The following is a 70,666-nucleotide window of genomic DNA, read 5'->3' on the forward strand; positions in this document are numbered from 1 at the left end:
GGTGCAACTATATCAGACATACCCCTAGCTAACAAAAGTACCCTGTTCTGAACAATTGCAGTATTATCTATCACATCAGCTAAACTGTCTTGTGTGACTAGGTACATGCCCTTTCTTTTTGTCTCACAAATATTATGCTAATTTAACCCAAAGGGCTTTAAACTCATCTTGCCCTCTACTCCTGGCAGATATGACAAGCTCTAATGTTATGAGTGTTATAAAGAAAACATTGTGCTATAGGGGAGGGTAAAATACTGCCTGGAACAGGTGTTGGCTGCTTGGAATTTGCCACCAATTAAAGTGTAACTCATCCTCCCTCCATTTTTAAAGAAAGGCATAAAGCACTTTAGAAATAATGCTTACGGCAAATGCAAAACAAACACCTTCATAAGCAGAAAACGTAGAGACAGAAAAACACTGTCTCAAAGGGCATAGGATGACTTGACTTGTGCATTTACTTGTAGACTATCAGTAAAGCTAGCTAAAAGTGGTGCCAGGAACGCTGCCTAAAGGTTAAATAAATCATTCAACTTTCCTTTCACGAAGATTTTTGAACAACAGGCAAGCTGATAGACTTCACTGAAAAAAAGCATCCTTCTCAGGATAGTTATCACCGAGGCTGTACTGAAATCTTGGACTTCCCCAGAGATATTCCAAAAACCATAAAGCCCATCTGGATTTGAACTCTTTCAAGCCCTTTTAAGATTCAGAGAACTTCCTCCCATCTGCAAGATACATATATCTTCAATATCTATGTATTTAATGGAAAAAAAAGGTTAGGCCTGCATATCACCTCATTTATTAGTCACATATCAACAGATGTTTTCTTTGAGGAGTCAGCAGATCAAATATAGCTAAAATATTTGCCTTTCTGAAAACCTTGTACTACAGAAAATATCAGTTGACTCCTTAAGAGAAATTTAAGCCTTTCAACCAATTCATAGTAATCATCACAAAATAGCTTGAAAGTTTTAGACTGAAGTAGAAACAACACAACAGTTTTAGAAAAGCAAATACTTAAGCACCTTTAACCCATGTGAAAGATGTAGCATCAATTATAGGTCTGCAAATTACCTCCTTCAGCCATTTCTCAGCCTTTATAAGAAGCTGGTATTCACTTTTGATAAAAAAACAGATAATGAACGTGTATGAAATAAATTAATAACTCTGTGGCCTGGAGCATGCCCTAAACAGAAGCTCTCTATAGTAAGCAGCTCCCTTTACTTGCCTAAAGTCAGTTCAGAAGTGGAATATTTTCTGCTCCTGGAATAGATTTAAACTCTGTTTTAAGTGTTTCTCAACAATATCATATCTTTTCCAGATCTTGTAACATAACTATTTATTTCAAACAAAGAAAGAAAGTTTTTACACAACCTGACCTGATACCTGCAGCAAACTAGAGTTAACTGTCACAAGTGACGTGTTCACCTTAACATAACCTTAAGTAACTCCTGTCAGTTTTCTGAGCAGAAAAAAAATTTATTTCCCTTGACCAAACACATGCAAACAAAGAAGATGAAAGCAGGTGTGCTTGTAAACAGCAGCCTGAATCCCAAACAAAGCTTGCCAGTTCAGCTGTTTTAAGCAAGAAATTGACTGGGTCCTTCTGTTAGCCTTGACCTTCCATGAATATACAAAAATATTTCTGAGCAACTGGAAAGTGTTAAGAAAAAAAAATCCTGTTTTATACCTAAACGTTTCAGCCTTGTAGGATGCAGGAGCAATCACACAGCCAGCTCCCACCAGGAAAAGAGTTTCAACTCCCCTGACCTGAAAACCCAGCAAGAAGCTGTAAAAAGCATTTTAAAATCACTTGGACAGGGCCTTGGGGGCACGGCCAGCAAGCTCTCAGCTTTGTAACGAGCGGCCGCCTCAGGCAGGGAGGGGTGGCGGGGCCGGACCGGACCTTACCGCGGCCGTTACCACACGGGAATGGCACTGCAGCCCTCGCGCTCAGCGGAGAAAGCTGCAGGAGCGCGGGAACTCCGCGAGGACACGGTCCCTCGTGCTCTACAGCCCGCCTGGCGGCTTGGGAGCTAAAGAGCGACGCTCGCCCGCCTTCGCGAGTAGGCGGTGCCGGGACATGGCGGATGGTGCCGTGCACAAGCGGCCACCAGAGGCCGCCACCGCGCCGGCCCTGCCTATCAGCTAGCGACGGCGCTGCGCTCCGCCCCTCCCCGCCATCCACGCCCGGTGATTGGCCTGCCCAGAAGTCTATCGCCGCGTCAGCCCCGCCCCCGGGCTGGGCGGAGCGGAGCCCAGGGCGTTGTGGAACGGAACGGGACGGGACGGGTGGGCTGTCTACGGGGCGGTGGCTGCATGGCGTCTTGCCGGTGGTCGCTGGTGCCCGAGGAACAGGGCGGTGCTTTAGAGTGATCCCTCGGCACTGCGAGTCACACTGGCTTGGGGCCTTCCCCGCGAGAGAAGGGAACGGGACAACACAGACAAGGTAAGGGCGCGGGGTCGGGCCCCACCAGCGAGGGGTTTGGGCTCCTCCACGCCCTCTCGGGCCTGTCGGTGGGGCGGCCGTGGTCCCTCCGTCCCGCCGACGGAGCTGGCAGGCCGCTCGTCCGCCAGCGGAGCCCCTGAGGCGGCGAAGGGCAGGCCCGGGCATGTCCCGGGGAGGCGGCGCGTGCGCGGTGCGCGGCCCCGCTGGGCCCTGCCGCCCTCCCGCCCCCCGGCCCAGCTGCGGCGGCGGGGCCCTGCCGGGCGGGGGGAGCTCGCTGCGGGGTGTGGGGGGTGCGGGCACAGCTGCATGCCCCTGTACGTGGGGTTACCCGGGGCCTGAAACCCTCTGGCCTGGTGCTGGCTCAGCTGTGGTGTCGCCCGGTCCCTGAGGTGGGCGGGGTAACTCTGAAGTTTGAGTTGAAAAATATTATTATGGTGAGCAGAAGGGTGACTGCACCCACCCTATCTTCTACCTGACCCGCCTGGTCAGGCCCAGCTTGCTCTGTGCAGGGGGAGCTTCGCTGCCTGATGCCGCCGGTACGTGCCCGAGCTGGCGCATCTGTTCCGAGTGTTCCAGACGTGTTGCTTACTGGCAAAAGTACTTAGACTTACAAATGAGCAGTTCCCATATGTACAGAGGAGACAGTTTCTACCTTTGCTTTAGAGACAACTGTAACTTTGTAAGTTTTTCCCCTTTTAGCTGTTTGATACACTTACATTTGTTTCTCCTTACAGATGATTGAGACACTTGTAACTACTGAAGCTCAGGAACTGCTGTACCAGCTCACAGCCCTATTGGAGCAGGAGTTAAGATGCCAGCCAAAGGCTGCTGGCTTGAGACTAATTGAATCTGCTCACGATAATGGCCTCCGAATGACTGCAAGGCTGCGAGACTTTGAAGTGAAAGATCTTCTCAGCTTAACTCAGTTCTTTGGCTTCCATACAGAGACGTTTTCACTAGCTGTGAATTTCTTAGATAGATTCTTGTCAAAAATGAAGGTAAGGCTTTTTTAAAGTATAATCTCTCAGTCATTAGCTTCTGTTCATTGCAACCTTGTTCCTGTTATAAGTTAGAACATCTTGGGTTTAGATGGCTAAATGTTAAGCTCCTTCCAGAGATTCTGATGGTGCAAGAGCTAAAAAATGTCTTTCCCTGTTCAGATTTTAGTATTGTTAAGAAAGCTGTTTCCTCTGGAGAAGAAAGAGGGCATCAGTTTCAACCTGAGGATGCCTATAGGCTTGGAAATGCAGGCTATACTAATGGGTTAGATCAAGACAGATTGTCTTGCCTGTTGCACGTATACAAGAACACCTTAAATTGCTTCTTTTACTGCTGTTTCAAACTAGCCTCACGTATATCAAGAGGCTTGATGCTGTTCAGCACTCAGAATCTGGTAAAACGTTTAGCTAGCACTTCATTCTACCATGCATATGTGTCATGCTGACCTGGGTAGTTGTTAATCATCTAACAAGACAGGATTACCACTATACTATTTGGTCAAGAACAAAAGTTTGTTTTCCTTGTGCGTTAAAACAAAAATGAGAAAGCTAGATGGAGTGGGTAGGAAAATGATGGTTTGAAAGACTTCTGAATCCAAAATAAGCAGTAAAAATAGGGACTGTAATGCCTATGGAATAAAATATTTGGTTTATATATTTCTATATATGTATAGATATATATGTGTGTGTATACATAGAAAAAAGTAAAAACCCCAATTTTTTTTTTGCATAAACCAATACGTACAACTTTAAGTCCTAAAAGCTTCTGATTAGGCTATTGTAGAACCTCATTAAGAAATCAGTTACGCCTCAGTCAAAATATATTGTTCTGCAATCTTGCTTTTTAGATGAATGAGGCAGAACTTGTAGTGTGTAATGGTCTTTGCCTTTAGTTAAATAAAAATAAGAATGTAAGTGCATAAAAGACTGATTTCTCAATCTTCAAAAAAACAGAACACACATCCCGTACCCCCCCATAATTTTTTTCCTAAAATACACTGATGCCTATATAGTTGGGTACTTACGTGTTGAAATGACTGATCAAAGGCCTTCCTCTTTGAAAGTAACAACAATTTACTTTTCTTTAGGTACAGCCTAAACACTTGGGCTGTGTTGGACTCAGCTGCTTTTACTTGGCTGTGAAGGCATCAGAAGAAGAGAGAAACGTTCCCTTAGCCACTGACTTAATTCGAATAAGCCAGTACAGGTTCACTGTTTCTGATATGATGAGAATGGAGAAAATCGTATTAGAGAAGCTATGTTGGAAAGTCAAAGCTACAACAGCCTTCCAATTCCTACAACTGTATCATTCACTCATTCATGAGAATTTAAGCTGTGAAAGGTAAAATATCTAATACTTATTTTGCTATGAGTGCATATGATCAGGAAGCCTATGTAGAGAAGTAAGCAGGGAAATTACTCGAGTATTTGCCTTTCTATACTTAACCAACAAACTTCCCCTGTTATTGGTAAATATCATAAATGTGAATATCTGTGCTTTATTATTTTAATTTTAAATTTTGTTTGCATAAAGTTATCTAAAGAGTATTGCTCTCTGAGCCGAAAACCAAACTTGCTCAATAATGATGGTATAATAAATCTCTGCTTATGCTGCACTAAGTATTGCCTCATTGCAAAGGTTTCAAAATCTGGCTTAGAAAGAGACTCCTTTTGATAGTAAGTGTTAAAATTCCTAGTTGGTAAGCGTATTTGACAAAGCAACTCTCCCCAATGTAACACAAGATTTATTTTTGGCATTAGGGTGGCCAAAACTGAACACCTGTTGTAGCGTAACCCTAGAAGTTCTGGGACAAATGAGGCCTTTGTTTAGATAACGAACATTCTCGCTGCTTCTCTGAGTTCCCAGGGTGGTGCTGCCTTGATCAAGTTTGCGTTCTTCTACATTCACTCATCTGTTTTTATTATAGGAGAAAATACCTTAATTTTGAGAGACTTGAGACCCAGCTTAAGGCATGTCACTGCAGAATCATGTTTTCTAAAGCCAAGGTAAGCGTCTTGAAATCTCAAAGATGATGAGACCACTGAATGTTAACAAAGCAGCATTTAAAAATGTTTTCTCTCTCTCCAGCCTTCTGTCTTGGCACTGTCTATTATAGCACTAGAAATAGAAGAACAAAAACTAATGGAGTTGACAGAGGCATTGGAATTTCTGCAGTTGCATTCCAAGGTATGTATAGATAATGTTTAAGGGGAGGAGGGAAGAAAAATGCATTGAAGAGCCTACGCAGTGGGGAAGGGAGAAGTCCATTGGCATACTGGTTTCTTTTGGGACTTTGTTGTTTGGGGTTTTTTTTTTCCCATTTGGCTTGGGATCTTTGGCTCTCTACCTTATGTGAAGAAGCTGAAAGTACATGTATGAAATAAGGATTTAATAAGTTAGTTACTAATGTATGAGATTCTGTTTTCCTATTTAGATAAACAGCAGAGATTTGACCTTCTGGAAGGAACTGGTGTTAAAGTGCCTTACAGAATATTCCTCAAGCAAATGTTCCAAACCAAATGTCCAGAAATTAAAATGGATTGTGTCTGGACGTACAGCACGGCAGCTTAAACATAGCTACTACAGAATAACGCACCTTCCAACTATCCCAGAGACCAGCTCATAATAGGTAACTCCTCCTAAAATCAACTTCTGATAATGTAGAAGTAATTAGCTATTAACTACCTCAAAGTTTTTTATTCCGTATAGGTAACCTCTTGAAGATGTGTAACATAAACGTAGTAGGCCTGTCATAGAGGCTGGTTTATTCTCGTGTTCATGCTTGAGCCAGTGCTGTACCTAAAGAAGTAGCAACCTAATATATGAACGTTGGAGAAAGAACTGATCCTCTGGTGTGCTGTGGGAGCAGAAAAGTGTTCTACAGACATTGGGACTTCATTCAAACTAAAATGTGGAGTAAAACTGGTAAAAAGGCAGAGAAAAAACTTGGCTTGCTCCTATCCTCAAAAGAATCAGCTAAGAGGAAACAGTTGCCTGTTAGAATGAGTTCCTTGTAATTGTTCACTTAAACCACTTACAAGGCAGAAGTTATACTTGTATAACTGCCCATTTAGTAAAGTCTAAAAACTGTAATTCAGTTATTCATATTACTGGTTTTTTACTCTGTAGAAATTGTGAACTACTTCCTTATCTAGACTTTAATTCCAAAAGCTACATGTTTTCTATAACACCTGTCTTGCTATTGTCTTGCTATATTAAAATCTGATGCTTTGTTTGACTCTTGTAGAAAGCCCTTCAGTTGACTGGTATTTTTATTTTTTTACAGGAGTACAGTAAAACGAGGAGAGAACCATCCTATGACCTTATCAACAGACACATGAATAATATTTGAGAAACAAAGTCTGAAACATGATCTTACTAATGAAGAACTCAACTCGTGGAAAGAATATGTAACATTTCAGACTAAAGATCCTTCCAGCAAATAAGTTCTTCTCATGATGATTACAATATTCAGTATCAGTTTTCAGTCTTACTTGTTAGACTGTTTACTGTTCAGTGAAATACCACAGTATCAATACAAGGAATTTTATGTAGAGTGGGTTGTGCAGTCTCACCTTGGTTTCCTGTTAACTGCAGGTGCAGAATTATATATATTTAATTTTAAAAATCTGTTTCACTTTACAAAGATTACGTGACACTAGGAAAACCTCATGTGCAGTAGTAGCACAGTGTTGCAGTGTCTCAGTCAAACTAAAGACTAATCCCGCTCAATGTTGATGACAATAGCAAATGCCTGTCAGGCCACCTGACATGCTGTTTGGGCAGTGTCGTGTGTCTGCGTGTTCCTGCTGGGCAGGACACCGGCCTTCCACCATAGACACGCATTAAAAACTAGGCTATGTGATACCCACTGCACATGTCAGGTAGCTAGAGCAGGAGAAAAGAGAAACCTTATTTCATTGCCTTGTAAAAGCTGCTCACTAACACAGCATCAGTAACTTTAGTATTTTGTAAGAGGTGTATAGTTTACTAAGATTACGAATTATTTCATAGAATGTAAAAACTTCATGATACCTAATGAAGGCTGAGGGAAATTACTGGGTCACCTCCCCCAAATTGGACATCAGTTTTCCAAAGTTTCACTGTACGGGAGGTAAATGCTGATGCTGAACAGGTGCATTTTTACAGGCACGGTAGGAGCAGGGCTAATGCCCCATCTTGGCCTGTACATAGGAGCAATCTAGTTGAGAAAGACTGAAGATTGCTTCAGCTCTGATCTCTTTAATGGTAAGCTTTGTAAAATACAACTGTTTTTTCTGACGACCAGATCAGTACTTGAGGCATATTGTGCTTCTAGTGCTAACAAGGAAGTGAATAATAAGAATGTATTACTGTATGTAAGATGAAAAGAAGTGTTGGGGAAATGTTGCTAATGACCTCTTCTGCATTACTGTGGAGCAGAGGCTGTTAGTGATAGGCTGTTACTGATTGCCATATGAACTGACTTACTGGAGAAGGAGAGATAAGAATGTTCTGAATAGAGTGTGGGCTTAGATGTTAGCCAACCAACTCCTTCCCCTTTATAGTAATAGCTGAGGGGAAAACCATTCTTTACCTATCTCAAACTAGTTAAACTTTTCACAGAAGAATTCATACCAAAGCTCTGTACTGGACAAATCAAGCGTTCTCATGAACTCAAGGGAGCGATTGCATCTGCGTAACATGCAATTGGGTTTTGCATCTGCCAGTGCTATCTGCGTTGTGCTGGCCTCTGAAAAGCATACAAGTGATTCTCACAAAGGTGTGGTCAGCCTGCTGGGAGAGATGGAGAAGATGCAATGTGCAATTCTAATGGTATTGTCATGTCTCAATATTAAGATATGTACCTTTCAATTAAACATTGAAATGTGCTTAACTGAGTAACTTTTTTTCCTATTTGTTATAAAACATCTTAGTAGGAAGCCTATAAAGTGACTTATATCTGAATAGTACGTGGAAAACTAACAGGCAGGAGGTAAGAGATGATGGAGATTTTCCTCAAAATTTTTTTTAAGAGGTGAAAAAAAAGGAAAGGCTAGAGAACCAACAGGAAAAACTTAAGGTACTTGATTAAAATTATTTCAGTTTTGCCCACAATTACTCTAAATCCTTTGAAATGTGAAAATGTCAAGATTGAAAAGACTGACTTAAGTAGCTTAGACTGTTCAAGTTTGACTTCAACCCTCTTCCATTATTTATCTAATAGTATATATCATCTGTTTCTATACATTGCAGTAAATAAAAGGACAATGCTCGCTTAAAAGAATCTGGCACTCAGATTTCTAATCCCAAGATTGGAGTTTTTGCACTGATCTGAGCATCCCAGTTTGACTGGGGATAAGTTTACCTATACATTTCTGTGCCTAACTGACTCAAGGCAGCTGTGGCCCTTTTGATAAAGAGAGCAACCTCGTGGCATTACTCTGAGCTGATCTTGAACCAGATGCTTATGTATCTGTCAAATACCAGGTACTGTTTGTCAAAGAAGTGATGGATTGAGTCCAAGTGAGACTGTTGCGAGATGGAACATGAACCACCATTCGTTAAACTATAGCCTGAGAACTGAGTAGATAGTAATTAAGGAAAGTCATAGCATCAAGCTCTTTTTATTTTCATCTAGATTCTTCCAAAATTGGAGGTCTGTAACTTAGAGTAGACAACAGAAGTAGCGAACCAAGTAGTTCAAACTTTTCCTCTTAAAACAATTCAGAGCCTTGATGCCTGGATACATACTTCACAGTTGTCCTCTTTCCGCTACATCAGCATTGGACTTGGCTGTATGATGACTCTCATGCTACTTCATAAAGCAGAAAATATGGGAATAAAGTTTAGCTTTGAAAATGCATATAGTAAATGTAAATTCATGCACTGAATTGCCACATGCCATTCTAAACTGCTATAAGCAAAAGATTTACAATCCTGTACAAACCAACTGGTGTAACAAAAAAGTACTACTGCACGGGATAGTACTCTAGCATTTTGACGTAACATTAACCATTTTCCATCTTCCCTCTGTCTTTAGTTACTTCTGCAGCAGTCTCATTCATTTCTTAACTATACCATCCACCTTCTATACTAGGATCATGGTAAAGGTACAAAACTTCATAGCCACAAATTAGCATTTGATACCACACTATCCTTTGTATAGTAAGGCAGGTTCTGAAACCCAAGCACAGTGTATGGACTTACTTTACTTTCTGTAAAAATAACACGGGTAGAAAGAGCACAGGTGATTATCTGAGGAATATTAATGCTTGCTTGCTCGTACAACAAGAAAGCACTGGATGTAATTATAGCGAAAGTGTTCTTCCTCAACTATTGCTTTTTTTTTTGCCATATGCTAACTGAACTAATGATGCAATTTTAGAAATAAAGCTCAGCAGTATGATGGACAGCTGCTGGAAATTTATCTATCTCCAATGAGACTTCTGCTTAGGACTGTAGTATAGGCAGTAGTTTCAGAGTTCAGAAAACAATAGGATTTGGCAATCATGTTTTCTCCCTCTGTTGGTCTGTTTGACACAGCATTCATCCTGTCTAATGCTGCGGTTGAAGTGCTTTTCAGCTGCATCCTTAACAATGAGTAGAAAATTCCTGATAAATGATTGGCACATGCAAAATATATCATGCAAGCTAAGTTTAAAATGTGGCTATTAAATTTAAAACTATCTACAAAAATCTAGAGTTTCTCAGATACACTATCAACAACTTGTGCTATATGTTGGTAATGAATAGATGCAAGATACCATTTCCTGCTTAGGACTTCCCATTCCTTTCAAAAGTCATTACGTTCTCTTACTTCCAAAATCTTAAATATTTATACTGAAAGGCAATATTACGTTAACAGATAAAATTATTTATATCCACACTTTCACCTGACCTTTCAATTTTCTAGTAGTGCTTACCTGGTAGCATGTATTAATCATTAGTGCTATATTTGACAGCACAGTGGATTGTAAAACCTTATTTGAGGCAAGATATAGTAGTTTATTTAAATCTCTTTTTTGCAATGACATTTATCAGTTCTCAGAGGGGTGCTACAGAGGGAAAGTGTAACTGTAGCCACCCTAATATCCTTCCCGTTGCAAGTTGAGAGAAAATATTAAATATCTTGCTTATAACATCTGTTCTTCAGTGGTGAATAATATATTCTTGCATAAAGTGGTGTATTTATAACTGACTAGTTTACTATGGTGTTTCTAAAAAAGAAACCCAAAACAAGCATTCTGCTTAAAGATGTTACTTATTTGTGTACACCTTTCTCTATAGTTTGTCCCTCAGCTTACAAATCAGCTGGTTACACTTTGTCTTCATTCTACTGGAAGAGATCTTCTTTCTCTTCACTGAAATAATTACTTGACGACAATCCGTTGAAGAGATCACTGAAGTCTTCACCAGTTACATGATTCCAGTCCTGAAGGGTAATTTGTAATTCCTCTCAAGGAACACAGATAAAACCAGTTTACTTTTCAAGACTCGAAAAGTCTGGTCCTCCTTTGCTGTAATTTCCAGAAATTTCTGCCCCGCTGAAGTCAAATCCAGGGTTCTGATGGAGATAAAAGTTTAATAGATTATTCTTAATAAAAATGTTTAAAAAAAAATCCCCAACCAACCAAAAAAAGCCCAAAACTGTTTCTGTTAATATTCTACTATTGTAACAAGGACATATAACAATCAACTTGTCACCCATTTGTCATGGCACTGAAATTCTTGGAAAATGTATCAACAAGTACACCTTGAATTGTCATAGTTTGGTTGCCTACTGCTGAAGTGACTTTGTAATGCTCTTCTCAAATTGGCAAGCAGTTAGATCCCCCAGTAAAGAAATAGTAAGGAAAGTTTAAGAAAAATTTCTGGCTTCTGGTGTCCCTTGAAATTACTATTTTAAAATATAAGTACCTGCCATGCTGGCTAACAAGTTTTATAAAAATTATGTTCTTTGTGGCAGTATGTAGTGTGCTGATTCAGCTGTTAAGTCTTAAGTTATAATTCTAAAACTCTGCAGACGAGCATAGGAATAGTTGCGTGCTAAAGGTATCTCAAAACAATTTAGGCAATTTTAGTAAAAGGGCAAGAAAAATATTTTCCAGCTGACTATTCTACATCATCTGATGTTATAAACACACATATTCAATAGAGCTTGATGTTAGAAGTTTGTTGTAAATATGGCTATGTCGTAATTCCAGATGATAAGTGAGGCTATACACTATTTCTATTAAGTGAAAAGCTGTATTATGCAACAAACCCTAAACCAGCAATACCCCCTCCTAAACTCCTTTTCACAAAACCTTCAGACTACAGACAGAATAACCTCTTGAAAGTACATTGATAAAGCCTCGTGAGCGTTCTAAATATATTGAACTACAGTATATGTTTCCATGGCACTAGACAGAAGAACAATTTTGCTCAGCTTTCATGGCCATAACCTGTGTGTAAACACAAAATACAGGGAATAATTATGGTCCTGTAACTTGCCTCTCTTTGGAATCGTTCCAGCGTAAGTTTCCTTTGCATCTGGTCCTGTACCCAAGGATCAGCGGCATATTCATTTTCTAACAGAGACGTCCAACAATTTCCAGCATCTCGATTTGTCTTCATTAGAACAATTCATATCAGCTTCCTGTCTTCTGTTGAATGAAAACAGAGACATAAACCAACTATTAAACTCAGTCCTTTGTTGTTGTTTTGGTGAATTCACCATTAACAAGCAGTAATTTAAATTCTTAATGTCAATGCCACAGAGTTATTGATAAATAAATAAATATTAACAAGAAACAGAAAGGCTGAAGCAAAGATAGCCTATACAGCCACCTCTCCCTTTTCTGGCCTGTAAAAAGCTGAAGGTGTTTTAAGGGAATAAACCACAGTTCCTAAGTATTTCTGTTGCAAATATAAACTAACCTTTTAGAAAGGTTCATAACAAAGAGAAGATTTAATCTATTAATATATATAGCTCAGCTAAGGCAATAATGAAGGATTCAAGGTCAGGCTTTACAGAGAGTTATTATCAATAAAAGCCAGACCTACGTTTTAGCGACATGGAGGTATAAGCAATTTATTTAAACACAGACAGTATGCCTATAGACAGTATGTTGGAAGTACATTTCAAAGTGAATATGTAGGATGCTCAGTTCTACTTAATTCAATAAATATAGCATTATAAAGTGTATTTTGAAGACTATTTGTATACTGGAAAAGAGTAGGCTTCACTTCACAATGTTTAAGTTACTAAATTATTAATCAATATTTAGAAAAAATATTGAAAACAAAATCCATCATAAGAAAACATCAAGTGGGAGGCACAGTCCACAAATGTGATTGCCAAAAGCCAAAATATTCTGAACGCTTTACAATATTTATGATGTAATGATCAGAGAAGATTTTTTTTGCTTATTATCTGTGGGTACCTTAGTGTGATTTTTAGATTGCTTTTTGATGCTCTTGGACTATAGGTTTTGTCACCCATCCCAAAAATATAATGCATAAGGAGAAAAAAAAAACCAGAAAAGTAACAATTATGGAGAGATACGGACCATGTAACTGTACTGTAATTGTTTAGCTTTAGTGAGGGTTTGCAAAAAACTTCTCACTATAATCTCTAGGGCTTTTGTACTACCTCAGTTCCTTCACCTGGCAATAATTACTTTTTTACAAAGCTACGTACAGGGAAGAAAGTAATCTTTCCCATTAAAAACAAGGGGGTAAACTCTTCTGCAGCATATTTTGAGAAGTTTTACTGCCCTCATAATGTCATTTCAGATGTAGGTTATTACCTAACGTCCACGTTCCTTCATCAGTTACTGTAGAGTCAAAAAGTTTACCCTGCAAAAGACACATACAATATTACAAAACAGGAAAACCTGTTCAGTATCCAGTTCACGTTGCATAGTGAAATTTTACTCCCAACTTATCCTCTACTGAAAATGAATAGGATGATCTGGCCCTATAAGTATAGACTTGCACACAAACAATCAAAGAATTATTTTTTGTTACACAACTTTTTTGGTTGTTTGTTTTATTGAAACATTTAATACAGTAAAAATACCTGTTACTGTTTCGGTATCTTAATTCACTGAAAGAACTTGTTTTTCTCAGAGAGTAATGGCATTTTTAACAGACTTGCCATGAAAATGCCAGCATTTCTGCCAAGGGTAATGTACAGCTATGGTGCAACGTATATACACAATGCTATGAGGAACTGTTCATTACCAACGTGAAAGTAAATCTGCTTTTGACGTGAGTTTTTCGGCTCTCAGCAGGGAGGGAAGCTATGCACTTAAACACTGCCCAAATCCCTGTAACAGAAGAACGCGAATCCACGTGAATTGGTTGTCTTCATTTTTCCTATAGTCTTTACAAGATCGTACGGTTCGACAAAACTGCTTCTAATAATTTTCACTTTTAGTTTATCAAAATCCAGATGTTTAAAGAAGAAAAAAAAAAAAGCGCAACACGACAGAAAGGTATTTCAACCCCTTCGGGACACAGCGGAGCTCCCTGCGGCCACCGGCGCCCCGAGGCCCTCCGCGCCGTCCCCGCCCTCGCACCGCGGCGCCGCCGGCTGCCCCGCCACCCCCGGGCCGCGCCCCGCCACCGCCGGGGCGGCCGGTACCTGCAGCACCTCCTGGCCCCGCACGGAGAGCGCGATGTGCCGGCTCTGCAGGCTGCAGCGGACGTCCTTAGCCCGGGTGCCCGGCGGCACCTGCACCTCGATGAACACCTCCTCCAAGGTCTGATACCAGCGGCCCCAGGGCGTCCCGCAGGGCACCACCCCGCTCCGCTCCTCGAAAGGAGCCGACATGAGAAACGCCGGCCCCGCACCTCAGGCCGCCTCACCGCCCGGCCGCCGGCGGCACACCCTGCGCATGCGCGCAGCTCGGCCCTGACTATGCTCCCGCCCCCGAGCGTATCGCTGAGAGGGAGGTGCGCGTGCTCCGTTCGAGGGGCGCTGATTGGCTGAGCGAGCCTCGAACGGGAGGAGGTGATTGGCTACCCGGGGCGCGTGGTGGTGGCCGTTAGTCCCTTTGAACGCTGAGGAGGCCGCGTTACCCCTGGGCTGTGGTCATGGCTTTCTCTAGGGCTCCGCTCCGGCGTTTCAACGAGAGCTCCGGTACGTGCGCGGCGGTCTCCTCTCTTCCGCTGGGAGCGGGTGGTGGGGGAAAGGGAGAGCCTTAGCTCTTGGTAGGGGTGTCTGAGGGAAGAGGGATTGGTGTCTGACTGAAGAGGGACTACCTCAGTGTCCTAGTCCTCTTGCTTATACTTCCCCCTGTGAGGGGAGCTGCCCGGAACGGTGTGTTGGAGGACCTCTTGTCCAAGCCTTTGCAGCAGTTTCCTTTGGAGGAAAAAAAATTCTGATTTCGACTCGAATTCTGGTCGTAGGTAAATGGCTACTAAATATAGCAGTGAATATTTACGTATGTATACAGTAAATAAAACAGTGACAGACTACTATTTGCTAGGCTTCTGTGATACGAAAGTACAAGAGAAACGTACAGAACTAGTCAAAACTGAAGTACTGCTACTGTGAGAGTATTTCCTAATGTAAAAGTAGCTGAATGCCCCTCTGCTGCTGTCACCTATTCCTACATTAAATGAAATTGCTGTCATTTGCAGAAAGCTGAAGTGAGTAGATAAGTGTTTACTGGGCTTAAGATTACCTGACTACAGTGATAATTGTATGAAGAACTTGTAGCCATCTTGTTTCTGTCTGCTATTTGCCTTAAAATTGTTTAAATTTAAAAAAAAAATTATACAAGTTTAAGTAACTTCATTTTTTGGAGGAGAAGTTTGGCATTCAATAACATTTAAGTAGTCTCTTCTAAATTTGAATATGACATTTTAAAAAAAAAAGCAAACCAGTTAAGTTGGCTTTTTGTCTTTTAACACTTTAGACTGGCTTTTTCACTAATTAGCGTTAAGTTCTTCTGATTGTTTGGAGGCTTTGTTTATGGAAGTTAATCCACTGCTATCACTAATAAGATGCCTTGCAATATTGTATATGTAAATCAGTTTCTAGTTTTATTAGTGGTGTAATAAACCAAGCCTTTCTCCCACCATGTGTGCTGTGTATTTTCTTCATGTGTATGGGGAGGATGAGGAGAACTAAGATTCTAGTTGTTGGTTGTTTTTGAGGTTCTCTTCTTTTTTAAAGCAGACTTAACTTAGATGGGTTACCAGCCCCAACTCATTGAAATTGAAAACTCTATCATTTACCTTAATAGTTCTCTGCTGTTTTGCAAATCTTACTTCTAGTATGTACCCCTCTGCGAGGATCCTATGATGTTAAATCTTCAGATGCACTGAAAAGTTCTCTGCTCTCTGAAACATGTCAACGGGTTAGGAAACAGAAGAGTAAGTAGTCCTAAAAGTTGCACAGAACAGAATGGTATAATATCTTTGAATGCTACTGCTGTTAATGCTTACGTGCTGTTACTGCTCTGTTCTGGTTTAGAAGTTTGTTTTCTGGTGCAGGGGCTCACTGCCTACCTTCCAGCTCAAGGGGATAGCAGCTGTAAAAACATGTCTAACTGAATCTTCCAAGAATAGTTTTATATGTGACTTCTGCTAATTAGGGGGACCTCTGAAGATCAAATAAATGATTTAACTACTTTATTAACCTTGTTTTGGATGATATTTTCATGGTTTTTTTCAGATATAAAGTATCCCTTAGTTGAAAACTGACTGCATGGGTCTGGATAGGGGGGGAAGCTTGTCAGAAGCTGAATTCTCAAAACTGTCTGTCATCTGGTAGTCTCTCTAAACTCTGTCAAGGGCTCAGATGACTAATACTGAACTACCTGGTTGCAGTAAGAAAGCACCTGGCATTGGGTTGTGAAGTGGATAGCCTAATAATCAGGTGACATTCTGTCTTGTATAAAAAGCCAATTAACTTTGTCTAGTTCGGTTAAATTTCCCTCACCATGTGCATGCACGCTCTCTTCCTTCACCGTGCTTTTCTGCATCCTTCTGCAGGTGAGACAAATCTGAACAGTGAGATGAGTGCATCTACCCCTGTAACTACAAGGAGACTCGCATCTCTTGGATCAACAGTAAGACGCTTCTGTGGTGTCTGTAGCACTGTTAAATTCCAGCTAAACCTCATTGTGACTAGTTAAATCGTATAGCCTGTTTATACAATTGCTATTAGCCTACCTGAGTAAACTATGAAACATATTATGGTGCCTGTATTCCTTAGTAACTAAGAAGGAAAAATGAAATTGCAGTGTCTTTGGGAATAATGTGATGATTACTTGAGACCACAGAGTGGCTTGTTGTCTTTGTTACAATGTTGGGTTATTTTGCTTCTTGCTTGCAATATAACTATGGTGCAGCTGCTTATCTTTAAGATGATCATGTTTCTGTTTTCATACAGTGGACAAGGCAAAGCAGAAACCTAGTGGTGGAAGAAACAAAGAGGGGATGCTATTGTATATATAGCTGCTCAGTGCAATATGCATTGAAAAACTATAACCCTGACTTACTAATTTATTTTACTACTACTCATGATATAGGATGAATTCTGCAAACAAACCCGTGGTGAAGAGATTAAAGTGTGTTTTTACAGAGTTTAGGTGGTGCTAATATCTCAAATCTCTCCTTCCTGTCACAGTGGTTATGAGCTGTCCATTCAGAGAAATGCTTATGACAAGTACAATGGTAAAACCCATCATAACGTGATACTTGTCTTCCTTATGTGTGGGAGAGAGATGTCTGCTTTTTTTGTGTGTGTGTCTTTAATAGTATTGTCTATATGAAGGCATCCACTCTTATATTTAACTGTGCTATTAAACAGTATGCAGCTAGAGATCAGTTTAAATATTTCTAATATCTCTGTTTTCAAAAGCCAGCTAATAAATCTCTGAAGCCTAAAAAAGATCTTATCCTTATGAAAGAGAAAAAGAAACAGAAGACACTGGAGAAGGAGGTATGAATACATTATGTGAGTGCAATCCTGTAATATGTTTCCCACTTACCATAATAAAAAAATACAAGCTGGCAAAATTAGCCTCTTTTGCATAACATAGCATACAAGTAGTTTGCAAACAGCTCTGTGCAGAGCAGAGATTATCAGATGTTATGGTATGTAGGAAACATTGAGTTTGTTAATGGAATTATATTAATTCCTACTGATTGTCAACACCTATGCAGCCAATTTGTTTCTTTTTAAAAAGAGAACCAAGTCCTAGTTTCTCTACCCTGAAAAGGTTCTATTTAACAACTGTTTGCTGAGATTTTTGCTTAATAATTGATGTAACATTAAAGTTTGAGGCAGCTAGCTTTTCCTTATCAGTACACTTCTGAGTACTAACTATGCTTCATGTGTCTCAAATGTCACATTCTGTCTTTCTATTCCACAGCCAAAGAGGAGAGTTGGTGTCTGTTGCAAGTTGAAGCTAAGACTATTCTAGCTCTAACATGTGGTACCGGCTCTGTAACATAAAATAAGTCAGATGAAATGCTAGGACTGTGAATCTGTGGTGTGTAATGATAGAGAATTGTAGTGATTCTGTTATCTCCTTTCCTGTGAATGACAGAGTTGAAGATATATATTCTGAATGAAAGTTAATACAGTTTGGATACTTAGCCTCTCCAAGAAAACCACAGGCATAAACTAATGATGTTATTTAAGAAGAATAATAGTAGGAAATAAAGAAAATACCTCTTTTGTTTTAGATTCGTGCATTAGTGAGAGAGCGTGGAGAGCAGGACAAAAAACTTCAGGCTCTGGATGAGGATTTTGTTAAAATTGAAGCAAAGCTGAGTGCTGCAGTTCAGGAGAAAACATCTCTTTTGGCAAATGTTGCATGCCTAAAAAAACAGCTTCTGGACCTAACAAGAACCAATGAACTACTAAAGTCAAAGGTATTTGGACAAATGTATATTTGCTTTGCTTTTGCTGTTATTAAGCTCCCTGGGCAAGAGGAAAATTTAGTTGCTGATCAGCATCTGTTTTCACATCCCCCGTGCCCCTTCATTGACACAGGGATGGAGTGTGTCTGGTTTGGGATCTTGTGTGCTTCTTTCCACAGAGTGGGACTTGCTAACATTCGTCGCAAGGACAGGTAGAGATCAGTGTTGCGGGTGGCGGTGGGACACTTAAAAGGTTGTGGGAAGAGTAATTCATATGAAGGAGTTGTGCTTAGTGGTTTTATATTCATCTCTAAGCTGTCTGAAGATGGTATGCAGAAGAAAATGAGCAGCCTATGCGTGGAGTTAATGAAGCTCAGAAACAAGAGGGATGCTAAGGAAAAGGTAAGACCACTTGCACTGCATAGGATAGTAATTCTGAGCTGTTCAGAACAGACAATGAAGAGCTTAGAACAGAACTGCAGATCATGTTTTGTTTCTGTCCTCAACTTGGTAGTTTCCTCTACTTTCTGTAGAGTGAAAATAGAGAAGGAAAGATCAAACAACAAATGTTCTTGATTTTGCTGTTGATGTGCAGAGTAAATGTGAGTTCAAGTAAGGAAGCCTAGAAATGCCTCTGTTAAAATAATAATCTGCTGGTCAGACTATTAATTGCTTTGAACACTAGTAGTTCTAAGCATAGTTTGAAGCTCTTACACGTTTGTGTGTTTCGGCGGGTGGTGGTGGTTGTTTTAACAAATGACTAATGTCTTTATAGACGAATACTTTGAATCACATTTAGCTTAGTAACAAGTGCTATCATTAAATTGTAATTATGAATTAATTTCCATTAACCCTTGTCTCTTAGACAATGAATTTTTCTTACTAAATCTCATTTTGGTGGTAATATTTGTCTCTTTTTTTTTTTTAAGACTGCACTTGCAAAGCAGGAAAACATGGAAATGAAGCTGCAGGAAGTGCAAAGGAATCTAGAGCATTCAAAAGGAAAAGTAGCGCAGTTAGAAGAAAAACTGTAAGTAGTAAGGAAGGGAATTGACTTAGATGAATGACGTTTTGTCATCTAGCTGTGCCTACATGTTTATACCTTATAGTAACCATGTAGTTTAGGGAAAGTACAGGCTGTGTCCCTACAGGGAACAGAAATTATTGGTATTTGTGACCTGGAATAAATCTGATGGAATGAAGTTTTAGGAACTGCTGTAGTATTATAAAATAAACATACAAAATACTGTTTCTCTAGTGTATCTAACCTTTTTCTAAAAGAGAAATCATACCATCTCAACCCTTTGTCTTCCAATGTGGTATGGGTACAGTTTTCTTGGATGTAGGGTGGGGAGGGAAGATGTATCTTGAACAGAGTTGTTGTTCATCTTGGAGCAAGACATTCATGCAGATTGGTTACTTCAGTGTCTGGCCCTTTACACTAGTAAGTTAGGGGTAAGCAAGAATGAAAAAGCATTGGACCAGGAGTTGAGATCCAAATTCAGTAGCCAGGCAGTTGACACGGATTCGATGAAGACAAGTGTGTTCACCAGCTAAGTGTATAGAAGAGCAGTTGTGGTGCCTTCAAAGTTGCTTCATTCTCTGAAGAAAGGCAACTGCAAAGTGTCTTGGCTGAAACAGCTGTATGTAGGAAGAGAGTGAGTTCCAATTCTATACTTTCTATTCTGCCCAACTAATGTCATTTGCTGTACAGGAACGGTGTACTAACATACAGGCTATTTCTGAGGATGGCAACTTAAGGATGAGCTTGTAAGGTATATTTTATGTCAATTTTGCATGAGTGGCACTGCAGCATCCTTATGCTTTCTGCATTTACTTAACATCCAAGTGCTCAAATACTAGCAGAGTTGTTATACGTAATTTAGAGTTAAAATACACAAAGCAAATAACGCAGGTAGTACAATTCACAAAGGGAGGCAATGATAATTTGTCGAGTTAATGCAGCTGTTCTAGAAAACCTGCTTGTGGCAGAACATGGCTTGGCTTCTTTACTACAAATGAGAAGACCATATGGAACAAGTATCAAAATAAGGTAGAATCACCTCTTAGAGCCAATACCAGTTTGTCAGCCAAACTGGATTATGAAAAGTATGTATTACTACCAAGTTGTGATGCAATGGTCACTTTTACTTGCTTATCTGTAAACAAATAGTTTACAAGTAGTTCTGATTTGTTTAAATACAGCCATCATGAAAAATTCCTTGTTGTAGGTCTGCTACTGAGAGAGAGAAAGTTGAAGAAAAGTCTGACACTGAAAAACTCCTGGAATATATTACAGAGCTCAGGTAACAACAAATGTTCTTGAATTGGACTGGGTAAGTTAAAAGGCAGTAAGAGTAACCCTCGCTTATGACTGGTGAAGTACAACCTTGGCAACTATCCTATTTAACAGTCTTAAAATGGGGGGCGAGGGGAGAAATTGGATATTTTTCCATACAGTGGAAAGAATGGAAAGGAGTTGTAAGATATTATTTTAATGATCTTTCTAAATGGCTCTGTTCTTTTCTGGGCTAAGTGATGCTATAGAGAATCAGGGTCCTGAAATCATGTTTTTAGCCCAAGTTATTTGTACATAAATGAAGCTCATTCCTTTTCCTGTAAAGTAGGAACAATGTACAGTACGGGGGGGGGAAAAAAACCCACCTCAATCTTGGCTTCCAGTGAACTTTGCAATACTCTATTGCATTTAAGAGTTGTGATGAATTAAGTAGGTGTGAGCATCAGTCTGATTATAATATTACTAATCCAGTGGCTTGTAACTGATTGAAACTAATCAGTCTTCACAGCGTTGTGTCCCTAGTTCAGAACATTGTGAAAATACAAAAGTGTTTAAATTTAAACCAGTTCACTCTTTGTCCCCCCCAACACTGTCAATTAACTCAATAAGAGATTATTCATTAAGAGATTTTTCATTAACTGACTATATATATCATAAGATTCTGCTTATTCTTGTAAAATCTGGTTTATTAATGTTTGTGCTCTTCTGTCAAAACTCAGCTTTGTAAAAAAAACCTGCATGTAACAGTCACCTGTAAATCAATTATAGTGACTAATTCTGGTTTTATCAAACCTTTTTTATTTTATTTGTGTGATTGAGATGTTTTGTTTTAAAAGAAACTTAAACAATGTTTAAATTGCTTTTAATTGTAGTTCACCTGTCTTAATGTGGAAAAACTTGCGTCAGCCGAAGTAGGTGAAGGCAATTTTCCTGTTAGAAACAACAGTCCTATGCATTCTTCTTTTTGTGCTGAAGTGTAAGCGTACAAACAAAATTCAGTGGTAACAAATACCTGAATTTTCTCAAACAGCACTGTTGCAGAAACAGTTGAGAAATACAAACTAGATGTTGCCCAGATGGAGAAGACACTGATAAAGAAGGACCAAGATATCAAGATGCTGAGGGATACCCTCAAAACAAAAGAGGAAGAATCGTTTAAACTGATAGAAGAACTTAATGAAAGGTGTCAAATGCTTGAACAAGAAAAAGGTAACTGGTAGTGCTTGTATGCTCTTCACACATGTGGGATCACTGACATGTCTTACAGGATCTCAGGTCCTAAAATATCAATTTAGATTGGTTTGTTCCAAGTTAAGTCATGTCTCTGAGCTCCAGCTGAAAACAGCTAGGCATGTTTCGAACAGTATGGAAACTACCCTGAATCTGACATCTATTAAGTCTAAATTTCTGTCTCCATGGAGGGTAACTAAGGTAGACAGTACAGAAATGAAAATTGTTTGCATAGTAGGAATGGCTTTAATCTGACAGCTGAACACAAATGACTTGTTCCTCACTCTTCATTGAGAAGCAGTATGATATTGCCTCAATCCACTGTTAGCAGCTTGTGCACAAGTTCATTGAGGTATTGGGAATGTGTCTAGGAATCCTTCTTCACCTCTTTCCCCCTCCTCTCCACCAAAATCGGCAACCTTGCAGCCTGACACGGGTACTCGGTTCTCTGTGTAACTGCTTGGCTTTTATGTGTTGGTATTATGTGGAAGAAGCTTTGGGGAAGTAATTTAATTGTTTTTTCCCCAGCCATACTGCTGTTCTGATGAAGGCTAATTGCTTGATCCAAAGATTCCCACTGTTAAAATTATTTTTAAAGTGATGTACTTTAAGCCAATTTTGAGGAGTTTCTAGATGGGTTAAAGATGTGGTTTTGTTTTGGGCTTCTTGTTCAGTTTTTTCCCCTTCTCTAACTTTAAAGCTAGAATGGAAGTACTATGAAGAATAAATGTTGTAATTCTTGGAAGACAGAGAAGGGAATTTGTGTTATAATCCTAATTCCTCTATGCAGAGAAAGAGTTGTCTGAGAGCAGAGGAAAATTCATGAGTATGAATGCTGAAATAGAAGACCTGAAAAAAAAAATTGGCTTAAAAGAACAAGAACACCAAAAACTGCTTCAGAAACATGAGGAGATGGTGTCTCAGCTGCAGCAAGAGAAGGTAAATACAGACTATAAATTAGACTTGGTTACACATGAGATGACTGTATTAATAATGGTCTAATCTGTGGAATGTACAAGTGGGTGCTGGCCAGCAGAAATTGTGTGTGGTCCAATAGCTCTCAGTCATAGCTGGTATGATGGGTATTTTGGGTTTTCCTGTAGATTTGACCTTATTCTTGTGCTTTAAAATTTGAACACTGCAAACTAGTGTTTTAACCTCTAGAAAAGTACTGGTAGTTTTAAAACCTGATACTTTGGCATGCAGGAGTCATCTGCATCAATGCACCAGAAGTTACTAGAGTTTCAAGATGAGATAACAAGTGAGAGACGTCTTCTTGAAGAAGAACTGAGTGATACAATGAATGAGCTGAATAAATTACATGCTAAGGAGAAGAAAGCTGAAAAGTTGGTGAAGCGGTTGGAACAAGAAACCAAATCTCAAGCTCTTGAACTTGCACAGATGGAAGTAAAGTTGAAAGGGTTTGTGAAATAAACTGTCGTGTTTTAAAGCTTTGAAAGGAAAAATGTTAAATCAGCATAAACAAAGTTTTTGAGCCCAATTCAGGTTTTCAGGAGACCTGATCTAAATTTGTTTCTTGCTGGTTGTTGGTTGATTAGACCTAATCCAGCTGAGTGACTTGTATCAGTTTAATATCATCTTAATTTAAAACTGTTTAATCAGTGTGCTGAGACTTGCTTGAAATGTCAGTACTGTAGTAATATGATGTCGCTGTGAAGGGTAAGCTACAGGCATGTTGGATGTTTCTGCCCTGGAGAGAGCAATGACTAGGAAAGATTTTCAAGCAAGTTGTTTGTTCCTTTCACGTATTGGAAGCTTACTATTAGGTGTTCAATCTCTTCTGTAGCTATCTTGGAAAATAAGGCTGGGGGAAATGGTTAGTTAAATCTGCTGTGAAGATTGTACTTTAATACTTGAAGTTACTGGTTTATCACAATTAATTTATTGCTGCCTTTGTAAGCCTTCTGTAACTGATAACAGCATTTGGTAACGTGTTGAGATGTACTTATCTCCACTGTGGAACACTGAATTTTTATTTCAGGAAGAATGCTGAGTTGGAGCAAATCAATGAAGTGCATAGCAATGCTGTTTTGCAAATCCAAGAAGAGCATAGCAATACATTGTGTAAACTTGGGCAGACTGTTGCTGAGTTTGAAAGGTATTTAAGTTTCATTAAGTTCTAGGACAGGGATTATCAATAAGATTACAATGAAATGCTGCATATTCCTATGCCTTGATACTTAACACTGTATGCGAATGTTGGTACAGTATTAGAGAAGAGGATTGTGGGATGGAGTGGATGACATTAAGAAGTTGGTGTATTCCTTTAGAGTACTAGTCAAGTGTAATGACATACTCACTATCTAGTTCAGGAAACTGAATGTTTCTTCTTCTGAAGTGTAACCAGTTGGAATACTCAAGTGCTCTTGAATCGCAGTCAGAGTTGTAACACTAGTGATGATATCTTTGCACTAAAATCCCTTGCAAAAAGACTTCTTATTTAGGCTCAAAAATTGAGATTATTTTCCTACAGTTCTTGCAGATCTTTCTTCTCAAAATATTCAGGTTGTGGAAGTATGTAAAAAGTGATACCATTATCGCAAAGTATGCGAGGCACCCATAAAGGATCAAGTGGGATATTTGCCAATGCAAGCTTCAGATATAGTAGGTCTTTCGGTGTTTAAAATAAACACCAAAAGACCTACTATATCTGAAGCTTAAAATACCTACCAATATGCAAAAAATATTTGTATGGCCGAAGATGTTGTAGTGTTACTGCTTATGGCTTTATGGAAATGTTTTGGGTTTTTTTAAACTTTGGATTTATCAGTGTCAGAACACTGCCGTGTGTCCAGATCATAACATCTCTTACACTTATTAACGTGAACTTGTATTGTTCTTGTAAGGCATGAACATGTCAATCTGTGTATTGTCTAAAGTAACAAGATTTTTCTTATTTGCATTGTAATACCAGCTACAAGAAGACAATAACTGAAGAAATATGCAGTCTTAAACTGGAGAACACCTCTCTGCAAGAAGAAGTTGCCAACCTAAAAAAAATAGGTCAAGATAATCTACAGCTGCTTCAGGAAGCAGAATACACTAAAAATAAAGCAAAAGAAGAATATGCGAGGTACTAGACAGACAAACTTTTTCTTAAGCTAAAGAATGCCTGCTAAGGCTTGCCTTCTTAACTAGAACTTAACATAGTGCTCTACCAAATAAAATCGGTATTTAGCGTAAGCTTAAGTTTCTTCTTTTTCCCAGTGCAGACTGTTGAAAATATTGACAGGCAAAAATTAAGTTTACATGCATTAGAAAACCGATTTGTTCAATCAATTGCTTTAACTTTTTCCTTTATGTGGAACATATAGGAAAAGGAAAATACTTAACTGAAATATGTTGGAAAATAGTCTTTGTCAGAAATATCAGTTACAGTGACTGCTCCACAAATAAGATCCACATGGGCAGACAAATACTTAACACAGAGCTCACCCTCTACCACTCTGAATGTGTCACCTCAAATTCTGCTCACAAGCAGATGCCAATTAACTGTCCATGAATTACCAGACTGCAGTGAGGTAAACAAAGGTCCTCCCTCTGCCTAATATGAAGCACCACAGTGCAGCTGATAAGTAGTAACACCCAAGAAGTTGTCTTAAGCTACTAGCTGAGGACATGTTTCTCTGGCTGGCTAACAGCAGCTTAATGGTGTATGTTCTCCATCCAGCTCACTGCACAGAGTATGAGAAAGTCCCTTGCTGTGGGCAAGTAACTGACTATTTGAGGAAGTAGGGGAGTTTGGCCTTAAAAGGTCCTAGCGTACAACCACCTGTATGAGGCAACTGTGGTAACTGCCTGTACATGAGTTGTGTTGTGGAACATAGTGTGTGTGTGTGTGTGTGTGTGCTGGAAGATTTCCTTCCCTGCTTCTTTTAATGTGGTTCCTAGCGAGCTTCTGAAGTTGAAGCTAGATTTGGGTCAACAACTATGCTCTAATCTTTTTCCATGTGGATAAAGGACTTACTCAACTGCATGAAAATGCTGTTTTGGCCAAACTGAACTGGGCATTTCTGATCTTCCCAACTCTCTCTCTTTGCTGATTCATAAAATGCTTCTGTAGAGTTTTGTAAGGCTTCAGCTGTCTTTTTCACCCATAGCCAGTGTATTAACATTGTCCAAAGGACAATTACAGCTTTCCCCAGCTTATTTCAAAACACCTGTGCTGCTTAAGATGTTGCCCTTTCTTTCTTCCCCACCTGCTTAATATTGTCCCCAGCTTCCCCTAGAGCTGGTAAAAGAAAAACAGCTGAAGAGTTATTTTCTCTTTGATTTGCTGGCAGGAAAGGGATTCTTAGTCTCCACCTAGGTGATATAAGAAGCAGCTGAGGTTGGAGAGGGAAGGCGATGCTTTAGGTGTAGAGTTTTTGAACCCTTGAGTACATCTACACTGAACAGTCTTGACTAGTTTCTGCTTGAGCAAACCTCTGCATGTAAAGTCTATCTACTAACATGTCTTCCACTAAAAGCTGCTGGCATTAAACAGCCATGAACAGGAAATACATGGTCTTTCGTTGCTTCAAAAGCACTGCTTGCTTTCCCCATAGGAGAAGTTGAAAACGTACTTCTCGGACTTGATTGCTTTCTGTATTGTTCTTGTCTGGTAGCATGCTTTGTGCAAACCTTTATTTCGGTTCTTCTAACAGCTTTTCAATCATGGATATTTGTGTTTTCAGATTTAGACTAGTGTAAAAAAAAAAAAAAAATTATGGGTTCATTAAGGATGGATGGTATTTTTCTCAGGATGCTTTTAGAAGTCCAGACAAAGCTTGCACTAAAAGAAGCAGAAACAGAGAGAACAAAAGAGTCTTGCCTTGCACAAATGACTAAACTTCAGGAAAAACTGGAAGAGGAAACTGAAGATCTGAAAAGAAAACTCGAAGTGGAAAGATCAAGGTGACTTTTCTCAAACTAAACCTGCATATTATAGTACACTAAAGTTTTGGTGTGAATAAGTGCTGAGAGCTAACAATGAACATAATGAAACTCCACTTCTTGCTTTCTAGGAAAACAATAAATGAAGATGTGACCTCTAGCTTAAAAGAAGAGATAAAGACCTGGCGTAATCTATATGAAGATTTACATAACAAAACTAAGCCTTTTCAGGTGTGTTATGAAGTAGATGTTTATTGGTATCTGTTAAGACTTATGCAGTTGATTCAAGTTCTGTGTTCCGTTGCCCATTCTAAGTCATTAGAAACTGCAACGGTTTCCTAAGTTACTCTCCCTTGAATTAGCTATTCTCCTTCCCAAATTATTCTGTCTTTGTAGATTTTTAATTCAGTAAAAAGCTATGTTTAATTAATGATTTCTAAAAGATTCAATACGTCTTTCAGCAACAACTAGATGCATTTGAAGCAGAGAAGAGCGCTCTCTTAAACGAGCACGGTGCAGCCCAAGAAGAGCTGACTAAACTAAGCGATGCATATGCTAAACTACTTGGCCACCAGAACCAGAAGCAAAAAATCAAGCATGTTATGAAGTTGAAGGAAGAGAATACCCACCTGAAGCAGGTTTGTGAAATGAAAAGTTTGAAATCTCCAAGTTATTCATTTGCTTGATTCCTTTGTTTGTTGCTGTAAATATTTATAGACTAATCCTGCAAATGACTTGTTGTCTATGGTTCTTAAATTCCCTGCAAGAGCTAGATTAGAACAAACCAGTGGCCTCCAGAAACAGCAAGAGAATCTGTTTTAGTTTCAACTGAGTATATACAGAGGGATCACCAGTGCAAATAACTACCCCTACTCTTAGTTTGGTTGCTTTTTCTTACCTCTTTTGGAGATTCTAGACTTAATAAACTATCTGCTGAAAGCAGCACCTGACAGTTTCAGGCTACTGTACTGCTCAGTGGTGTTATACAGCAATTATACAACGGTGTTGGTTTCTCTACACCTCTGTCTCTTTGGGTTTGGTTTGTTAATGCCACCAATAATTATGAATGTCTGTTTGGCAGTACTTAAAGGGGCTACTTCAGAAAATGATGAAGCAGGCTTTTCTCCTGTTCTTAATCTAACTTCCAAGTATTATGTTTTCCTTAGGATCTCTCGAAACTCCGTGCGTTGCTAGCAAAAGAAAAGCAAACCAACAGAGATCTTCAGGAGCAACTATGTCTAATTCAGGGCATTCGGCGTTTTGATCCTTCCAAAGCTTTCCAGCATGATAGCAAGGAAAATATTCCTCCAAAAACTCCTTTAAAAGAAGGTAAGCTTAGATATTGATGTAACCACGTCCTTGTACCTCTTAAACTTAACCAAAGAAGGTATGACAGTCTTGCATTTGCTGAAGGAAGGAGAATGGCATCTCTTGTGTGTTCCATAGCAGATGTTGGAAGGCTGTGCCCATGGGGTACTTCCAGCGTGCTGTTGGCTATTGCGCTTTCCAGCCCAGTTTCTTACAACCTGACCTGAGCAGGTGGGATGTCGGGTCAGGCAACAGAAAGTTTGGTAGCAGGGAAGAGGAAGGTGTGGGTTACAGAGAATTAGCTGGCTTACCTGATCTTGCAAGATGTGAACTTTGTTTTGCTACTGTGTATCGCCTACAATTTTTCTCCTGTTGTAAAGCTTCCCCTTAACAGCTAGTCAGGCGATAGGCAGTGTCTCCTGCACAGGTGGTAGAGTACAAGTGGCTTGGCCAGAGGTTTGAGCCCTGGTTCTTTAGCTGCTACCTGGCAGGACTGTAGGCTGCTGTAGGTGTAAAGGTGTAGGATGCAAAAGGCCTGCCGATGGATGTGGAGTGGAGCAAGAAATGGCAAGAGTGTAGGGGTGCACGAAGGGAAGCAGTGCAGGAGAGCGTGGGAGGGTATAGATCTCAACCAGACCTTCATTTTACTGTATGTTCCAGGGTCAGAATTTCTGGCTTACCTGTGATATGGAGTCTAGTGCCTTCCTCCCTGCAGCAGACAAATAATTACTCAATGTGGTGGGAGTAATAGTGAAAACCCCAGACTTAGTAACGTTTTTCCATTGCAGGTAATAAAAACAAAATTTAATCTCTTCCTGGTATTAAGAAAAATAAATCGCCAATAAATTAATGTACTACAGAAGACTTCAACGGACTACTTGTTCAAGGTGAACTTGGATGCTGTATATAATGCAAATTAGTAGGAGTACTAGAGAAATTGTCTAAATTGATCTATTTTTAGAAAAACTGCTTGGTCATACCCTTACTGAGAAGCCATAGGTGACTATGCTCCAGACTCCTGGTAACATCGTTACACTCTTGAACTCTGACAAGTATGCGCTGTTTGACTTTTTTGTATGCTGAAGCTACTTACCTTGTTTTCAGCAGAGCAGCTTCAGTTCAGATAAAGGTGAAGAAGCACTGGAGAATAAGGATGATGAAATCTAATATCATGAAAGATGTGTTTTTGCATCGATCTCACTATTACAGTTTTGTGTTAAATTACTTTCACTGTTATGGTTGTTTCAATACCAATGGCAGAAATCCTGCCAAGAGCCCCTTTTTCCTCTGTGGCCTACATAATATAGAACCAGTGCAGAAAATTGGACTGTACAGTTAGTTTTGGTATTCTCAGTGGGATCTATATTCAGCATGTGCTAATTTAAATCCTGGGGCTACATGTTGCAGCTATTGATCTTCAGAAGAGGATTTTCAGGTCAAACTCAAATTGACTGCATTTGCCTAAATGTTTGCATACTGTGGCTAGGATTAGTGTCTTAAGAGAAATGTCTATTTTATGAATGCTGTGCTCGCTGGAGACTCTTAAATTGTAATATCTTTGTAGGCAGCTGTTGTAATTGATCAATGCTATGTGAAGGGGAATAACAACAGAACTTGTCGGAGTTGGATGGGAGGATACCCACTGTATGTGTGTTCATTGTACAGACTTGAGTTTTAGCAAGAATCTGTTTAACTGCATCTAAAATGAAGAACGCTTTAGCACAATAAAAATTTTTAATTAAAGAATTTGTCTGTCCTTCACGAACCAGGGATAAAAAACAACATCAAATTACATAGTGTAATTGACCTATAGTTCTTTGTTCTAGTCTTAAATCTTCACCACAAAGCCCAATGTCAGTCTTGCCTCAAAGACGATTATTTTGTAATCTTATAGAAATTTTTTAGCTGAACAGTACGATACATACAACCTGCAATTCCCTTATCCTGTCATTTCCTCTGAATTCATCGTAATACAAAAGTAAATACTGGAACTTGAGTGAAATGTGGAACTCTGTGTTCTTGTTGTTGTATCTACAAATATCCTGCATAGGGGTGCTGCAGAGAGACAGTATACAAAGCTTAGCGTGGTGAATATATTGCATTTATACTGACGTTATAAGCTTACAGACAACTGATAATACCTGGGAAATGAGATAACAAAAATGCATGTGAAGTCCAAGGAAAGAAATTGCTAGGTCTTGTCTGTTCAAGTCATCTTTGTGTATTTACTGGATTACTTGAACTTATAAAGATGGAGGATGAGGATTAACTTCAGGTATTTGAGTTGAGAAATACGTTGTGTTCAATTTAGCAGTTTGCATGAAGTGCTGAGAGGCATATTTTAGTAAGGAAGTTGCTGAAAGAATTGAGTACTGGATCTCTCTCCTTATGGAGAAAAGGATAAAAAATTTTCTTGTCTGAAAGATGTAAATGGACTAAAAAAAAAAAACCAACCCAAACTTATAGAGGAAATTTGCATTGGTCTGACTCACTTGATGAGAACATGGTGTTATACAGCCTGTACATCCACTAATCAGTGGATGCAACATGAAGGGTTGGTTAAACTGAACTTGATCTAGTGAGTAGCAGGGGAAAGAGCAACTGGGTGTGGAGGGGAAATGTGTAAAGAACTGGAAATGGAAGAGCACAAGTAACGCTCTGCAGCTGGTATACCTGGGGTTTTCTCACAAGATGGCATTCATCTTCCATGCAGGGTTGCTGAAAGCTGCATGCTTTCTGTGCTGTTCTAATCATATGGGGATTTTAAAGGCAAAATCACTCTTCAGAATGTCAATGTCTGAAAACCCTTTGTGCCAAAAAAGGAAAGATATCCTTAGTTTAATGCGGTTTTTTTAAAACGTATATGAGTGTTTTCTTTCAAGAGAGATTACGGCAAGTGAATGTTAATAGAAGGTTCCACAAACCTCACACATGGAAATGGGGACACTGAGTTAAGGTATGTGTTTAACTGAACCTCGGTTTTGGTGTTTGATGTGTCCTGCATCAAGGTAGCAAGAGTTTGTCAAAGGGTGAAAATGTACCAGGTGAAGCAAAATACTGCAGATATCACAGGACTACACTTTTATGATGGCTACATACTTTTTTCATACAGCCTTCATTCTTAAAACTTTCTAGCTTAATTGGCAGTTTTGCCTAAGTGTCAATTTAAATCCTTTGTGGACTGTCAGGAGCATGCTTACATGGACAGAACAAATAGGGAAATTCCTGTAAATAATTGGTAGCCTTGCAGCAAGGTCAATTTTTGGTTTAGCTTTAAGAATAATGTATAGCACACTGGAGAGAAGTAGGGGGTGGAAGTAAAGAGGAAAATCTGAGTGCTTTGTGCCAATTTTAATCTAAGTGGCTTTGCTAGTTTTGTGCACATATGAAATGCATATTAAAAACTGGAACCTTGATACTGGTATCTCAACTGACTTAAGTATTCACTGCAGGAATCAATTACTTTCATGTTGTGGCACATACTTTTTTTTATTGAACAAATATATAATTTAGCAAGAAAATATTTCTCTGATCGTCCGTCTCACTGCATTGTAGCAAGATCTGGTTTGCGCTTAGTTTAAATGTGAAATGAAGAGCTGTGAGAATCCTCAACCTGGCTGACCTAATTAGAGCCCTCCTCCTGTTTGCTATAAAAGGAAAACGGCATAAGGCGCAGTGCCAGAGCTTTGAATGTATTTTATACGCACAATGCTTGCACATGCTCCTGCTGGCTGTTATGAAGTCAAAATTTAAGTTCATACTGAGCTGCTTAAATGGTACCACTGGGAATAAACCAAAAGCTTAACAGGATTCAGAGCCACACGTGATACAGGGCTTGGATTAGCGTGTCGGTTTCAAAGGTCAACTGAGCTATTGCTTCTTCCAGTCCATGTGCTCTCTGCAGGCAAAAGCAGACAAAGGGAGAAATGCGCGGTTGAACTGCAATCATTTCCTAGGCTGATAATTCCTTCTGTAGTTTGAGGCAATGCCTGAAATGCTGGTGGAAATGGAGCAGGTAAGGTTCGGATATATGCATTAATAGATTGCTGCCACGCTTTGATTACAGAATCCAGGGAAAAGGAAACAGGAGGGGAGAGAGACTTAATTATGCTTTAGTCTCTGCAAATTAGTCTGAAATGTTAATTTAACAAGTGGTGCATTTAGTCACCCAGGGATGCATTATGCTTAAATGACTGAGCTGGACTAGAATAAAATTTTGGTTTATCTATTCCGTTAAATCAGTGTTTCACAAAATAAATGTAATGATAATAAAAAAAATTGAAAATATAAGCTAGAATGCTACTGCATTCAATGTAAATATTTAAGAAAAAGTAGATTATCTTCTGTTAGGAAGGTAACAAATTACAGTTTTTCTAACTGTTATACTGTTGATGAAAAATGAAGATATTTTACAGGCCAAGTCATGGTTCTAGCTTGAGACTAGTGTTAATGCTTTCCCTCTCTTTTCTCCTGCTCTTATTTAAGACTGGGAGGCAAAACTTCTGTTTCCACTTGGTTTTTGTTGGGCTGCATAGTGAGCTCTTTCGGTCTGTGTGGGGAGGAAGGGGGTGGCACTCTCTGCCCAGAGTGGTTACCTTCCTGCTGCCCCACAGGCCAGTACTCCTTTGTAGGTTTTTCTTCTGAATTTCAAGTTATGAATTACTGATATTTTTAATAGAATTCTAACGTTAGTGAAAGGGAATTACAAGTCTATAGCTTACGACAAGGAAAAACAGGGCCTCCACATTCCAAGGCGGCAGAAGCTAGCTAAAGTGGTTTATATGTGGATACTTTTTTTGTCCTATAAATGTCAGTTGTTTGTCAAAAGTAAAGGTCACTTACTGTATGATTCGATTCACTTTTTAATAGACTTTCTGATTTCTCTTTACCTGTGTGTTAATTCCTGTGGTATCAGCTGGTTTTATTCATTGATTACCAATTAAATACTGGTTAAATCAAGTCAAGCTGCAATAAATTTGTATCAGGTGAAGACATAAGTGTGAAGGTAGCTAAAGAAGTCTTAGCCAATAGTTCTTCTGCATCTACTTACCTTTAGTCCTGCTGTTAAAAACCAGGTTCGGCACACAGTTATTGTGTGGGTCAGAACTATCCCAGTAAAAAGCTTTCTGTATGGATTAATGTTACCTCAGAAACTCGCCTTCAGCAAAATAAACTTTCTTATAAACGTAAGCTTATAGATGTGGTATCAGTACTATAAGCAGTGATTGCTTTGTTCAAGGCAGCTCCCCTTCCTCTGGGGCTTCACCAGTCACTGTCATATGAAGCAAGGGCTGAAGGCAGTTTGAAGATGCGCAGCGTTTTCCACTGCTACGAAAAGAAATAATTTCTATGACTCTGTGCCAGCGCTGCATTAACTGTATCCCTTACCGCCAGAGAAAGGACTGTGGTCTAATTATGAAGTTTCACTTTATGAACGGCAGGCCCCACTCCTTCATTTTATCCACGCGAAGGACGCCGGGTGTCAGACGCTGACTGCGGGCGCCCTCTGCCCACCCCGGGCCCAGGGGGCGGCTCTGGAGCGGGGAGCGGCCCGCGGGGGCGGGGGCTGCGGTGTCCGTCCGGGAATGAACAGGAGTAAGCGGGGGGCGCGGGGCAGGGACGGTCACTGTTACCTGGGTCACGTATTGTGTATGAACAGCTTTTAGGCGGTTTATCTTCGTTCCCGCCCGCTCCATGCGGTACAGAGCGGCACCCCCTGCCCCGGCTGCTGCCAGGACCTTTCCGCCCGCGCCCCCTGTCTCTCGCGGGCCGAGGCGGGCTCATCCCAGCGGCACGTGCCCGCTCCCCCTCACCAGCCCCACGGGGGATGCGACGCTGCCTCGTCCCCTTTCCCCCCGCCCCGAGGCGCGCGGGGCCCCGCGGCCTGGGGCGTGGCCGAGCGCGCGGCGCTTTCCCCGAAGCTCTGCGGCCGCCGCCGTCGCTTTAAAGCCCCGTTAGGGCCCCGCCTCCTTTGGCGCCCCCAGCCAATGAGCGGGCGGCGGCGGGGGAGTGCCTGCGTCGGCCGCGGCCCCGCGGCCCAATGAGGGCGCGCCCTGGCGCGCGGCGCACGGCACGTCCGCTCGCCCTCCCGCAGCGCCGGGCGAGCCCCAGCGGGCGGCTGAGTAGGAGCAGGCCCCGGCCCCGCCGGGGCTTCTCGCCGCCACCGCCATGGTCGGCCGGGAGAAGGAGCTTAAGATCCGCTTCGTACCGGGGCGCTGCGAGCTGGTGGAGGTGAGCGGCGGCGCCGGGAGCCCGCGGTGGGGCCGTTTTCGCCGAGTGCGCGACGGTGGCTGGCGGGGGGGCTCCCGGCTCCCCGCGGCGGGCTCGGCCGGTCCCGCCCTCGCACAGCCCGGGCCGGGCCGCCACTCCCCTGCCGGGTGCTGTCGCCGAGCGGGGCCTATGCCGAGCGCGGGGCGGCGCGTCCCGCCGGGCTGGCGGCGAAGTGCGGAGGCGCAGTGCGGCGGGGCCGCTGCGGCCGTTCTGCCGTCCCTGCCTTCCCTCCGTGCGGCCGCGGCGGCAGGGGAAGAAGCACCTTCATGGGACGGTTCTTTCGGTTTCCCTTTTCCCCTATCGGAGATTATCCGCGGGCTCTAGAAACGTGATTAACTTTGCATCCCCCTACGTTGTCTTTAGGTTAATCACCGTAAAGATGTGTTCGTGGTGTACAGGAAGTTTTGTCTGCTAAGCCCACTTCATCGTTAAACCGCTTAGTCCCCGCGGCCCTGTTGCATAGGAAAGCCTTAGCTGTAACAGGGACCGCCACTGCAGCAATTCCACCTGTCCTTACCTCGCTAGGTTTGCTACTTTCCGTTGTCGCCTTTTATTACCAGTAGCGTTCAACAGGATCAACCTCTTAACTGCTGCAGGTGCGCCTGACGTGTAAACGCGTAACAGTTTTTTGTCAGCGTTAATCTGTCCTCACTTCTCAGCCCGGGACTGTAGGAATCCTGCTGGTTTTCCTCTCGCCTGCTGTTGCTGTCGGAGCTCAGTCTGGTAGTGACCGCCCTGCTCCCCTGTCCTGACCTTTTTGTCATCGTATTACACTGCAAATCTGTGTGTTACCCCAGTAGCTTCCGTTTTTTAGTGGGCGTTCCTTAAAATCGGTATTTTTGAGTTCATTGTAATTTTGTCAAGTTCAGTTTTTATATCAAACTTAAAAAGTACTTTTTATCCTGGTCTTCACCTTGAAATGCATCACACTTTACTATTTTTGTAAATTAGGCTCCTATTTTGTATTTTGGTAGTGTCTACAAAGTAATCTTAGCTCTCGTAAATGCTATTTTTTAATCTTACGATGTTGTTGCTTGCATATTTTTCTGTGAATGAGACTGCTGAGTACCGTTATTTTTTTATTACATTAATTCTTAGTGAGTATTGAACATCAGATAAAGCAAAATGAAATTGGATGCTTTGTTATAAAGCTCAAAATCCTGTATTTAAATAGTAGTATTCAAAGTTAGTTGCCAAGAGAACTTTTAGCACGTTTGGTGACTGAACGTGATTGCTTCTTAGCTGAGAAACCTCTGTAAAAGACTTAGCAGATGGGCTAATCTGAACAAGAACTTGCATTTAAGCCTATAAAACTTGCAGGCAAAAGGATAACATCTGAATTCTAGAATGTCTTTTATTCTTTACATACAGTAACTGTCTAGAAAATAACTGCAAGTTCTAAGCGTACTTTCTAGCTCGTTAGGATAACAACTAAGAGCAGTCTTATCTTTTAGTTGCATTATGTTATTAATACTTCAGCCATATTTAAGTATGTAAATTAACAAAAGTCAACAAGAAGATACTACACCATATGTAGTTTCAGTTCGGTACCAATACTCCTAGATAGTAGCTATAGATTTATTAATTCCTTGCAAGACAAAGCAAGTAACAGGAATTAAATCTTTAGCTTTGCTAACTTTTAAAGACAATCTGGTTGCTACTCTGAGGTACATGGTGTGGTTAATATGTGTTCACTTGCTTGTTGTGGACAGCCGTGAGGCAACAGCAGCAGCTTCCCCGAGTCTGTGAGAGCATCTGCGAACAGCGGGGGGGAACCATTAAACCTCGGAGGTCCTTTGCACTCGCAAGTTCGATTGTCCGTGGTTTCTGAGACAGAAATGCTGTTGCAGCTGGGTGGCGTTCTGCCAAGGAGCAAGGCGGCGCACAGGGAAAGAGTGAATCTGTGCAGGTTTTGTATTACCAGGATGTTTAACTTCTGGCAAGGTGAAATCTGTTTAGACTGGTAGTTGCTTTGTGTTGAATTTCTGGGAAGCATCTCTCACTTATTTTGGTTTCTCAGAAACAAGTGACTAAAATCAGTCTTGCAGACAAGAGCAACAGGATGCAAACTGGACTTAACTTGGTATAGCTGTGATTGTGTTCAGCTGAAGCTGCGCTGCTCATGTAATATCCTCATGATACGCAAAATAAACAAATTTAGATGAACGATGCTTAAAAATGTCAGATTTTACAAATGATGCAAAGTTGGCCACTTTAAAAATGTCACAGAATATCTTTAATAAAGAACCTTTCAACTCTGTTTTCTGCAGCAGGTCTCTGATATTTATTAGCAGGTACCCTCTGGCTATAGAAACGCTGATAATCTGTCCTGCGATGCTCTATCCAGACTTGGCTAAGATAAAAAGCACATAACAAAAAAAGAGAACAGTACTTGCATGTTCTGGCTCATGCTTTTCAGAGAAACATGCGTAGCCTTAAAAATTGTCAATAAACTTGTGTTCTGAGGTCAAATTGACTGTAAAGATAAAGGTAACTTTTTTAAAAACATCACTTGCTGTAGTTGGTCATTTTCAGGAAACTGTCCAGATATGAATTATTCATTTTCATCCTGTACTGGTGGGAATCAGTCATTCTTTGCCTGAAGATTTAGAGTTGAGGAAAAGGCATGCGGTGTGCTGGGAACTTTAAGCAATTGGTTTGGGACCAGCTGTTTCCATAATGCACCTCTGCATATACCTTCATGGAACAGCAGCTTTTTAAGGGTGACAGACGGTAGTTTGGAAGCGATTTCTCTTGCTGCCTGTGCTGCAGTCAGCCCTGTACTTGGCTCTGCTGAGGCCACACCTTGAACACTGTGTTCAGTTTTGGGCCCCTCACCACAAGAAGGACATCGAGGTGCTGGAGCGTGTCCAGAGAAGGGCAATGAAGCTGGTGAAGGGTCTGGAGCACAAGCCTTATTGAGGAGTGGCTGAGGGAACTGGGGTTGTTTAGCCTGGAGAACAGGAGGCTGAGGGGAGACCTTATCGCTCTCTACAGCTACCTGAAAGGTTGTGGTGACGTGGGTGTTGGTCTCCTCTCCCAAGTAACTAGTGGAAGGACAAGAGGAAATGATCTCAAGTTGTGTCAGGGGAGGTTCAGATTAGATATTAGGAAAAATTTCTTCACCGAAAGAGTGATGAGGCATTGGAACAGGCTGCCCAGAGAGCTGGTGGAGTCACCATCCCTGGAGGCATTCAAAAAACGTGTAGACATGGCACTTAGAATGCTGAAAATGTAATAATTCTCAGAAGTGACTGGGCTGTTTGAATTGCATAGCAGAGAGCATTCACAAAATTATAATCAATTATCACAAATTGTATAAAGTGGTCAGGAAATCCAAGATTTATGGATTCTGTACACCTGAAGTTTTGTTCTGGCATGTAAGCATATGCTTTTATTTTTGTTTTTTGATACACGCAGAAGGAAAGCATGATAGGAAAATACAGGTTGCACAGGCAGATATGAGTCATGTTTGCTGTCTTGAAAACTCGGTCTAGTGAGTGGTAGAGTGGAATGAACTTGTGTGAGCAACTGTCTAGTACTGAAACGTGCAGTAGCTGAAGTAAAGCTTTAGTATGTTGTATAGATTGAGAATTTAAATTATCAAATCACTTTCAGATGTGTTTTGTAAAACTAGAGAAGAGCGCGCTGTATCTTGGTTTTACTTATTAGAATATTGTGTTGAATAATGATGAATTACTATTCTATTCAATAAGAAGTCCGTCTTCAGTTCTCATGCTCATTGTAGGTAGGCCACAGCGAGTTGTGTTGTATTGCTGTGGCCTCTAAGAGGCACAGTCTATCCAAAATTACTTGTTGCAGGATTTGGACCCTAAATGTTTAATATTTTGGGTCCATTTTCAAAAGAAGTTATTTCTCTCATTTCAAATTACACGAAGTTACCAAATTCTGAATGAACTTAACATTCTGTCTTCATTAGTGGTGTGGTTTGTTTTCCCTTCTTGTTGTGGCAGTAAATGAGTTTCCCATTTAATTTTCATTATCTTCAAAAAAATATATGTAAATACTTCAGTAGGTACAGTATCAGTGCTCCCAGATATTTGTGTTCCATAAGACGCTCCAAAACACTCACGTGGCAAGGAAAGCTATTTAATACAGTAGCACTGACTGTAGTAGCCTTGCATGCATTTTAAGAAAAAACAGTAATAAATAACAGTCAAAAGAAAACTTTTTCTGTTCTCATTTACCTAGGAAGATGTTGATATTCCTAGTAGGCGAGTTTTGATTACTGGTGCTACGGGACTTCTTGGCAGAGCGGTGTTCAAAGAATTCAAGGAAAATAATTGGAATGCAGTTGGCTGTGGATACAGGAGAGCTCAGCCCAGATTTGAACAGATTAATCTTCTGGACTCTATTGCAGTTCATGACATTATCCATGATTTTCAGGTAAGTTTCTGAAGTATGAAGTAGATGGACAGGGTACTGTATACATCCAGTAATCAGCTGACAGTGCCGGTCTGATACCGAGTTCACATGGCTTTAGTGGGGCTCATGCTTTGGCAGAGCTCTGAAAAATTACGTGGCTGCCTCTCCTGCCACCTCTGGAGTGCAGGTTTGCTCTGCAGATACAGATCTGAACTGCACTGTTGTCACCACAGACAGACTGCACGTAACAGATGTACGTGTCAGCACACCTGCACTGATAGTTGAAAGAAAAAGATAAATGTTATTGACATGGTACTATGAAGCAGTTCTTTGGAAGTTGAAGAATACATGAACACAAGAGCAGTAACTGCATGTCTAGTGTGCATTGCAGTAAGAAGTTCACTGGGTTTTCAGTCTAACTTGCAAGGGGAATATATAAAACCTGAAATATATTATGCAGGCTGCCTTTCAATAAAATGGCTTTAAATATCTTGTTAATAGTCTGCATGTATCAAATAAGCTATGTGTAAATGGCTTATCTAAAAATAGGCTGATTTTTTTAAGTACCATTATGTGCATGTATGAAATATATATTACTATTGTATTTTATATTATTATACTGAGTTAAAAAGGAAAAAAAAACAACAGACAACTTAGATCTTGCTGTAAAACTGAAGCTACTGAAGATCATAATTGCAAAATTAACAATCAATTTTTTTGGTCTCTTGAAGCAGCATGGTTCTGTTTTACTTCCTAATGAAAACATGCTCCTTGGAATGCCATGATTAAAAATACTACCACTACTTTTAGTACTTCTCACGACTTAGTGAAATGACGTTTTGCCTGAGGGAGTTCATCAGTAGAGTTAGGGTGCTCCTGCAATCTCTTGGCAATGTTTGTTGTTTAAAATTAGTCTTTAATTTCCAGCCTCATGTTATAGTGCATTGTGCTGCTGAGAGAAGGCCAGATGTTGTAGAAAGTCAACCAGATGCAGCTTCTCAGCTCAATGTGGCTGCTTCAGGGAACTTGGCAAAAGAGGCAGGTAAGGAGACCAGCTAATGGATTTGGTTTCTTGTTAAAATCCTGTGTTTGCTTACACAGGGACATAAATATGAATAAGTTACTCAAAGTGCTGAATGTCATTTCTGTGATCAGTGTGCCGTTGGTCCATTTTCTGTAAGGGTAGCATGTACATCTATGCGAAGGATCAGTGAACAGACAAAGCAGCGGGAATGAGCGGGGCTAGACGATGAGGTCTTTTGGAAATTTGTTAAAGGTTTACTGAGATTCAAGCAAGGCATGAATTAAAATAGACTGTGTATAAACATTTTCTTCCTAGCTGGAGTTGGAGCATTTCTGATCTACATTAGTACAGACTATGTATTTGATGGAACAAGCCCTCCATATAAGGAGACTGATGTACCCAATCCCCTGAATTTATATGGTAAAACCAAACTGGAGGGTGAAAAGGCAGTCCTGGAAAATAATGAAGGTAAGAATACGCTCACACATTTTTAATTAGAGGCTTTCTATTTTTACTTAGTTATGTATTAGCTTAATAGACTCATAAATCAGTGGTAAAGTTGCAAAACCATGGAAACGAGATTAGGAAAAGGATGTGATTAGCAGTCAGTCTCCTTGCTCATAAACTATTCCTACTGCTTACAGGTTAACTAAAGCTTTATTTCTTACTTGTTGCGATCTTTGTCTGTGTTACTAGAATGATGGACATTCACAAGCCTTTGTTTACTGTGAATCATCAATATTTTGAAATGGCACAAGCTTTACTGCACTTAATATAGAGCCACTGTTATTTAGGGGAACGCACTGCAGTTGTTCTAAATGTACGTTTACTTGAAGGGAAAAACAGACTTGCAATTCAATAAATATGCAATAAAATCAACACAGGCTTTTGTTGTTACTCTCTTGGTTTTCGAGCTGATCTTCTGGTTTGCTCTCATTAGATAAACCTTCCAGCCATCCATTTTATTTTTACCCACCTGTCTTACCATGCACATCAGATTCCTGCTTGTAACACTTTCTAAAGGGTTAGTAACATAATTCTAGTTTTAAGCAACTATTTTTTTTTAAATATTTAAATCTTAATGAAAACTGGCATTCAAAATATACAAACATAATTTAAAAAATTCTACTTAATAAAGAAAAAAAGCTTGGAACTGAACATGCATTTAAAACTTATTTCCAGTACAAAAGAGAGGTTTGCTTGTTTCTAGATAGTATGCTCTCAGTTTCCATTCACAGATTATAAGGAAAGAAGCACTTCTATTTTCTCAAAGAATTTGAAGAAAGTAATCTCAGTGCACTTGTAGAAGAGACTTCTGATATGTCCATATGATACCTGCACTGTGATTCCACTCTGCCTAACCAGAGAATTGAACAATTGATAATTAGTGTGATGGTTTTTCAGTAAGTAAATATATACTATGTTTAAAAATGACAGGCCTTAATATAGCTTTGTCATTACTAGTAAGAAATAGACTTTCTAAAAAATACTTTGATAGGAAGTGTCTTATTTAAGTAAAAATCAATTTAAAAAGTTACTCACTCCACCTCTTTCTTAAGTATCATCTCTGAATTTGACTGTGATGCTGTTTGCTCCCTCTTTAGATTGGTAATGAAGATAAGACCGCACCAAATTCAAGTACATGTGGGTATCTTACTAGATCCTTCCCCAAAACACTTCAGTTTTTTGTTTCATAACCTTTCTGAGCATGATCTGTCAGGCAGCAGTGGGTTGCAGCAGTGGTATTATTAGCAGAAGGAATTGAGAAATGGTGCTGAGTAAGATGCTTGAAAATGTCAGTTCTATTGTTTCATAGAAATACAAGTATTTTACATGTATTAGTCTTCCAACCACTTATTTGCTAATACTGTATAGGTAGAATTCAGTGTATCAAATGTCTGTAGTTGCATGAAGAACTTCCCTATTTATTTCTGCTGTATAATGCAAGAATCTCCACGAATAATTTGGGGTTTTGCGCATTTTTAAAAAAATATACCTTACTTTGGCTAGGAGGGAATACAAGTTATATTTAGTACTCATGCGCATGAAACTAGAAAGTTTCAGTTGGTTTTCAGAACCATAGGTAATGCAGGTAATGCTCTCCAAGTCTCAGATAGCTCTCGAGAACAACAGGATGGTAGTCTTTTTCTCAAATAAGGAATACTTCTAAAGACATTTAAAAAGGGATATTTCAACCAGTATTTAAAGAGAGGAAGAACATATTTGCTGAGTGACCAAATAACTGGTTTTAGAGCAGCAGGAAATCAGTGTCATGTTGGATTTTTTTATTGTATTTGTTTTTCTTGTGTAAGTACTTACTTCGGTTTATTTTTCTGTGAGAATAATTTGTATGTTAGATTTTGCTTTTTGTCTTTCTAATAGCTACAAATCTTTAAGAATTGCAATGATTTGGTGACGATTTCTAATTTCAGGACTGATTTTAATATTTGTTTTTCTTTGAACAAAAATATCTGTATTACTTTTAATGAATTTGTCATAGCCTTCTTGGATTTCCCCTCAAAGAGGCCTTTTGAATCTTCATGACTGAGATAGACTGGTACAATGTATGCCATCATAAAATATCCTTCTCTTTGCACTTGTTTACTGATTAATTTCTTACATCACTCGAAATTTACTATTGTTTACTACTGTATTCTGTGAACCTATTCTTTTATTTGTCAAGCTTTTTATTCATTCCAAGGTTAATGTCTTTTTTCTGGTAAATAATATCCTCCTTTATGCAGGGGGCTTCTGCATGCCTGGTGAAAAATCTGCCTGTAACTGATGCCTGAATATAGTAAATTGTGATTGGTAGGAATTCTTGTTCTTGCCCTTACCCAGGGAGGATGGGGAATGCTGGAGTAACTGCATAGTGCAGTTGGGTTTTTTTAATGTTTTAATTTTTGTTCGAACCCAAACAGGCTGCCTTTTTTCTCTTGCGGTGTTAATGAAAGCTTGTTAACTTCTGGAAATCACTGGCATAAATGAAAAACAGTTTATAAACACTAAGTTTATATAAACTTATTTAATTGATATAAATTAAAATGATATTCTGAGGGCAAATGTAGTAATGGCATTTTATTTGTGATTTGTAGATGCTGAATATCACCAACATATTTCTTAACACTTGCAAAACATTCTTCTGGGTTTGCAACAGCATTCATACCTATTCAGAACAGTGTTAATACTTCCAAAATATTCTTTCTTTTAGGTGCTGCAGTACTTAGGATTCCTGTCTTGTATGGAGAGGTAGAAAGACTGGAGGAAAGTGCTGTGACTGTTATGTTTGATAAAGTGCAGTTCAGTAATAAATCTGCCAACATGGACCACTGGCAACAAAGATTTCCTACTAACGTCAAGGATGTAGCAACTGTTTGCAGACAACTAGCAGAGAAGAGAATGCTGGTAAGAATTTAAAGAAACAAGCCTCTTCAAGGTAAAAAGAGTTCCAGTTCTTGGCTTTGTTTCTGAACTACTGAGAACTGCAGATAACCTGCATCGTTCTTTGCATTTCTGGAACACTGGGAGGGAGGAAAGAACTAGCTATAATACTACAGTATCTTCCCTTTACATGACATCTGAGGTGCTGTAACATGCCTTGCAGGATAGGATCTCGCTGGAAGATTTTTCTGCACAATTGTTGCACAGGAATTAATGTGAGAGCTAGCTAGCTGCTTTTTTTTTTTTTTTTTTTTTCACCTGTGCTTCCTGTTTCTTCTGTAGGACCCATCAGTAAAAGGAACATTTCACTGGTCTGGCAATGAACAGATGACTAAGTATGAAATGGCATGTGCAATTGCAGATGCTTTCAACCTTCCCAGCAGCCACTTGAGACCAGTAAGTGATGTGTTGTTTGACCTGTAGAAAGATGCACATGCTTTATCCTTTCAAGCAGTGGGTCTCATGCTAGCTATACAAGTAAGCTTCCTCTTCAGGATAATCTGTGTGAGTATGTCTGGCACAGCAGATGTATTGCTGAGGATGCTGTCTGGTATCTAACTTGGGAAAACAACAGCTGGTTTGACCTGCTGAATTATGAAAATTACCCTGTCAGTCAGTAACCAGTTTCACAGTCTTTAGTGTAATGGTATTTCTGCAGAACGGTTCCCTTTAGTCACAAGTAAATCCAATTTTTTTTGTTGTATTTTTGTCCTTAAAAAAACTTACAAGATTGACAGAACATTAACTTGAAGGTAGGAAGCTGTAAGAACTTTTCAATGTCCAAATTTATTTCTGATTATGTGCATTTAAGAATTTCAAATCATTTTTGCTTGGCTTAGAACACTTGTCCTGTAGTTTTATTGACACTTAAAAGTAAGACTGCTGTTAAAGACATACTGATAATGTTATGAGAATATAACATGTAAATAAGATTCTATTTATATCCAAAATAAATTTCAAGGATTCTGAATTAGTAAAGGTCAGAACTGAAATGTGGCTTGGAAGATGGAGAGAAAAAAGAATGGAGAACACTAACTTAGTCTGGGATTTTTCTGCCCAAATCTATTTCTCTTCAAGTACATTGATCAAGACATGGTTCTGTCAAAATTTTGGACCATTTTTTTTAACCTTGTGATTATAGTTGTAGGGTGAAAATAGGAATAAGACATTGAAAAGCATAAATGGTGAACAGTAATTGCATGAGAAAAAATTAAGACACTTCATGCCACTTTGCCTGACATATCTTATGTTGAAATGAAGTTAACCATCGAACAAGCAAACAAAAACCCCCAAACAAAAAATCCCCACAAAATCGTTGGAAGTGAGGAGGGGAATGTACCTATATAGAAAGCTACAAAGGCAAAACTTCTGAATGAGCATATATAAGAATATTTTTTGTCACTTCTGATTACTTGTTGGTGTGTTGGGTTTTTCTCTGTTTATTTTATAGATTACTGATTGTCCCGTTGTGGGTGCTCTTCGTCCGAGGAATGCTCAGCTAGACTGCTCCAAGTTGGAGATGCTGGGGATAGGCCAGAGAACACCATTTCGAGCTGGGATCAAAGAATCACTTTGGCCCTTCCTTATTGATAAGAGATGGAGGCAGACAGTCTTCCATTAGTTTGTAACTTTTTTAGTAAAAGTATAGTATGTGGCACTTTTTTAAACGAAAAAAATAGTTTTGTATGAGTGTTCTTAAATTGTGACATTTATGAGTTTTCATTTAATCAGGTAAACATATGGTCTTGCACTAGTGAAATTATCAGTCTAAAAAAAGTTCAGTGACAAAAAATGAGCCTATTTGATGTCATGGATCTTTCCTTCCATTTGTATCAGTCTAACTTAATGTCTATTCCTATGGTTCTTAGTAATCAGTACCATTTGATGCTAAGAATGACTCAGTTCACTTGTAGACTTACTTTTGGCTGAATACGTTGTTGATGCTTAAGGTCTGTGCCATTGTTGTATATACCATTTCTCTTCATTAAAAGACACAGTCAGTTACTTTATCACCAAAAATCTGAGTTTTTTGTTTTTAACTTCTGAAGGTGGTGTTCTTGTGAAGTTAAACTGAAGTAGGAATTGTTAAATGTTTGTTTTGCTTGAGCTCTGATCAAAATGTTTTTTAAAAAAGTGAAACTTTATTTTTGCAATTATCAAGTGTACTTTTTATGCTTGAAATATTTTCAGAATACTCTGTAACTTGAATGCCTGCAGCTTCATATTTGTACAGTAAGTTGTATGCATTTGTTTTAATGGTGAGATATAAGAGCTAGAAGAGGGTGGGGAACAAATAGTTTTGACCAGGGGGGTTTTTTTGGGTTGGGATTGGAGTTGGAGGATTTTTTCTGAGTTGGGGAGTTGTTTATTTTTTGTATAAAAGCATGAAATATCTTCATCTTTCTTTTGGGTAGTATTTTGGATTTGTGAAATTAGTGGAAGATGTTTGTTAGTCAATACATGTGAGACAAGAAAGGTATTTCAAGAATTTGTAGCACTGTGGCTTCTTTTGCACAGACTTTCAGATCTTGCATTGATGTAGCTTGTTCTGGAACAGCAAAGCACATATGTTGAAGGTTTGCACCATGATAATGTAATGGCAATAGTCTAATATAAGCAAATCCTTATTCTGCTTAAGTCTAGTCTCTACAGTTGGACTCAGTAGACAGGTAAAGTGGAGGAAGAACGTGGTTTGTAAAGGTTAGCTTCCTTTTGAAGTTGTAGAATTAACAATATTAATGTTCTGAGATTGCCAGCAGATCATCAGTAAAACTAGGAAAAGCTGCATTTTGATGATAATTTTTCTGAGGTTGAAGTGAAAGGGGAGGGAAAGATGTTCAGCTTTTAATTTAAAAAAAAAAGGGGGGGGGGAGACAGATGCAAATATAGATCAACTGAAGATCTTCTAAAGGTCAGCTTTACATTCAGTCCTTTAATTTCCAACTGGCATATGCTAAGAGTTCATAATCCCCAATTTGTTTTTAGTCTGAAGTCCTGATATACATATGGTAACCTATCTCCAGAATGACAATAAATATATATTGCCAGCATGAGAAACAGTTGTTGATTCTTTCTTTCTTTATCATCAGGATTTGTTTATCTGAATCATAAATATTTGCAATTCTTCTTGAAATCTGTGTGTCTTCAGTGATTTGTTTTTTCCCCCTCCTTAATTCAATGAACTATTTCCAGAGTTAGATTAGGTTGGATCAGTGTTTCTCTGTCAATGTGCTGCTGCCTTGGGGATATGATAAATGTACACGCAAAAAAAGGTACAGAAGGTTTTGAAAATATGAGCCTGAAACATCCTGTGCCTCCGCTTGATCATGAAGATTCTGAGTACCTCCTCTCCACTTGCAGCCAGCAAAGTTTTTATTATATTTGACACCATATATTTTTAAAAAATCACAGCAAATTATATAAACCCGATATGGCAGTTAATCACTGATTTATTTATTTTTTTGAACACCAAGATATAGGAGTTAGCTACCCAAGTTTCTAAGTGGTTTTGATAAAGACGGGGAGGTTCAACCTTGTCCACTTTTAAATTGGATTAATCTTTACATTTCATCTTAGGGTACATGGAACTTCCCAGGTTAAAAAAAACAAAACACAAAACAAAGAAACATATGGATTTTTTTTTCTTAAGTTCTTCTACATTTGCAGAATCATTTTGCTGTTTAGTAAAATCTACAGTTTTTTCAAATAGGAAGGGATGGTTTGTGGAACTCTTTGCTTCCTAAGCAGCACTCCAGGTAACTTTCTGTTTGGTTTGGGTTTTTTGTATTTTTGTTGGTAATATGATTTAATTCATGTATGTGTTGCACCTTGTATTGGGCTGTTTAATTTTTACTACTAATTGGGCTACTTAATTTTTTCCACTCAAAAAGAGGGAGGATATATTCATTTGAAAAAGAAGGGTCTAGAGCTAGTTAGTTACACTAAACTGTTGTACCTCTGGAGTAGGTTTCAAAGGATGACAGTATGACTAGAAGATACAAAGATGACAGGAGATGTATCAAAAAAAAAAAAGTGATTCTCTTAGTTGCATTCTTGAATAGTTGGATGACCAAAGATAGAGAGAAATAAAATGTTAAGGAATTTTCCGTCCTCCTACTTCCACAAAAAGTTTAGATATATTCAAAGACTACATTAAATGAAAACTATATTCCCAGCTAGACTGCAGTCCAAGAGTCTCGTTACTAAAATTTTTAAAAATGTCTTAGGTGCAGTTTTGACAACTCAAGATGTATTTTGAAGTGTAAGGAAAATCAACCTAAAAGGTTTTGAAGTAAGTCACACTGACTAGAACTGGATTAAATGCATAACTCCTTTCATTCATTAACTTTTACAGTATGGCTCAAAAGTATAACCTAGATTGAAGCTTCACTACATTAATCCTTTTGACCAGGTGTTTTGGGGTAATTATGCCTAAATTCTGGCAAGGTGATCATGAACATCAAGCTGTCAAATAGGTGGGAAGTCCCAAGCTGAGATATGAGATCCTTTTGTATAAATGTGTGTTAAGATTGGGTTCTGTTCAGATATATCATTATTTCAGTATGTTAATGATAAAATTTAGCAATCTATATTTGTTTAACAATGTATTTTCAATTTTTCTCAATGTGCAGTCTATAAAAAATAAATACCAAACTCCATCCGGCTATCATTTCTTTATTGTACTATCATAATCTGAAGGCTGTAAGAGATTACAAAGGCAAAAGGCAAGTATGTTCTTAAATGTCATGTCTGTTTGCTATAGAGTTTTCCTGCCAAGAAAAATTGTTCTTAATGCTTAAAAGATGAAAATCATAGCTTTTACATATGATAATTGTTACAGAATCAGTAACAGTCTATCATCTTTGACATAAATATTTAAACCAAAATACAGGAACAACACTTCCTTTTACCTTTTTTTGTACCAAGTCAAGAATAAGGAATTATTATTTCAAGGGTTCCAGTAGGAAATGAAAAATTAGTTAACGCCATCATTTCTGTGAAGACTACTGTTCAGTTGTATCTTGTCAGAGGGGATCTTCATTCTCAGCGACCCCCCACCATAAAACGTAATAGAAGGTACCCTGGAGAATATGGTCTCCAAGACACTTTATTACTAGACAGACACCTTTCTTGACATTTCCGTCCTTTGGTTATAGATAGCTGAGAGCACACTATAGATACTGCAAAAGACAGTGGAACTAGTACCCTGAATTTTCCAATCACTTTTAAGGTATGTTGCTGTTAAAAGAATTGGTCGTACTCTTCCCTTTTATTCTCTGGCTTTGTGTTTCTGGGTCAGTGGCTCTGTAGGTATTTGTTTTGGTCAACCCAGGAACTGTTTGGAGTCAAAATTATTGTGATCGCATGAGATGTGATCTTTGTGTACTGAGAATAGCTTCTTTTTATAGAAGCGGTGCCAATTTCTGCTAGCTTCGTGATTGTGGAAGTATGGCATTATAGAGTCAGTCGTCTTGAATCCTCATTCTAGGGTTATTTGATGTTTATATTCATTTATTCATTGCTCACTGTCAGCTAAGGGGATACAGAAAAGAAAGTCACTGGTTTTAAAGTCTCATTTTCTGTTTAGACTGCAAAGATGCACTTTTCATCTTTCAGGCCTTCTAAACCCAAAGGACAGATTTTTGTGAATGAAACAATGTTTCTTATATCCTGGTCTCTTCTGATTTATTTCTACATAAGGATGAGGTAAAGACCATATAGATTTGTCCCTAAACAAAATGAAAGTAAACCTAAGTTGAAGTTAGCATTTTATAAATGTTTAATGTTTTTTCTAGACCTTCACTGTTGTTCTAGGGAAATACAATATTGGAATTAAAAAATAATACAACCTATTTACTCCATTTCAAGAGAAAGGTAACTCGTTGACTTTAGTGTTCTGCTCTTTCTCTACCTTCTAAGGCTAATTTTATTAGCATGGCTTCACAGTAGTGGTATCTGTTAATATCTCAGCACAGAGAAGAGTTTCGTGGTGTTCTTTGGTGACAGAAATCTGTTTTTAAAGTACCTTCTAGTTTATTGCTGGGCAGAGGCACTGCAAAAAGTTTGTCACTGTAAACCTTCACAAAGTTGTATTCCACTTGACTCCATGTTGCTGTTAAAGTTCATTGTAAGTAACTAACATATAGATCAGTTCCAAAAATGGCATGCTTCTCTGCTTGTAACTGATAAACTGAAAAGCCATCAGGGAAAGGTAGAGACTTCTTATTAGACCAGTGGTCTTGAAGCCATGAAGCAATATCTACTACCAATTTCCCAGAACATTGGGTTCCTGCAAGTTCAGTAGAAACCTGACATTTTTCAGGAGCGAGTCATTTGAGGAAACTTCTTGGCTGTTTTGGGAAGCGCTAAGATGTAAGAAGTGTTTGCTTTCCAGTAGAAGCTGTGTAGCAGAAGTGCCAGTGATGTAATCTCCAAGGGCTTTTCTGCACGGCTGGACTTTCCTGCCCATCAGATTTATAAGACAGGTTGTTGCCAGTTTGTGGGGTTTGGGTTTTTGTGGGGTTTTTGTTTTGGTTTTTTTTTGTTTTTTTTTTTTTTTTTTTTTCAAAAAGAAATTTCTAACTGCCTCCTTGCATTCCAAATTTCTAATTTGCTAATAGATAAATTCCCAATTTTCTAAGGATTTTGCAAAGAAATTCCAAAAATAAAAGGTAAGTGTATGAACTGAACTTGCTGAATTCTGGAGTGTTAGATTATCTTAAATTCCAAAATTCACTATTTTCTCTGTTAAATGCTGAAAGAGAAGTAAAACTCATGTCATAGCTCTATACATCAACTCTGCTTTGGTACTCTGGGATTCGTAGTTTATGGGGTGAAAGTGAAACAGGAAGATTAGATTATGCATGAAGTCCTTTTGGGTATTAAGAGCCACATTTTTGCAAATTTATGTGAAAATCTCTAGGAAAACATAATTTCAGTTCAAAAACAATCTTAGCTTCTCTCATTTCCTACTGTATGTTACGCATACAGTAGATTTCAAATAAAACCAGGTTGTCAGAAGTTGGTGACATTTCTCATCATACAAAAAGAAATGTAAGTTACAAAGTGGCAAATTGGCATTTTTCCCCATCTTCTATCTGGAAGAGGATCTGGCCAAGTGATCAATGCACCTGTCAGTTCCATATCAAATTACTAAAGCTGAAGGAAGGCAGAAGCAATTTGCACCAAATGCTACATCCCTGAGCAAAGGAGAGATGACATTCTGCTATCCAGATGACTCCCCTAGGCTACAGTTCTTCTGTAGTTGGCTCAAAACTAACATACTGGTTCATCAAGTTACAACTGGCTTAAGATGCAACCATTGCGGTAGCTTTCCCCTCCCATACCCATGATGGGCCTTTGAGAAGATGCATTTTAAAAGGCTGTTGTGAAATATGAGCACTTCAGTTGAAGCAGTGGGGTTGGGGACTTTAATGTGTGTATTTTATAATGAGAAGGATACCACTTAGAGAACATCGCAAACTCTGTGAAATACAGTGAGCAGACTACTTCATAAAATCCAGTCATCTTGCTGTCCAGGCTTTCTTTGCTTCAGTATTTGTGTAATGTGTTAGTTCAGTTCTTAATATAGATTCACAGAAAAACCTCATTAAAAATAATTCCTGTGAATGAAGTTGTTCTGTGTGCTGAAGCTCTTAAGAAATGACTGAAATAATTCACTCAGCCTCGTCTGACACCACCCACCTAGAACAACATCACACAGACACAAGCATGTATCTGAACTCATTGCATTGAAGACTTTTCTGCTACAGAGGTGAATATGGGTACGTGAATGAGGACAGTTGGCTGAAACCAATTTTTCAGTGGTTAATATCACAATAACCAAGTCTGTTAAGGAGGATTTCTGCCCCTCTCCCAGTATGTGCTTCAGCGGGACTGCACATCTATTCAGGAGGCTCAGAAAGTATGCTGTGTGTGGAGAGCGGGATGGCAGCAGGCTAACTCTTGCTCCAAGCCACCCTAACGTACCTTTGGGAGGTACCTGCAGGAGCTTCGTGATGACTTGTGCCTGTGTGGCATCTGTCAGAGCAGGCTAAAAGCAGGACAAGCAGTCAGTGGTACAAGGGCAGAAGTGGATGCTCATGTATGTGCTGCTGTGCACAGACTAGTGACAGGGCTAGATGCTGCATGGCCATGAGGACTGAAGTGTTCTCTGTGTATGTTGGGGGCGGGGGCAGGTACCAAAGTTTCAAAACAGTGTTTCATGTTGCTTTGATTATTGTCTGCAATAACATGCCAAAATGGACAATCCAAATTTAAATCTAATTTACTTCCTAAATGAAAAGAGAAAACTCATTAGTGAACTGTGACAGACCTGCGCATACCTCTCCGATAACTTAATTTCAAATGATATCAGTGATTTCTGACCTAATTTACATGAAACTGATTTACACTAAATCACTAATGACATAAATTAAGTTTTTAACCATTCTGTTCCCACGTACTCTATAATTAAGTCAAACCTGGATATTCGTTTTAAGTGGCACATCTTTATCTGAGCTGTTGGTTTAATGTGTTAACTTCACAAGCAATCATATAAAAATGCTTGAGCATCTAGGGATTACAGTGTAACAGGAGCTTAGATGAACCATATAATAAGATAGAAATATATAGCCTCCTACAATATATATTGGTTTTGATGAGATTTTGGAGTTCAGAGATAAATTGAATGGGAAGCTTAGCACTGTCTTGAGGGACCTTGAGTTGTAGCTTTGGGCTCAAGGAACTTGCGGCTTTTCAGTGTTGTTAGTTTACTTTATAACTTGTATTTGCTTGAATTTGTATTTAATTAAAACCTTAGAGAAATGAGACCTCTGTCTGAAATGGCTTCTTTATCACCTGAGAAAGGGCTCTTCAGGAGGATTGGCTGTTTTGCAACACTAGCTTCCAAAATAATGACTGCTATGTAATGTTATAGGGCATTTGCCAGCATGAAAAACTGTCCTTAATAGTTATGGAAAAAGTGTATAGACAGCAGGGATTAGGAATTACATTAAGAAAACTATTACAAAAAAGATTTCTGTCTGTGCTTAATGTTCCACTGATTTCAGTAGGGTTCCTTACTATGCTCACATCTAAGCACAGACATAAAACTTTGAAGCATCAGTGCTTGGGATTATCTTGATGAGGGGGGAATAAGGCGATAGATTGTCCCCTTACATATATTTTTAAGTTTTGATAGTACTCTGTTGGTGTTACTGTAATTCATATCAGTATCAAAGAGTGGAGCAGTTAAGTTCCAAATCTTTTTATTGCAGTCTAGGAACTGGTAGTGATGGCGGTTGTCCTGGTTTCAGCTGGGATAGTTAATTTTCTTCCTAGTAGCTGGTATAGTGCTGTGTTTTGGATGTAGTATGAAAATAATGTTGATAACACACTGATGTTTGGTTGCTGCTAAGCAGTGTTTACAATTAAGTCAAGGACTTTTCAGCTTCCCAGGCCCTGCCAGCAAGGAGGCATGAGCGTTCCATAAGAGGTGCACAAGAAGCTGGGAAGGGGCACAGCCAGGTCAGCTGTCCCAAACTGGCCAGAGAGATACTCCATACCATATGACATCATGCTCAGTATATAAGCTGGGGGGAGTTGGTCAGGGAGGGCCACAGCTCAGGAACTAGCTGAGCATTGGTTCTGGGTGGTGAGCAAGTGTGCTGCGTATCACTTGTTTTGTATATTCTTTTTATTATTATTATTATTATCGTCATCATCATCCTTTTCTGTCCTGTTAAACTGTCTTTATCTCAACCCATGAGTTTTACCTTTTTCTTTTCGATTCGCTCCCCTGACTCACTGAGCAGGGTGGGGAATAAGCAAACATCTGTGTTTTAGCTAGGACACTAAAAACAGGTTAAACCACGACAGCAGTGAGTGTAATCACAGGGGGATGGACCTGATCAGATCCCCAAACCGCCGCTCCTACCCCAGCCCCACTGACAATTCTGCAGTAGTAAGAATATATGCAGATAGGGCTTGTGCTGCATTTTTGAGATTGTTGTGTTCGCAAAAGGCAAAGGAGGGGCTGAACAGCTTATAGAAATCTGGGAAAGCTAATTCCTCACACAGTTAGTAGTAGTAGAGCAGAGAAATTAGAGAAACATTTTATAGGAAAAAAAATCCTCCTGTACCAACACACACACACTTCTACCATTTGAGCTAAGGAACAGCTTATGCAGTTAGCAGTTATGGTAACAGGCTGTTAGTCCTTCAGATCAGCCCACTGCTAGAAGACAGAAAAGACACATTTGGCCCATATATCCAGGAAAAGCTTCTTTTCAGCCTTCAGGGCTGATGTACTTTCAACCTCTAATTGTACATAAAAACATTTTCTGACCTCCTGCTATCCTCTTCCTCCCTCCACCAGCACTCCAGCATACAAATCTTTTTAGTCATCAGTAGGAACTCTAATCGCTTGGAGTTTCTGATTCTCATTTTATACTATATATACACTTTATTTGCCTGCTATGTTTGATGCACAACTTGTGTTTGTTGCTGCTGCCTGTGTGGGAAGTTTCCAAAACAGCCCCGTACTTTACAATTTCAAATACCAGGTTCTGTTCTTGCCTGTTGATTCAACTAGTGTATTTTTAACTCAACAAGCGAATGGTCTAATTTTCAGAATTACTGATCATCACCTAATAGTGAGTGGCTTGGCAATTCTGAGTCATTAGAATACAGGAAAATCAGGACAGTAGTTTTGAAAGTTGTAAATGATGGATGGGCAAATAACGTATGGAAAAAAGGCTTAACAGGAGTCAAGGGAAAAGAATCAATAAAAAAGAAGCTTTGTATACCAGTCCTAACCACTTAGTTCTTTTGACTCAGGAGATATAAAAAGGTAGCACAAATATGCCACATCAGTTCAATTAGTTCAATAATAACCCTGAAAATTCATCTCTGAGGCAAACACCACTCTTGAGACAAATAGTGGAAAGACAATGCCAACTGCACCATTTCTACTGTGAAGAAAATGGTGTCCTTCTCTGTAACAGCTGTAAAAAACAAATGGGATGAATCTACAACCTGGGGGACGTGATGGAGTGCGTGCTCAACAAGTCTACAGACGGCACCAAATTGTGAGGAGCAGCTGGTATGCTCATGGGCAAGGCTGCTATTCAGATGGATCTAAACAGGCTGCTGGAATGGACAACTGGGACCTTATGAAATTCATCGAGGACAAACGCCAAGTGCTGTACCTGGGAAGGAAGAGCCCTGTGCAGTTGATCCAGACTTGGGAACAGCTCTGCAGGAAAGGCCCTGGGGTCCTGGTAGACAGGGAGCTGTTGAAGAGCTGTTGAACAAGAAACAATGGGCATAAACTGAAACATGAGTGGTTCAGACTGGACATAAGGAAAGCCTTTCACACCATGAGGACAGCTGGGCACTGGAACAGGTTGCCCAGAGAGCCTGTGCAGTCTCTGTCCTTGGAGATTTTCAAGACCAGACTGAATAAAGCCACCTCTCTTTACCTCAGAGCTGACCTTGCTTAGCGCAGGAGGTCAGATTAAAGACCTTCTGTGGTCCCTTCTGACCTGAATTATCCTATGATCCTATGACAGAAAAATGTTAGGAGAATTAAGAAAATGTAGCAGTAAGTGAAATGTTATTTTATAAGCGGCAAATAGCCAGGGGGAAACTCAGTAAGAAAAGATCAAGATGAATGATGCTGGCACTGTCAGTAGCCAAAATGAATTTATTTGGCCTGTTTTTCCTGAGAAAGGCTGAAGAAGGTCAAATTCTGGAAACTGGAGTAAGTGAGATGTTAAAAGGTTTTATGATTATGCTGGAGCAGACAGGCAATTGGAAGTATTAAAAGCTGACAAGGCATAAGGTCAAGATGAATTATATATTTCAGTATTCTAGCAGGAGTGGGAAGAGAAATATTTTGAGGAGCACATACTTTGGAACAGTGGAGCTACAAAAGATGGGTGTAGGTGTGAAGAACTGAAAAATGAACAAACTTGTTCTTGGACACACGGGGGCTTTATTTTGCCCAAGTTCAGTTTCCGCTTTCCTTCAGGAAGACAGCAGGAAGGGAAGAGTTTGTAAAAAGGAGAAGGAAGGGCCTAAATGAAAGCAAAACGTCTTCCTCCATGTGATGTTCTATATATTTTCTCAAAATAATTCATCTAAATTGTAAATCTACAGTCTTGCAATAGTCTTATTGTTCCTTGCAAGAACAGGCAATACAGGCACACATAGCCCAGTAGGTGACAGCAGCAGGTGTTTTTTATCCCCTTCCAGGTGTGTGAACATCAAAGAGGTATTATAAAGAGCTGCTTGATTCACATAGGTGAAGCAGTAGCTTACGATTTTCTCCCCGAGGGCCTAGAGCACCATGCTTCCTGGACTATGGGGGACTATACTTTCTCTGGTTAGCTAAAGGAAAAATAAACAGGAAGTAAGTCTGTGCATGACTGTTTCAAGTCTTTACTAGATAGTTAGCTCCAATATAAATGCAACTGTGTACACTGATGACAGTGATACACAAATGCAACAGATACTAAGAAGAAAAAAAAGCCTGAAGAGACACAGTGAAAGCACAAGATAACCAGTATCCATAAACAAAGTCCTGTATCTGAAAAGAAGCTAAATAACATTAGCATAAATGAAGATATACTTAACTCAATAACTAAAATAATAACATGCGTAATATTCATCTTATCTTTTCATGCAAACAAGATGCAAATAACAATACTGCAAGAACAAATCTCTGCCTTACAGAGATATTTCATAATACTGAGATGTAAGCAATGTTCAACACATTATACAATTTTCTTTTACAAAGGCATTTCAAGGCTGTTTGGGAGCCAGGCGCCGAGTGGAATGTGTAAATACCTATCATACACACTAAGTCTCTAACCATTCTGCAGCAGGCAGTGCTTGTCTCAATTTACTCATGGCCTTCAGTACTTCATAACAGTACTGTTCATTTCAACCTGTCTTTTAAAAGCAGAAAAAGAATATTATGTATCAAGTCAATGTGAACTGGATGCATAATACTTAACTGAACCTTTACTTGTACTTTTGACATCCCCTCTCTTCGTTATCTACTCACTGCAATTAAGCAGGGAGCTTTGTGCAACGTCCTCCTCCCTCCTGCTGAGAACTGTTTGAGTTTATTTTATCAGGAGAAAAGTACAGCTTCTTCAGCTTCTAGAAACCTGATTCATCAAACTGTAACCACGGGGACATTCCAGGTAAGTGCCTGCATATCCCACAGATCTAGCGGTTTCACTTCTGGAGGTCAATGTTAAACTAATGCAGAGGAAAGGAAGAGAGCAAGTTAGAAACAAGAAGTCCAGATAAAAGGAGGGGAAGTCTAGAAATACTGGGTCTGGGCCTCTCACAGTACCGAGCAAAGAACTCTTATTTCCTCCTCTCTCTGGAGCAATACATGTGGTATTATCCTCTGTATTCAGTCTTTCTTTTATTTCTATTTTAGTTTCAGATCTCAGGTTATGATTAGTCTCTTTTTTGTTTTGATTTTTGAAGAGAACTTCCACTAAGGAAAGGAGAGAGATAACGCAGAAGGCTAAGAGTAGAGCAATAACTACTAGAGACAATACAGGAAACAGAGTACTGACCAGATAGAAAAAACACAAGGAATGTATTTAATAGTGGAGTGACAGGCTCCGAGATACAGATTTAGAACATCAGGGTATACTGCAGATAGACGTCAGGGCCCTGAGGGTGCCACTGGCCCGTCAGCCCCTTTCCCTGCCCTGGCCAGGTTTGGTCGCAGTGTGGGATCAGCCCTGACCCACCACAGCACACTCTAGGAACAGGCTGCTGGGAGAGGGTCTATGGGGAAGAATGGTGGGAAGCCTCCCCGGACCTTTGCGCCTAGGGCCGACTGCGGTTACTCCACTGCCTGCTCTCCCTCTCAGGTGCAGAGGAGCTATGGCCAGTGGATGAGGAGCTCGGCCTGCTTGCCTGCCCTGTGGGCAGCCTCTCCTGCTTCTCCTTGGCCAGGGAAGTGTTCAGAAAGGCAGTTTCAACTTTTCCAAATTGTTAGGCCTGTATGAGAGGAAAAACCTCTAGGGTGGGTGAGAAAAGAGACACATTGCTTAGAAAGCTTCCCTTCTTAAGTCTTAGTGGTGGCTGTTTTGACTCTCTCTTCAAAAAGTATATATTTTACTGATAATTTATTAAAGGACGAAGCACAGCATTAAGCACCAGTGAGCATCTAATAGAAGCAGAGTCACCAGAAGAAGATTGAGAACACTGCAGGCTCGTAAATCTGATGGCAGTGGCAGAAAATACATAGAGAGCAATTATGCACACGGAACATTTAGATATATGTAATTGCTTAAGGGGTAGTCAGCATGGATCCTGGAAAAGAAGATTAGGTGAGATAAAGGTGATTGGTAGCTCTGAGTAGGCAGGACAGAGAGAGTGGATATCATTTATCTGGATTATGGGGAAGGAGGAGAAAATTTCTTAATCCTACATAAACTGAAAGATGACTCATTTTCAAAGTCCATAAACATAGCTTGAGAAAAGATAGCTAGTGGACTGGATTATGGCAGGTAGAGACAACAGGCATAAATATCATGTAACATTTTTATTACAAAAATTCTCCATCTGATTTTCACAGACTGCTTAGCGGACCCCTGAGGCTTTGTGTTTCTCTCTATTGCATGTAAGTAACCCCTACTGACTTTAGTACTGTCCTAATATAAGCCGAGTCACTGCAGCAGTTTCTATAGCGGAGGCTTGATCTTGTATTCTTTTATGACTATCTACTTTCACAGAAGTAAGGAACAGAGGAAGGGATCCAACCTGGCATCAAGGACCCTGGCAGTAATTAAGTCACCCATTTTAGGATGTGGTGGAACGTGTTTTAAGACCACGTGTTGCATTAACTCAGGGATGGAAACCACTGGAGCCAGGACAACTCTCTGGGTCTCCAGCTTCATTTTAATTTCCATCTCCAGCAGCCATTCTTATGATTTTGCTTTTATTTTACATGAAAAATTTCAGAACTTAGCGCAGAGCAGGGACATTTTCACCTTAGAGTACTTTGGCTGGGCTGGAAAACTCTTCCCAGATGGGACCCCAGTGGGTGTTTCGTATCTTTAGTTGCAGTTGGCATCCATCTAAGGCATGTCCTGCACAAGGGCTCTCCTATTTCCAGCCTTACTGCTGCAGCATCACCACTCCTAGAGCTCGGCATCCAGTGCTCTTCAGGAGAAGTGTCTTGTGACTAGAACAGCTGGAGCTTTAAAACTGAAATAACTTCAAAAGCTCGTTTTAATTCTGCGCTAAAGGCTTCAGGCAGTTTACATAAGGAAATCAAATTGGTCTGAGTAACTTTCATAGTTGACAGTCTCGTTTTCTAGTTCTCAAGCGCAAAGTGAACTGTTTCATGGGGGCTTCTAGCATTATGAGAAAATGTTTAAATAAGCACACCACCTGCTTCTTGCTGGCCTGACTACAATGTTGTAAGCGCTTCTATTCAAGTTGTGCTTTACAATTATTTCCCCGCATGAAGCTACTTTTTTGTATAAACCAATCCTCGAGTCTGAGGCCTATGTCATCTTTACCCCTTAAAGTGCATAGCAGCAATTAGTTAAAGAAGATGAACTCTACAAGATTTTGTTTTTCCATTTTTCTCTTCTGAGAATGAAACTCTGTAATGTGCACCACAACTACCAGCACAAGAGAAATGTGAAAGGAGAAAGTAAAAACCAAGACGCTCACCTCACACAGGCACAACGTTGTCGCGGCCGTCTCCTCTCCCTCCTCAGCCCGACGAGGCTGCAACGCCCCCCCCCCCCTCCGCGGCGGGGGATGGTTCTAGAACTCAAAATGGCGGCTCCCGGGTGAGGAGAGAGGGCTGATCGCTGCAGTTCGGCAGCGTGGGCTTGAGGGAGCGGCAGCAGGTTTGGTTTTGTCTGTCTGTTTGTTTTATTTTGTTTTATTTTTCTGGTTTGTTTTTTTTTTTTTTTTTCTGATGTGTATTTAAGATTCTTTCAGGATTATGTTCAGGACTACTGTCATCATCTTCTTTCGTTTGTAATAAGTTACCCTGTGGAGAAAATTTCAGGACAAAGTGCTTTGCTTGTTTAGATACTATGGGCTTAATTTTCTTTGAAGTGTGATGGTTTAAGCTGCTTATTTAAAAGGAGTCTTGAGGAATTTTTTTATCTTTTAATACTTTCGACTTCTCCAAGTAGTTAAATGATTTGACTGTTGAGGCGTGAAGCTTTATGTTTTTGCTGTGTGCTTGCTACTGTGCTGGTGTAACCTCAGTGACTGCTGAGGTTGTGAGAGCTTCTGTGGAGACTTAGTGGTGCCTCTCAGTTCTTGGCATGCCATTTTTGCTATAAAAAGTATAGCTCTTACAGGTATTCTCGGTAATGTACATGCTGTTCTGAGTTGGTGTGGTTTATGGCTACAAATCTGCCTTTATTACGGTTTCTATTTGGAGCATCAATTTCTGTGGTTGGTGGGTTACTGTAATACTATTCACGGGTATTTTGCATTAGCATCATACTTTGCTTGCTCCCTGTGTTTCCCTTTATTTAGGTCAAATGAATAAAAAGAATAAATTCCTCAAGATTTTAAGTGTGGTTCGGGGTCGTCATGTGTACCTGCATAGCAATACCCAAATGCAGCCGGTAACAAGTAGGAAGGTGCTTAGTGCTGCAGGTGATGTGCATGAAAATTCTGGGTGAAGTTTCTAAGTGGTAGTTACACTCCTTTTATAGATTAAAGGCAAGTCTTCAGAATACATTTTTGTTTTGGTTTTGTGCTGGGAAGAGGTTACAGAAGTTATGAACATCTCCACCTCCTTCAGGTGGGGAAAAAACACCTCTTTTCCTTGGCCTTGTTCCCTAAGGTAAGTGCAGCTAGCAGTCATCTCAGTGCCTACAAAACCAATAGCTGTTCTTTGAACATGCTCTTTTTCCCTACAAAAGGAACAAGCAATGTAGGATAGATGCTAATGGCTTCTAGTAATGCATTAAGTAGTGCAGCTTAACACGTGATAATGATGTGAACAGCTTGTGAACTACAGTAGGGTGGAATTTTGCGTAAAGCTAGTGTTTTTCAGGACAAGTGAGCTGCAGATGCTGGCTTGGGAAGATGCCTCCTCTAGTGCCTAGCCACAGTGTAGGAGCAAGCACCAGCTATTCCTGGAGGAGTTCACCAAGCCTGTTCTTGAGACCAGCCTGTTCCGGAAAGTGTACTATCTCGTTAAATGATCTGTTCTTATGCTTAACCATTCTGCTGTGAGAGGGGTGGGTTTTTTTGTGTGTGTGTGTGTTGTAGCGGGGTGGGTTGGTTTGGTTGGTTTTTTTCAGGGTGGGGATGTCCGATGTCGTCGTCGTCTTTAATGTAAATATTTGTCTGCACTGCTAAAGAGATGTAATAGACTTAAACTGAAGCTGCAATGATTATTTGTGACAGCCTTTCCTTTTGGAGTGTTGCTAACTTATTCAGTCTGTCGTTGGGAGCTGTGGTGTTCGCTTTGACTTTGAAGCGTATGTCGGGGGCTGAGAGCCTCTGCCTGTGACTAGGGCTTTCTCGTGTTGTTGCAACAACGTGGGTAAATTATGAGGATAGTATATAGGAAAATTCCCGCGTTTTCAGAAACGAGCCATTTGCTTCTGGAGTTGTTTCTCTGCAAAGCTGCCACAGGAGGTCAGTATTGTCCCTTTTAACTGCTGCTCTGGTTTATCAGCTTTCTCGGAACAGATGGCACATTTGTTAGACTTCAGTGAGTATATTTTTTCGTTTATTGAAGCGTGAGGGAATTTCATGTTCGCAGGTAGATGCAGATAGGTAGTTAAAAATTTATAATGTTTGTTATTTCTTTATGTATTTATATTGATGGAAACAGCAAAATAGCTGATTTGTCTTCATTTATCAATTTGATGGACACATGCTAATGGTGTGAGTAGGACGTTCGTTTCCCCTCTGATGTAGCACTTGTAGAAGAGATGATATTTAGTTGGTAGTGTGTATGCATCACTTGCTGGATGCTGCCTGCCATTAAGATTTCAAGCGTGGTTTTCTACAGGCAGGTTAGCATGGCTGGAGGCAATAGGATCACTTTTGGGGTGTGTACGTGGAAATGTGTCTGCTTGTTGCTTTTGTGCAGGATAGCTGAGAAGCAATAACAGTGGCCCAAAGTCTGAAAATTTGTGTGACTTTAAGCAAGTTGTTGCATTGCACTTTTCTCAACTGGTAATAAGAAAATCATGATCACAGTTGGTTTGGGATTTTTCATGTAAGACATACTGAGATCTTGGGGTGGAAAACACTAAACAGGATTTAGCTTTGTTTATCTAATTAAAATATGAACAATCTCATTTTAATAATGTGTGAAATCTCTCTGTTTTAAATGGAATGTTCATCTGCTTCGTTTGGAAGTGTCGGTTAATCATACGTGATGACAGAAGCACATCAATAAGGAAGGCAGGAACAAAATACCAGAGCCTTCTCATTCTGCCTCTTGACACTCTGGAAATCCTATTGTTTAATTTTCACTTAGTACAGCAGACTGCGTAAGCACTGAAAAGAAACGCACCTAATCCTGAAATGCACTTTTGACCCTTGTCTTTGACCCTGACACCCATGTTGGCATTGGAAACAAAATTCTGGCAGTTTTGCTTGGTTCAGTAAAAGGCAAGTTTGTAGAGATGGACAGGAAATCCATTCCCACTCTGTAGATTTATCACAAAAATGCCTAAAGCAAACAGCAAAGTAAGTTTGCTTTATTGGAGACAAACTCACACCTTTGCTCTTTCAAAGACCCTGTTTACAAGTTAAAGCTATGGCTTGCTCTGTCTGTCTTCTTAAACTACTAATCTATAGGTGCTGCCTGAAGGCACTTGCAAAGAAAAAAATTGAGAGAGATCCTGCTGCTATCATGGTCTAACAGAAGCGCTTGATGTTCTGAATATAGAATGATTGTGTTTCAGTAGTCTGAAAGCCTGGAGAGCTGAAGCTGAAATGATGGCATGTGTGTGCTGTCACCAGCAAAATCTGATTGCTCTGCATAGGAAAAGTCCAGTTGAAGTTATCCAGACCAATACAAATCTCTTTTGGTGCAAAATGCATTCCCAATAAGCCTATTAATGGGCTATATCATAAGAAGATTTCAAAAAGGTCAGTTGAAATGACTCTTTATGTTATCTTCCTCAAAGGCTCTGCCTACGCTTGGAACAGAGTTGCGTTTGAAAATGGTGTTGAGGCACAGTTTGAGTTCAGCTCTTGCTGTTCCATTACGACAGTGATTTGGCAGCCTGGCAAGAGCTTGGATGAGATGTTAGAAGCTATGTTTTCCTCTTGGAAAAGGAGGGGAAGGGTTTTACTTTTGTTATATTTAAACAAAGTGCCGTCTGGCATAGGTACTTTGAATTTTTAATATTTTTTTTCTTTCTTAATATGGTTGGTCTTGTGCTAAACATTTTCCTGTGTTACAGGTCATGGATGATCTTAAATTGCTTTTTAAGACTGTTTTCAGCATGACTTTCCTTCTCAGAATAAACCTGATCTGTATTTGCAGGGGGTAGAGTTAAATGAAATTATTATAGATTATGAAACATACCTAGCAATACAAGCGTATTATAAACACATAACAAGAAATTGCTGCTATCACATGGTGATTGTGAAAGTAAATGAACACAAGGAATAAGGTGATGGGAGAATAAAGGTACACATTACTTAGGCTGGCTAGAAAGGGAGTGCAATAAGCCTGTAGTATAGTTGGGAAGAAAATCTAAGTATTTTGATACCCAATTCCGTGCTGTGTTTGCTGAAGATGATGGCTTTGCATTTAGGTACTTTAAGGAAATAGTAAGTAGTGGTTATTTGTTAGGAAACTAGGTAACTTGTCAGTTTTCCACTGGGCACTGTTGTTGGCACAGTTTCTGTTATGAAACTCCACTTTAAGTATAGAAACAGATATATTAAAAGGAAATAAAAATTTCTTATTTCCCTTTCTGTCTAGGAAAATGCTGTTAATGTTTTTCTCAAACTGTTCCCTCCTTCCAGATGTTATTACAGTTGATAAAATAGGCACCATGGTATGGTGAGGACTACCAAAAGGAGAAAAGCTCCAAAATTCTTACCCGTGGAAGCTGCTGATGGCTGCTTCTTTCTTTGTATTACCTCTTTATGCCTGGTTCTGCATCATCGCTTGCTTGTTTGTGTGTATATTACATTCTCAGTTATGCAATGGAATTTTTCTTTGCCTTCAAAGATCACCTACAAATATAATGGAGATGAAAGAGTATTGTTGCAATGCCAAATCTAAACATTTGCTCATGAATAGGTGCCTTATCTTCAAAATCCTCTTGATGGCACTGGAGCCTTAGATATATATGCTCAGAAGCCCTTTCTTTTGGGTACCAAATCCTATTATCTAGGTTAGCTCATCTGTATTCAAAAGATCAATGTTGCATTATTACAAAGATCCTTTCAAGTGTAAAAAGGATGGCACTTCATTACAGAAAGTAAAAGAAACTAATCAAACTTTCTTGGTGAAATCATTGACTTTTTTAAGTAAAGGGCAAATTTAAGAATTTGAAAGTCCGAAATGTGAGACAGTCTTACAGTTGAGGCTCTGTGCTGCTCAACTTAAATCTCCTGTAACACAGTTCTTGGATTTGCATGTAATCTGAAGAAGAAAGTGGTGTGATACAGCTCTCCTGATGGCTTGTGATTTAGCCAAGTTGCCATTTGCCCTCCTGAAATCTGATGTGCTATATAGCTTTAGAGAACTTTCCAGTGTATGAAGAGGGTCTTTATATGAGAGAACAGAGGAGATCATCTCTTCATTTAGGATAGTTAGACTGCGCCTTAGCACTGTGCAGATTTTCGGTAAACCTGAAATCATAGTGGACTTAATCTGAGTCCTTGTTGAGGTTGTCAATATAGGTTTGTGTAAGTTACCATAACAAATAATCAGCTAGTTTCTCTTTTTTTTTTTTTTTTTTTTTTGTTGTTTGATTTGTGAAAGAACATCACACAGTTATACAGTTCCCTGGTTTATTACTGATAGCTAGTTCTCCTACCTCATGCCTCTTGTAGCTTTCCAAATGCTTTGTTACAGAAATGGTTATTACCACTTTATGTTGCCTGCAGATAAATACAGGGCAGAACCCAGACCACTGAACTTCCATTCCTCAATGAATTGGTACTGATTAGCAGCTCATCTGTGAACACCTCACTGTGAATATTTGTAATTTGTGCTAGATTTACATATATTACTATTTTTTTTCCTTATTTCCCTTGTCTGATTAGGTGACTTGTGTAGCTCACCAGCACTAGCAGACCTTGCCATTGAAAATGCTGCTCAGAATTCCCTTTTGGTGACTGAGTGCTTGGTTCATTTTCATGAATAAATCTCCAGCATCTGATCATCCACAGAAATGAACATAAATGGGTTATGCATGCAGCCAAATCAAAATTCAGCTTTAGTTTACATGCATATTCATGAATGTTTCTTCCCACCACTTCCTTTCTCACTGACAACTTGGATGAGTGTAACTGAGTTGCCAGAGTTCAGTGCAGTACCACATCTTGCAGGCATTTAAAGCAGATCAGTCTGGCCAACTTGTACTGGTTTTTACTTTGAACTTGAAGGAAGCTGGTTTGAATTCAGGATGTAATTGGGGGCTTAATGAAGTCATTTGGAAAAGATAGAAAATATGTCTTAAAAATCTGAACCAACTGAATTGCTTCAGTGACATACTGAGAATGAAACAGACTAGCTGTATTATCTTCCAGCCCCCTTGTTGTGATTAACGGTTAATAGCGTCACAGTACCTACCCTCTCCACATACTTGAGGGATTTTTTTTCTTATTCTTTGAGTTTCAGGTTCTCTAAAATGACCTGTGATACACACGCTAGGAGAAAGCTAAAGAGAGTTGTTTTAAAGTAGGAATCTTAAAAATTAATCTTGTGACGTACCTAGGAAGAATTTGCAGGAAGATGTGGCTGTAAGATGTAGTCTTGGATGCTGACATATCCACACTGAGCTAAAATAATTCTCTCAGTTTGTTCTTCTCTGCTGTTTAGTATTGAAATTAGTTTTTGTGGCTAGTATTTGCAAGATGTGTTGACCTGAAGTCTGAGCACGCGTTTCCTCAAAATACATGGTTAGCGTCCCATTCTTGACTTTGGGGACAAAGGATAGCATCACGTTGTATTTAAACCTCATCTGGATTTAGGCCAGGGCATCTTTCTCTGTTTATGAGCTATTTCTTAAGTGTTGTGCACTGACTTCTGACATTGGAATACTGGAGTGGATTCTCTCATTTCATTGTTTTGAGGATTCTTTTTTTTTTTCCTTTGTTTCTGAGAAAGCTGCATATACTTCCTGCATGAGAAGGAAGCTGAGACTTGTTTGTATGAGGAGGGAAAAATTCTTTCTATAAACTTGGCTTCTATAGCTGTGGTTAGTTCCAGTTGAATTTCTCAAAATTAGCTTCTGTAAGAGAAGTAAATATTCCTTCCCAGCCAATTTAGTTTACAGGTAACTATGTCAAAGGATTCTCCAGGTAATCTGATTAAGATGAGATGAAAAGCCAAGTTAGGTCATAGTTAGAAAAAAAAAACCCAACTGATTCAGTGACTGTTAACTTGCTTTACATACAAGGTCTATGCATCACTCAAAATACTAAAATGCTGTAGACTTGGATGAGACTTAAGCAGTGCATAGAGATCAAATTGGTTTTCTGCACAGCGGTATACTTTACCCTAAATGAAGGCTAGAATTGTGCAAATTGTGTGGTTTTTGGTGGGGGTTTTTTTGTTTGTCAGTTGTGGGGGTTTTTTTTTTTTTTTTTACACGATGCAAAATTCAGTGCTAAGTAGTTTTCAGTAGTGTGGATACATTAAGCTAGTGCTGAATCACTTAGTCTTCAGGTTGATGTCACTGAATTCTCCCAGGAGTTTAAAATTTTCATCTTGTGGCCAAGGCTTTGATGCTTCCTTGCTGTCCCATCAGCGTATATAGGATTTAATGTGTTTAATGGCAGACCAGTTTTACATGGAGCACTGCTCTATTTAATTCTGTGATAGAGAGAGAGAAATTATTAATTGCAAAAAACAATGGTGATACAGTATGATGTGTGGTAGTGCTATTTTTCTTAAATTCTTTAATTATGGTAAAGACACTGATAACATAAGCTTCTCTAGATAGCTCTTTCTATGGTGACTCCAGCTATAGACTTTTTTCCTCGGGGTTGGTATATTCCCACAAGCACACCAGTGCAGCCCTTGTCCCCTTGCTACTATGTCCAATAAAGTGAGAGCCTGACTTGTGCTAACATCTGTGGGGTGTGACATAGTATTATATATCACTTTCAGAGCCTTGCACTTGATCAGGAGAGCCTTGAGTGACACATCTTCTAGTACTAATGAACCTGAAAATCCCCCAGTAAGGGTGCTGCTTTGAATGGTGGACTCCTGTCGCCATTTAACTATCAGTGACAAAGACTATGAGTAGGAATACTTTGTACTAAAAAAAATCAATAAATCTCTTAGTTTGCTTGCATGACCAAAATTGTTTCATAGTGTTACATGTGACTTCTACCTCATACTGTTTAAAACTCTTACTAAGTATGTGTACCGTTTTCCAGAGCTCAAGAGCGTAACATTTATATTGTCTGGTGTAAGGAAGACAGTCTCATGATACGCTTTAGTTTATATTCATAAGGAGATTATATTTACAAAACCACCTTGGCTTTCTGATTGTTCAATAATTATTTAAAACTGGTTAAAAGCATAGAGTATATGAGGAAATAATTTCATCAAATTGTACATATTCACTTGGTTTCAGACCCCTAAAAAGGGCCATTGCTTGTGGTTTCAGCATGCAAAGTGCTATTGACATCACCTGTGAAAATCAATCTGGACTTCTCTATTTGTGGAAAGAGACCTTTTTATACTTTGATGATATTATTTAAGCCAAACTATTACTGAACATGGAAAGAGGCGAGAACATAGATCTCGGTGCTATAACTGCTTCTCAAATCAGAGAAACTTTCCTCATGTGGTTGGTGCCGTTTATTGGAGTCATAATTTATTCATTCAGCCATAGTACATGGTGGCACAAACAACCAGTTATGAAAAGTTATTCATCCCATTAAAATTATATGCATCATAGTCCTCACCTCATCTTAGGTGTGGTACGGATTTGTTAATGTCTGTATGTTCTCCATTATGTATCCCATAAATTGGAGTATAATGTATTTTTGCTCTTGAGTTTGTTTAAAAATAATTTTAACTGGAAAGACAGAAAAGAAAGACAGAATCTGCTTGTCTTCATGCTCTCTGCTCCACTTCTATCAGCTGGACATTGAACTATATATATATGTATATTTATATATATATGGAGCCTGGCAGAAATTTACAAGTGAGGAATCCAGGTAATAAACATATAGAGGTCACAGCATGCTCTAGAGCTGGGCAGGTAACATTTTACTGCCAATAGTACAGTACTGTGATCATTTTTCTTTGATAGCTCTGTGAGATTTTTAACTTTCTGACTTTTTGTCTCAGGATCAGAAAATAGTGAAATTTCACAAGGAATGATACTGGATGTAAGATTTTTGTAAAGCAGAACCAGTGTTTGGCAGCATTTGATAACTAATTGTTCAGACATGCTTGTAAGCACGCTGTTTATGAGCATGCAACTCCTCATGGTGTCTTGTTTAAGCTGCTGAACCACCCCCCCAGACCTAACCTGGATATAGGTGAGTATCTTAAAATCATTATATAACAGAAGTGGGTGTTAGACCAAGGCTATGTATTTTAAAATGTCAGTGGTTGCATGTATTGTCTGGCAAGGTTGAACTGTCCTTGGCATCTGCCACTACAAAGCTCTGTCCCTCCCGTCAACTTTTTAATTTCTGTATTTTCCTTTGTTCTTTATTACCTTCCAGGTTGCAGTGATTAAGACCAGACTCCTGCCTACCACTCTAAATAGCACACTACCCTTCTTCAGACCTACATATCTCTATAGGCTGTTTTTTCATGGTTTTTTTCAGTGTTTGTCATTACTCTCTGTGATAGTCATCAGGTGACTGAGGAACAGGACTAGCTGAAGGTTCCTATTTGAAGCTGAAGATTTGCGCTAATATTATACTATAATAAAAGCCAAATAAGAAAAGGAGAGAGATGGCTCAAATGAGGCTCTGATCAGGTATACTGACAGAATTTACTCCCTAATTTATGATGTGACTGTGCTCTGCTCACAAGTGGCTTGAGTTGAGAGGTGACATCTCCCTTTAATATAAGCAGTAATTCTAAATAGGACTGTGAAGTTTACTGCTACAACTTGAACAAAAAATTGGAAAACAGTGATTGCATTTCCTAGCACTTACTCCTTGCACTGCCGCAAATGCAGCTGACTTTGAATGTTGGTTGGGTGACTTGAAGTTTTCCACTCCTCATTCCTGCTTCCCCATCACATCTCAGATATTCTCTGAGCAAATGTGATATAAGACTGCTAAACTGGCTGCTTTTTTCTCTAGGTGAGGCATTGGAGACAAAAACCCTGACATAAATTGTGAATATAATATTTTGTAGTCCAACTGCTCTATCCTCAGTTCTCCATTTCAAGCTAATAATAGTCATTGGAGAAAACTGAGCATTAACTAGTATTTACCTTAAGGAGAGCAAAGAAGCATCTTTCCTTATGTGTTATGATGGGTTCACCTTGGCATTTCCTTGTAGTTCCTGAAACATCTAGTATTGGCTGCTGTCAGAGATGAGATGCTGAATTAGATGAGCATTGGGTAGTTGTGGGTGTGGTTGGTTGGTTTTGTTTTTTGTTTTTCCCCTTCTGGAAACATTAGCAACAAATGTACTACATAGGTTATGCAAGTATATTAAAGAGCAGACATGTGTCTTGGGCTGAGGTTTTGCATTATTAACTATCCCATTAGAGAAGGTTTGTAAGAACACATACAAATGTAGTTAGTAATTCTTAGGGTATTAGCGGGCAATAATGGAAGGACAGTAAAAACTACTTTCGCTTAGTAGTGATCGTATCTGCAGTTTGTAACATGATTTCTAAATTATGTGTTAGACGTGCTTTTATTCTCTACTATTTTTGGTGGGTATTTACGTTTTATCTAGTTTGCTCAGGTCATGTAATGCTGCTGTTACAAGTGTCCTTGGCACTCCTGCCCCAGAACAGAATGTACTAAAAGAAATAAATGGAAGTATCCTTTTTTTTTTTCCTGTGGCTTCTATTTGCCATTTCTGTCACTGTTATATTGCAACCTTAGAGGATGCAGGACTGAAATCCTCTGCCATTTTACTGTGACTTATGAAGGCTAAAGTAGCATGCACAAAGCTATCAAGCTAGATTGCAAGTTCTTTTATGGGGCTGTTTTCTTTACATTTCAACATTTTATTTGCTCACCAACTGTTTCGACTGATTCATCATTTTCAGGTGTTGATTTCAAGGGGAATGCTGTGCTTGATCTAAAGAAGGACACAAATAAGTGTGGATAGTATTGGTAGCTTGATTTTTTTTTTTAATGCTCAAAGTAGTCTTACAGTTGTTCTACAAAAGTAGCAAGAATTGAGGGGAAAATAATTTTTTTTTAACTACAAATTATGTTATTATCCATCCTTTGTAGAATTTGACCCTATTTAAAGAGGTGTATTAAATACTTTTCTGTATTTTTAGACCCTTCTTTCTGACTTAGGCAAATGACTTGTACAAAACCTAATGAAGGCCAAGTCAGACAGAACTGCCAAGTGGATTTATTTGATATCATAGTAAATTAAGCTGTGATTTCAGTCTATTCATATTTTAATATAAGATATTAATCCAATGTCTAATTTTTTACCTCTTAGACTGATTGTCCGTAGCTTAAAATTTGTCCTTGAACTGCCTGACTCCTTTTTCTGTGTCTTGATTTTTCCAGTGCTGTATCCCATGTGAATTCGAGCAGCTAACTTAATGCCACTGGCACATGGTACTAGGGTACTCGCTCATCAGAGGATTTTGTTTGACAAGAGCAGCATGTTTCTGTATCTGAAAACATTAATGCCTTAATATTAGCTTTACTGTTGGGAAACACTTTATTTCAATAATGAAGTTCAAAAGGTTCACTCCTTGGGTTCAAAAGGTGCTCCTTGGAATGTTTGGGGTGTTATAAAAACTCTGTGCCTGATGGGTTTTAAAAACATGAAGAGCATGTGTTTATAGTTCATTTACATCAGATCTTTATTTTGTTTAGCCATGCCCTTTCCTTGATGTATTAGCCATGTGTCAGGGACCAGCTATCCTAGCATGCAAAACCAGCACAGGCCAAATCCCTAATAGCTTAATTTTCTCTTTCATATGCATTGGTGAGGGGGTTTAGAATACAGTCCCAAAATAGCTTTGATTCCAGCAAAGAGCTGTGTCTGACTGAAGTTAATTTTGTTCTTCATTACGATTTTGACTCACGTGGCCCTGACTACATTTGGTTTTCCTGTTAATCCCTATGAAAAAAATAACACAAGATGTATCCACAT

At 39.4% G+C, this 70,666-nt stretch overlaps 4 protein-coding genes across 7 annotated transcripts; 3 read left to right on the forward strand and 1 right to left on the reverse strand.

Annotated features, from left to right (window-relative positions):
- Positions 1 to 2,232: 2,232 nt before the first annotated feature.
- CCNG1 (cyclin G1) lies at positions 2,233 to 8,321 on the forward strand. 3 transcript variants are annotated; one of them, XR_008579263.1, is made up of 8 exons: positions 2,242 to 2,449; positions 3,184 to 3,447; positions 4,536 to 4,789; positions 5,376 to 5,454; positions 5,537 to 5,635; positions 5,883 to 6,077; positions 6,158 to 6,373; positions 6,735 to 8,321. XR_008579263.1 is itself a non-coding variant. In XM_054841657.1 (7 exons), exons 2-6 carry the CDS (start codon positions 3,184 to 3,186, stop codon positions 6,072 to 6,074), a joined length of 888 nt encoding a protein of 295 aa, XP_054697632.1. In that variant the 5' UTR covers positions 2,233 to 2,449; the 3' UTR covers positions 6,075 to 6,077; positions 6,735 to 8,321. The 3 variants fall into 3 exon arrangements, 2 of the variants coding, with proteins under 2 accessions (XP_054697632.1, XP_054697631.1); XM_054841657.1 differs by lacking the exon at positions 6,158 to 6,373 and having other exon boundaries at positions 2,233 to 2,449; XM_054841656.1 differs by having other exon boundaries at positions 6,158 to 8,321.
- Positions 8,322 to 9,038: 717 nt separating this feature from the next.
- On the reverse strand, positions 9,039 to 14,339 carry NUDCD2 (NudC domain containing 2). The gene is given in 4 exon segments (XM_054841658.1): positions 9,039 to 10,994; positions 11,924 to 12,075; positions 13,222 to 13,270; positions 14,061 to 14,339. Coding segments are annotated over 4 exon segments (474 nt in total). The 5' UTR covers positions 14,250 to 14,339; the 3' UTR covers positions 9,039 to 10,910.
- Positions 14,340 to 14,376: 37 nt separating this feature from the next.
- On the forward strand, positions 14,377 to 29,976 carry HMMR (hyaluronan mediated motility receptor). Its single transcript, XM_054841655.1, has 18 exons — positions 14,377 to 14,558; positions 15,701 to 15,799; positions 16,421 to 16,497; positions 17,292 to 17,372; positions 18,122 to 18,310; positions 18,614 to 18,700; positions 19,228 to 19,328; positions 20,530 to 20,604; positions 21,628 to 21,806; positions 22,618 to 22,766; positions 23,034 to 23,248; positions 23,830 to 23,946; positions 24,763 to 24,921; positions 26,592 to 26,744; positions 26,855 to 26,954; positions 27,185 to 27,361; positions 27,890 to 28,052; positions 28,820 to 29,976. The coding sequence occupies exons 1-18, from the start codon at positions 14,513 to 14,515 to the stop codon at positions 28,837 to 28,839; spliced, it is 2,187 nt and encodes a 728-aa protein (XP_054697630.1). The 5' UTR covers positions 14,377 to 14,512; the 3' UTR covers positions 28,840 to 29,976.
- A 1,941-nt stretch (positions 29,977 to 31,917) lies between these two features.
- On the forward strand, positions 31,918 to 46,209 carry MAT2B (methionine adenosyltransferase 2 non-catalytic beta subunit). 2 transcript variants are annotated; one of them, XM_054841921.1, is made up of 7 exons: positions 31,918 to 32,046; positions 38,514 to 38,708; positions 39,615 to 39,729; positions 40,027 to 40,179; positions 42,923 to 43,116; positions 43,435 to 43,548; positions 44,603 to 46,209. In XM_054841921.1, exons 1-7 carry the CDS (start codon positions 32,017 to 32,019, stop codon positions 44,771 to 44,773), a joined length of 972 nt encoding a protein of 323 aa, XP_054697896.1. In that variant the 5' UTR covers positions 31,918 to 32,016; the 3' UTR covers positions 44,774 to 46,209. The 2 variants fall into 2 exon arrangements, with proteins under 2 accessions (XP_054697896.1, XP_054697895.1); XM_054841920.1 differs by lacking the exon at positions 31,918 to 32,046 and adding an exon at positions 34,071 to 34,262.
- Positions 46,210 to 70,666: the final 24,457 nt, after the last annotated feature.

This window comes from Grus americana, chromosome 14 (assembly GCF_028858705.1).
Source record: "Grus americana isolate bGruAme1 chromosome 14, bGruAme1.mat, whole genome shotgun sequence".
NCBI classification, from domain to species: Eukaryota; Metazoa; Chordata; class Aves; order Gruiformes; family Gruidae; genus Grus; species Grus americana.

Coding starts and splice junctions, on each gene's coding strand:
- CCNG1 (XM_054841657.1), top strand. CDS start 3,184: ATGATTGAGACACTTGTAACTACTGAAGCTCAGGAACTGCTGTACCAG. Junction 3,448..4,535: donor GATTCTTGTCAAAAATGAAG/GTAAGGCTTTTT, acceptor ACTTTTCTTTAG/GTACAGCCTAAACACTTGGG. Junction 5,636..5,882: donor TTCTGCAGTTGCATTCCAAG/GTATGTATAGAT, acceptor TTTCCTATTTAG/ATAAACAGCAGAGATTTGAC.
- HMMR (XM_054841655.1), top strand. CDS start 14,513: ATGGCTTTCTCTAGGGCTCCGCTCCGGCGTTTCAACGAGAGCTCCG. Junction 16,498..17,291: donor TCGCATCTCTTGGATCAACA/GTAAGACGCTTC, acceptor TGTTTTCAAAAG/CCAGCTAATAAATCTCTGAA. Junction 17,373..18,121: donor AGAAGACACTGGAGAAGGAG/GTATGAATACAT, acceptor CTTTTGTTTTAG/ATTCGTGCATTAGTGAGAGA.
- MAT2B (XM_054841920.1), top strand. CDS start 34,200: ATGGTCGGCCGGGAGAAGGAGCTTAAGATCCGCTTCGTACCGGGGCGC. Junction 40,180..42,922: donor AGTCCTGGAAAATAATGAAG/GTAAGAATACGC, acceptor TCTTTCTTTTAG/GTGCTGCAGTACTTAGGATT. Junction 43,549..44,602: donor CCAGCAGCCACTTGAGACCA/GTAAGTGATGTG, acceptor TTTATTTTATAG/ATTACTGATTGTCCCGTTGT.